This window comes from Stenella coeruleoalba (genome assembly GCF_951394435.1).
Source record: "Stenella coeruleoalba genome assembly, chromosome: 1".
NCBI classification, from domain to species: Eukaryota; Metazoa; Chordata; class Mammalia; order Artiodactyla; family Delphinidae; genus Stenella; species Stenella coeruleoalba.
This window is the reverse complement of record NC_137169.1, coordinates 82870196-82942284: the sequence shown is the minus strand read 5'-3', so window position 1 is coordinate 82942284 and position 72089 is coordinate 82870196. Positions and strand designations below refer to the sequence as shown.

General features: G+C 45.7%; 1 long non-coding RNA gene across 1 annotated transcript; it reads right to left on the bottom strand.

The window, feature by feature from the left end:
• Positions 1–20015: 20015 nt before the first annotated feature.
• On the bottom strand, positions 20016–26247 carry LOC307193898. The gene is made up of 4 exons (XR_013830443.1): positions 26174–26247; positions 25150–25250; positions 20387–20441; positions 20016–20120 (listed from the first exon to the last, which is right to left on the bottom strand). It is a non-coding gene; the product is annotated as an uncharacterized lncRNA (long non-coding RNA).
• Between the last annotated feature and the right edge of the window lie 45842 nt (positions 26248–72089).

The following is a 72089-nucleotide window of genomic DNA, read 5'->3' as shown; positions in this document are numbered from 1 at the left end:
GGCTGGGGCTGGAGCCAATGTGGATTTTATCAGCACCTGTTTGCTCCGAGACTTTAGAAGAAAGGTCATTTGTATTAGTACTGTTGATGCCGATGGAGGAACCAGTAATGACCATTTATTGAGTGTCTCCTCTTAGGCACTTACGTACATTTTCCCTAATCTTTTTAGCAATTTTGGAAGGTGCATAGCTTTAGGGGTGTGTGGTAGCTATCGATGTTGTCTTTCTAGCAAGCTTTTCCATCACCCTCCTTTTGGTGGCCACGTGACGGAGGACAGGCCAATCTTGAACCAAAGAGTGGGCATAGGACCCAACCTGCACCAGTCACAGACCTTTCCTGAGACTGATACCTTGATGTTGGGGAGAGAAGCACTTCCTGCTGGGTTAAGCTGAGGCTGAGGTGACCACTGCGACAACTGCACTGCAGTCTGGCCTCTACCTCTGCCTAGTCCTGTTTCCTTTACTCCCTTACAGGTGTGGGACTTGAGCACTCACCTCAAACACCTTCTTGCTTGTTTATCTATTTCTCAGACCGGACTCCTAGGGAACAGACCAAAGAGGAAGAGGAGACGGATGATAGAGGTGGTGGTGAGGTGCTGATGTCCGACTTTACAGAGAATTTTTCTTCTATTCCATAGTATAATTAAAAATAAAAATACAAGCATTCAGGAAGACTTCAGAGTCCATCCGAAATCTTTATGCGAGGAAGGCTTAAACCTACAAACTTTCCATCCGCTGCCAAGAGAGCTAGGATAGTTTGGAGGTGGTTTTGCCTAAAGGCTGAGGAATGACCCAGGTGGCCTCTCAAAGATGCTTGCGACTTTGAGTTTCTGTTAGTTATGTTTTACATACCTAAGAGCTGCTTCGAATGGATGATTTCAGAAAAGTTTGCAGTTGGCACGGGTTGAGATTCAATGCTCTTTTTGCTGAGTGGGCATGGGTGACGAGTGCCTCAGTACCCAGCAGGTGATGCAGCCATTGGCCAGCCCGTGAACTCCAGTCACCCTCACCGCTCCATCTCCGACATGATGGCTGTTCTCGGGTCTACAGTGGGCCAATCTGAAGCAAGCATTCCAAGATCTAAGCTACCAGTAACCCTCTCCAGAACAGGGCAGAGACCATCCCAGCAAAGCTCTGTGGTCAGGGGCTGGGGCTGCCTCACAGCCTCCAAGGGGCCGAGTGGGGCCTGAAATCAGCCTGCGCTCTGTTTGCCGAGCTGTGTGCCCAGGAGCCGCTGCGCCCACCTGGAGGACAGGCTTCCTTTCTCCAGTCTTCACACAGGCACCACACTGACTAGTTTCTCCTGCCAGGCACACACCTTCCCTCCTTTCTAATCATTTTCCCATGTGAATTACAAAGGAGCCTGGGGCCCCCGGCATGAATGATTGTCAGGAACTGGGACACACCTGTAATGGGTAAGTTTGTTCACAGTTCACGAGGCATAGAGATTTAATTTGTTTTCACATCAAATAGGCTGATTAGATATGACAACTAAATTTCTCATTGTCCTCTCAGTGACAAAAAGGATTTGGAGCACTTTTGATTCATGCAGAAAGTTCATGGAGTTTACCTGTAGACTTAGCTCACAATCAGACAAAAAGATTAGAGCTGGGCATGTAGAGTTTATTGAAAAGTTTAGAGTGAGACCAAAGAAAAGCAAATATAAGTTTTCTTTGCTTCTTTTCCTATGCCCATGCCAAAATATACACAGTAGTCAGCACCTTGAGAACTTTGCACGGAGGTAACTCTTCCTCCCTGTACTGCAAGTACCCGAAGGTGAAGGTGGGGTTCTTCCAGAGGCACGCTGCAGCCCAGGCCTCATGGCTGGGGCCTCTTGGTCACTCTGAAGGGGCACATAGACTCCACGTAAGGGGCATGGCTGGCCACTTCTGGTAAGTTACATCCGCTCAGTGACACATAGACTGAGGGGCCTGAGGCTGGTGAGAGCGTTTAGCACGTTTGTGCCCCAGACCCTCATCCTGAGCAGGACAGGACGAGCCTCTCTGGACATACTAGAGAAATGAGAAAAGAACTTGGCCTTGAGCTGTTCTCCAGATCCATGTGACTGACTAATATTAATAAACAAAGACATAAAACTAATATCACAAATGAACAAGCTAGACTGAATGACGGGCCCGGGGGTATCACTTGCTTGGTGCAATTTGAGCCGCTCCGCCTTTGAGTTTGACATTGCTTTTCTTGAGGAACTTCTTTCTAATGGGAAAGGAACGTAGTAGGTCACGATACCTTAGCAAGAGTGAGTTTGTCATCTGGAACCAAGGGAACAAGAAGAGAGGTCTGGAAGTTGTATGAGGGTTGGAATGATTGTTACCAAACGCAACTTCGTGTACCTGACACGCAGCGAGGCCAAACCAAAACATTGAAGTTTGGAGCAGAGGAAGGTTTATTGCAGGGCCATGCAAGGAGAATGGGTTACTTATGCTTAAAAAACTCCAAACTCCTCAAAGCGTTTTCACAAAGCATTTTTTTTTCTATTTTTTTGGCCGCGCAGCATGCGGGATCTTAGTTTCCTGAGCAGGGATTGAACCCGTGCCCCCTGCAATGGAAGCGCGGTGTGTTAACCACTGCACTACCAGGGAAGTACCCCACAAAGCATTTTTAAAGGTCAGGTGACGGAGAGACGTCCCAGGGTATGTGAGCAGTTCGAGCACAATTTTCTGATTGGTTGACGGTGATCAATCCTTAGGCCCCAGAAAGTCTGGGGGCTATGTGCTCATGATCATCGAGTAGTTAATTTCTTCCATTTGTTGGTGGTTTCCAGCATCTGAAAGACTCAGGAAATATGCATGAAATTCGATCTGGGTACTTCAGAGAGGAGCTACAGCTGGGGATCTGGGGAGGGGTCTGTCCCGGGAAGGCCTCATATGGTTCCACTGGGTTACATGATGGTGGGGGAATAGGAAGTGAAGGGGGGAGAGGGCTTGATGGGTCAGTTTGTCCCCCTCCTGCAAGCTCACCTTTTCCATGAACTTGTTGCGGGTTAAGAGGGCAGGCTCTGTCCAGTCTCAGCCTCTGTTTTGCAGCAGGGAATTGGGAGAGGTGGATTTCCTTGTTTCTGTACAGCAGTGCCTCAGACTTCTCAACATAAACAACAACTCCCACAGCCTGAGTCAGGCTTGGGCCGCGGGGCCCCACTAGGATCAGGGAACAGCAGACTTACTAGAAACCGAGCCTCCCTGAGCAAATCTATTTTGAATTCCAAAGTTAGCAGGAAGCATCTAAGAAAATAAATGTTAGCAGAAGTAACTGTTAGCAGAGCACAGCTGCTCTATTTGTTCTGTGGGATTAGGTACCCACAGAAAGCCCTCCTCTTGCAAACAGAACAGCAAACAGTAGGATTTGGAGAAAAGAAGGAAGAAAACCTCCAGAGATTATCTGAGTTCCTTGTGTTCCAAAATGTTTTTCTGCACAGAAGATCCTAAATCACGTGGCAGTCCACCCATCATCCACCCGTCATGCGCTTACCCACCCATCTCTCTACCCATCCATTCACCTGCCCCCCCCATCCATTCATCCATCCACCAAATGCTTCTTGATACCCATTACATGTGTCAGGCCAAGGACAGTCAGCCACATATACCCATCTACTCACTTGGTGGGCAGGAAGTAAGTAGTTCTTTTCTTTGGTAAAGGAAATAGCTGGCAGACATACTAAGGCCCAGTAAGATGCAGTGTGGCATAGACGTAAAGAGCATAGGCTCTGGACTTAGCTGTGTTTTAATCATGATTCTGTCCCTTTCTAGCCATGTAGGAAAGTTATCTAAGCTCTCCTCAAGTGCCTCGGTTTCCACTTCTGTAAAGCGAGACAATAATAATAGTTCCTACCCTAGGTGAGACAATGAACGTAAAGTGCTTAGCATGGTGCCTGGCACATACAATGTGCCCAGTGCAACTTAGCTAGGGATGTTCAGAGTAGGAAACTGAATAGAACCACAGTGAAATCTGCAGAGTCGAAAGAGGTAGTGAGAAAGGGGAGTTTCCCAAAAGGCAGAAAATTGTGTCAGAGGCCAAAACCAGGCTCTGGGGACACTTTACATACACTCCAGCCACTGCGCATGTAGAGATTAAGTTGATGGTGGAGGGTGGGGGGGGGGCAGTTAAAACCTAGGGTTTTTTCACTACGTTTGTCTTCATGTTCCCAGAGGCTTAGCAACAACTCAAGCCAACAGTTCTGTCAAAAAGGGTTCCAGTGGGGAAAGCCAGGGAATGGGGCATGTCCCCAGAAGAATAGAGGGGGCAGATCAGAAGACCTAGGAGGCAGAAATCTTGTAGGATCCTAAAAAGAGCAAATTGACAGGGAGGGGAGCCTGCAAAGGCTTTGAGAGTCAAGGCACATCAGAGCCTTTGAGCGTGCGGGGTCCTGGCTCTTTTCTATTAAACATTCCCCAGGGAAGCAGAGATAAAGGGGAGAAATTGGAGGAGAGACAAAGCCCAGGTCTAAGGCCGAGGGTTCTGTGGCCGTGACCACAGCAACTTCTATTTTATAATCCCACCTGAATGTCTGGAGAAAGAAGAGACCCTGTTTAAGAATCACACATCGGGGTGATATAGAGAAGCCAGGTACTGCCTCTGGTGGAGGAGAGAGGTAAACACCCTGAAGTCCCACAGTCTTCTTTTGACCAGCTGGTCCCTGGAAAACGGGAGTTAGGATTGGGATGGGGGAGGATGCCGTGATTAGTAGGAAAAGGGTCCCTCTGATTCTGGGACCTGCAATTAAACTTCTCGGGGACTCTTTCTGTGTGTCTTGAAGGTAGAGGGTAGGTGTCTGGACACCCTGCAGATGGCAGGAAGGCCCACCATCTGACTGCCTCCATCTCAGGGAGACAGGATTGATGCAAAGCCTGAGGAAGACTGGAGACCCAGGGCAAAGGAGAAAGGATTACTGTACCGAAGAATTCTGCCTGCTGGTGGTGGAACTGCTCTGGGAGAGAGCCAGGCTGCAGGGCAAGGTGCTGGTTATCTCCAGGCTTACACAGTGCAGAGTGCACTGCTTTAGGGGCAGATGCTCCTCAGATTCCAGCAGGGCTGCCCTGAAGATGCTGGGACACACTGGTTGAGTTTGTCCAGTATGTGCCATGCGCACAACACCCAAAGAATCCCACCTTATCCTTTAAGACTCATCAAGCTTGGCTCAAATACCCATTCCAAGACCGGTGGAAAGTACAAGTCACCCCCAAAGATATCTGCAAATTCTAAAGGCGGCTTGTTCATGGGCAGCCTTGGCTCTGAGCTCCTGCTTCCCCTGAATTAGTTCCATGTCTGACTCCGCTCCCTGTTCTGTAGCTGCTGTCCTGGTTTTACATCACAGTGACCCTGTGGAACGCAGCCCCTTCCCTTGGTTTCCCCTAAGAAAGCTACTCCTACCAACCTGTGTGAATGCTTGTGAAACAGACTCTCCTGAAGGCACAAGGAAGCCGTGGAGGGGATTCCATCCGAGCAGAACAACCGACTTCAGATTCTGAAGTAGACTTCCTTGTTTGTAAGGGTTTGTTGGCCTCTCAGTAATGTGGCCTGTCGTCTTCCTTCTCCCTCCACAACTAGTGAAGACCAAGATGCTGATGTCAAAGGTGCGTTGGAAGAGTTTGATCAAAAGTACTGCATTGTGGGCTTCCCTGGTGGTGCAGTGGTTGAGAGTCCGCCTGCCAATGCAGGGGACACAGGTTCGTGCCCCGGTCCGGGTAGATCCCACATGCCGCAGAGCAGCTGGGCCCGTGGGCCGTGGCCGCTGGGCCTGCGCGTCTGGAACCTGTGCTCTGCGGCGGGAGAGGCCACAGCAGTGAGAGGCCCGCGTACCGCAAAAAAAAAAAAAAAAAGTACTGCATTGTGAGTCGGTAGAAGCAATATTTCTACATTATAACCCTGTTGTGATTTTTTAATATATGATTTAAACTATTAACCTCTTAATCGCTATTTATAAGTTAGCACATATTATGTGATTTTAAGTATGTATATGTAATTAAAACAACGCATGAACTGTTATACACAGACGTGTCTATTTCATTTATATTCTGACACATTTTTGTATTCTCATCAACCAAGTCTTACCTTTAATGCTCACTGGGTAAATAGGGATACTCCAATATTCAGAGTTACCTCACCCTCAGCACTCACCCAGTGTTTTGTGTCCACTACTTCACTCTCCTTGAAGCGATAGCTATATCTTCTTTTTTTTAACATCTCTATTGGAGTATCCAATAGAGATTTACTATGGAGTATCCAATAGAGATTTACTAAACTGCTTTACTATGGTGTATTAGTTTCTGCTTTCTAACAGAGTGAATCAGCTATACATATACATATATCCCCATTTCTCCTCCCTCTTGCGTCTCCCTCCCACCCTCCCTATCCCACCCCTCTAGGTGGTCACAAAGCACTGAGCTGATCTCCCTGTGCTATGCGGCTGCTTCCCACTAGCTAGCTATTTTACGTTTGGTTGTGTATATATGTCCATACCACTCTCTAACTTCGTCCCAGCTTACCCTTCCCCCTCCCCATGTCCTCAAGTCCATTCTCTACCTCTGCGTCTTTATTCCTGTCCTGCCCCTAGGTTCTTCAGAACTTTTTTTTTTATATTCCATATATATGTGTTAGCATGTGATATTTGTTTTTCTCTTTCTGACTTACTTCACTCTGTATGACAGACTCTAGGTCCATCCACCTCACTACAAATAACTCAATTTCATTTCTTTTTATGGCCGGGTAATATTCCATTGTATATATGTGCTACATCTTCTTTATCCATTCATCTGTCGATGGACACCTAGGTTGCTTCCATGTCCTGGCTATTGTAAATAGAGCTGCAATGAACATTGTAGTACATGACTGTTTTTGACTTATGGTTTCCTCAGGGTATATGCCCAGTAGTGGGATTGCTGGGTCGTATGGGAGTTCTATTTTTAGTTCTTTAAGGAACCTCCATGCTGTTCTCCATAGTGGCTGTATCAATTTACATTCCCACCAACAGTGCAAGAGGGTTCCCTTTTCTCCACACCTTCTCCAGCATTTATTGTTTGTAGATTTTTTGATGATGGCCATTCTGACCGGTGTGAGGTGATACCTCATTGTGGTTTTGATTTGCATTTCTCCAGTGATTAGTGATGTTGAGCATCTTTTCATGTGTTTGTTGGCAATCTGTATATCTTCTTTGGGGAAATGTCTATTTAGGTCTCCTGCCCATTTTTGGATTGGGTTGTTTGTTTTTTTAATATCGGATAGCTATATCTTAACACATACCGTCCAGCCCAACATACAGTCTGTCCTCAGTCAAAGGTTGTTGAGTTGTTGCTGTCATTTTAGAGATAAGAAATAGCAACTCCAAAGGGTTAGGAGACTGGGCCAAAGCACATAGCTATTAATGAGCAGAGTTGGCTGGACTAGAACAGTTTCCTAATGTTCCAGCCAGGGCACAAGCCACTCTACCAGACAAGGAAACGTTTCCTCCTACTCCTTTGGCAACAGGGCCCCATCATGAGGCAGAGATTCTACAAAGCTTTGGACTGGAAGCCACAGAGCTGGAGATATGTGGAGACGTGTTTTTCTTGGATGTGGCGATTGCCCAGGCCGCACATAATTATGGCCTTTTGATAATTTGTTATCAATCATGATAGCTGGCAAGCAGAATTGGCAACATTTGATTACATGGTTTAGAAATTCCCACTTTTTTTTTCATTTCAGACATTATCTCCTTTATTCTCACATCTTTTCAATGCGTGATAGTAGCACTACACACTGCCAACAGTACACTTGTATAAAGAACACTTCCCCGGAACTCCCCACTTTTCAGAGAGGACAAGGTTAGTGGAAAATTTGCAGAGGTATGGTAATGTACAAAATGCTAGGAAAAGGGCTTTGACACAACACGCATTGCAACCAGGCTGCTAATGCTACAAGTTGCTGTGTTTTGATTGCTAACAGTCAATTTGGTTATGGTATGAAGAAGGTTTTTTTTAAAAACAAATCACAATTTATTGAGATTTTGGAGATATATTCTCACAAGTTGAAAAAATGTGGTCTCCAAATATAATTTTAAGAAAAACACTTTAAAGGAATGTTAACATTCCCCTAAAGGGGAAACGTATGGAATGTGTGTGTGTGCATGTGCACCTGTGCGCACATGTACATGTGTTTAAATCTTCGTGGCTTCTGAACAAGTGGACAAGTCAAGCTCTCAAAGGCAGAACCGTCTCTGGGTAGAATCGTACTGTTGCCATAGGTTGCGTCCCGTCTTGCTGCCTTCCCACCAATCGATTGATCAAAAAGTCCTTGTCGATATCCCACCTCTCCCCCTTTTCCTTCCGTCCCTCTCTGGGTCCCAGCTAGCTCTCAGAGTTGTCCCCCATGAAACACTGTCCTAGGGAGGCAGCTGGGGAAGACATGTCTCTATTAAGTGATTAGATCACAGACTATGAGGGTGAGAAGAAACCTCAGTGGATCCTCTGGGGCAAGGCTTCATTGTACACATGGAAAAAGGCTTAAGGACCAAAGGCCTCGGTCTTCAGTGGGGACATCAGGGCAGACTTTGAGAATGCTGTCTGGGGGGTCCCTCAGTGCTTTCCCAGAACCCAGGAGAGCAACCCCACATGGACAGCCTTGATGGAGGGGATCATCCTTGAGATCCCAGAACCAATCTACTCTTTGCCTTGTCTCTCTCCCCCAACCCCCTGCCCCCAAATCCACCCCTCTGAATAGGCCTTGAGGGGCCTACCTCCAAATGCAGCTATGCAGGATGACCCTTCCAGATTCAGACTGCTGGCAGAGGTGGATGAATACATCCTCTTGAGAGGATTGCTTGGGCTTAAATCATCATATTGTCAAGAAGAAACACTTGCCACGAGTCCTTTAATTGACAGTCTTTGACTTACGACAAATTTACTGTTTTAGAAAAACCAAGAGCCAAAAAGGCAGTTGTTAGTTCTCAACTTGATTTATAAAATTTGTGGGCATAGGTGTCATTCCCTTCTTCCCTGACTTATAGACACATCACCTACGCCCTACAAAGGAGTCTCATCGTTCCGAAGATAGTCCAGATCTAAAAAGGGCCCTCAAGATGGGACCTTGTTCACCTCTCTGGCCTCATACTGTACCTCTGGCCCTTTCTCTGCATCCAGCCGTCTTGTCTTCTTCCTGGGGGAAGCATTTTCTGATTCCCCATTTCCGGTCAGGACCCCCAACCCCGACCCAGGTACGCCCTGTCTCAGCAACTTTGCAATCTTTGCAGAATTGGAGGTAAGCAAGTCATTGAGTAACTACTTGGTTATTGACTCCACATTCCTGAATGCCAGCTCCCAGAGGGCAGGGACATCTCTGTCTTATCCCCCAAGACCTTAGGGCTGTGCTTGGATATATAATGGGTATGAAACATTTGTTTGAATGAATAATAGGGGTGGGGGGTCAGAATGTCTGGGCGGCCTCCCTAAATATGGGATGAATTTGGCCAGCTGATTAGCTCTGGGAGCCAGAGAGACAGAGCCTGGGTGCGTGGGGAGGGCAGCCAGAGGCTGGGGAGAAGGAGGCCCAGCCTGGGAGCATCTCACACAAAGGCCTGCACCACCCTGCTGGCCTGGCTCTTCCAGTGTCGAGCAGAAACAGCATCCAGGGATTTGACTTAGGTTCCTTGTTTTTCTGAGTGAAACAGGATGGGAACAAAAAGCAACACAACATTCAAGTATTCCTTGAAGGTCTGGGAAATCCTCACGAAGAACAGGACAAGTTGGAGTGACCAAACTCCTTCACACTTCAAAGCCCAGAGGGCCCTGGTCTTCCATGGGCATTAGACGTTTATGACTCCCGTTGAAAGAACTCCGTGGGTTCTGGAGTCAGCAAGATTCGGGTTCAAATCTCCCTGCTTCCACCTGCTAGCTGTGTGAACTCAGGCGAGTGACGTAACCTCTTCTCCAGCTTCAACATCCTGGATTACTATAGGAACTAACAGATCATAAAGGAAGCATTTGACGTAGAGGAGACATTGCAAGTAAAGAATAGCTAAAATTATGATGGTCTGGGCTTCCCTGGTGGAGCAGTGGTTGGGAGTCCGCCCGCCGATGCAGGGGACGCGGGTTCGTGCCCCGGTCCGGGAAGCTCCCACATGCCGCGGAGCAGCTGGGCCCGTGAGCCATGGCCGCTGAGCCTGCGCGTCCGGAGTCTGTGCTCCGCAACGGGAGAGGCCACAACAGTGAGAGGCCCGCGTACTGCAAAAAAAAAAAAAAAAAAAAAAATGATGTTTTGATTACTCTGTTAGCTCCTGGAGGAATGTGGACTTTGAGCTATGCAGATTTTGACCCTTCTTTTACTAGGGGTTAAATAATAACCCACTGTGAGGCAGGTGTTTATAATAGCTGTTAGGAAGTTTGTTTCTCAATTAGTAAAAAAAAATTTTTTTTTCTTTAAACAACTCATTAGCCCCATTAAATCCAAGTGCAGCGCTGACTCAGAAGCTTTATAGTTAGGATTATCTCTAGCAATTAGTACTCTCCTGACTTGGTGAGAAGAGAGACTCCCTGTTCTGCTGTCCCGGAAATGCTGCGCTCCGGTGTGGAGCCCCATCGCCAGGTAACTTGAGGAAGAACACACGCAGAGGCCGCATTCCTGAGCGACGAGCTGGGCTCTATGTTGGCTCCTTATAAGGAGCGAGTTATCATCAGTCCCGCAGAGAGGTCACCGCTAGTTTTTTTCTCTCTCTCCTCAAGGGGCTGAAATCAGCTTTTTTCCTCGGAGGGTTGGGGCGGTGATTAAACAGGGTAAATATGCCAGCGCCTCAGCTGTCCAACTATGGGATGTTGATAGACACTGTAGCCTTGTTGGGGTTCTTTTTTGTTTGTTTTGTTTTGTTGCCTGATCCTAGGGACTCTAAAAAGACATACTTGGAAGCCTCCCCTTCCCCTAAAGGCAAGTCAGCCTGCAGAGCCTGTTTTGCAGCTGGGGCCCAGACTCCAACGGTGGCCGGTGGGAGGGGCTGGAGTGTGTTTTGACTCTCCCACTGCTGTCAGTTCCTTTCTTCCCTTTCCCTTCACGGTAGCCCTTGAACCTTGATGCTGGAGCAGGCGGCGGCTGGGAGGAACAGGGGATCCAGAAAGTGCCAGATGATGCTTTTCCTCCTCTCAGAAGGATCACAGGAGCAAGGACATAAGGTGGCTACCCTGGGATTGCCGAAGCTCGAGCCTCACCTCCTCTCTGAAGCCCTCCGTCCTGCCGACCCCTCCTCTGTCCTCGGGACGCCCACTGCACCCCCTCGCTCCCAGTGCACAGTCTGACGCTCGCTTGCCACGGTCTTTGGAGTGGATTGTGGTGCTTTCCTGGTCACGTTGGTCTTGCCTCCCCACCAAGACCGCAAGTTCCTCACAGGCAGGTGTACTGCTTCCACTTCATCTGTGACCCTGCATTAGTGCTGGGCTGTGTTCAACGGCTGCTCAGCGAAAGCTGGTTGATGGCTTGATGGAAAGCGGATTAGGTGACACGCTCCAGAAGGTCTGGATCATCACCTTTCTATGTACTTCGTTGAGAATGATCCCAAGGTTGCTGAGGGCTGGCTGGTTATCTGCAGGCATCTAGGATTCCTCCACCCGACACTTCTCCTAGCTGCCCCTGGAGCTGACCAGGCCCAACAGTTCCACTCTCCCTTCCTCTTGCAGGTGTCCATTTTTAAAATCCGCTCTCCAGATGCTCCTCCTGTCCCACGTGAGTGAGCCCCACTGTGTGCTAAGATATCAGTGCAAAGGAAGCAGAGCTACTGACCTGCCCCGGGAGCCTTCTGTTTAGTTCAGGAGTCAAAACACGCACTGGGGGGTACCTCCATGGGTCCCCCCAACATTTGCCTTTCTTCCATCCCTCAGGGTGTTTTTAAAGCTTTTATCGTCTATCCAATTTCCTGTTGTTCCTTTCCACAGCCTGGGAACATGGACCAACTTCTCAATGTCCTCTTTGTGGTTCCCTGACATCCTTCACGGACCTCCTTGTCTTTTTATGGGTTTTATTGTTAATCACCATAGGAGCAAATAAGAATAACAGGCATGGGAAAGTTACAAAGGTCCCCAAATCTTTACTTTTAACTCCTGCTTATGGAAGGTAAATTTGGTGCAACTTTTCTGGACAGAAAATTGGCAATATTGCCTTTAAAAGTTCGTGTACCACCAAACATAAAAATAAACTCCAAATGGATTAAAGACTTAAATGTAAGACCTGAAACCATAAAGCTCCTAGAAGAAAACATAGGCAGTAAGCTCTTTGACATTTGTCTTCTTCATATTTTTTTGGATATGTTTCCTCAGGCAAGGGAAACAGGAAGCAAAAATAAACAAATGGGACTAGATCAAACTAAAAAGCATTTGCACAGCAAAGGAAACTACCAACAAAACGGAAAGGCAGCCTACTGAATGGGAGAAGATATTTGCAAATGATACATCTGATAAGGGGTTAATGTTCAAACTATGCAAAAAACTCATACAACTCAACATCAGAAACACAATCAACCCAATTAAAAAGTGGGCAGAGGACCTGAACAGACATTTTTCCAAAGAAGAGTACAGATGGCCGACAGACACATGGAAAGATTCTCAACATTGCTGATCATCAGGGAAATGCAAAAACCACAAGGCAATATCACCTGACACCGGTTGGAATGGCTATCATCAAAAAGACAAGAGATAACAAGTGTTGGTAAGGATGTGCAGAAAGGGGAACCCTCATGCACTTTTGGTGGCAATGTAAATTGGTGCAGCCACTATGGAAAACAGTAAGGAGGCCCCTAAAAAAGGGTCAATTCCCACTTCCTGCCTCCTTCAGGCTAAGCCCACCCTGGGTCTAGAGGGACACTGCCTCCCTGAAAGCTCACCGCTCACAGGAGGCCAAGTGCTGCTTTTTTGGGCAAATAAATATGAATTGTGGACATGTACATGCCCCAGCCTAATACTGCAAAGCCCCCATCTCCATCTCCTGTGGCCCCTCCTCCCAGTCAGCCCCTCTCCGGTCTTTCCCCACGTGATGTACAGGTCACAAGGGCATGAACTCCTGTATCCTTTCTCCATCTATGGTCAGGTCCTTTGGCTTTGCAAGCTGTGAACTGACACATTGCTGGGGGGACTCTCTTCCCCACCACTCGTACTATGCAGGGGAGGGGGTGGAGTAGCTCGGAGCCTCCTTGGTGCCCCTCTAGCGGCTGTGACCCTTGTCTAGTTGTTTAAGAAGAAAGTGCAGAAGACCTGCAAGGGCACTGCTGCACTGCTGTCAGAAGAGCTGGATCAGAATCCCAGCTTTGCATGTGCCTGCAGGTAACACACCTAGCCTCTCTGACGATGGCTGTGAAGGTCTTAGGAGCCGGTACAGGAAAGCACATTGTAAACTGTTAAGCTCTAAGTAAATGCCAGGTGTTATTACCCAGAAAGGGATAAGAGTCAAAGAACAAGACTAGAATAGCCGTGGGATTCTTCTCTGCTTTATTCACTACTGCATCCCCATAACTGAGAACGGTGCCTGACTCACAGCTGGCACTCAGTAAAAGTTTTTAAATGAATGCACTATCTATGGGTCCTTGATGGTTTCTCCATTCTCTCTTTTAACCTGTGACATTTCAGGCTTATCTCCCAAGAAAACACGTCCTGTATGAAAGTGGGAAAAGGCAATGGAAAGGGATGGTTTGTTTCTTGCTGTGTGAATTTGGACCAGTTCTTCCTCATTCTGGGCCTCAGTTTCCACATCTGGCAAGTGGGAATAATAACATGATCCACAATCTTCATCCCTGGGGTAGTGCAAACAGCTAATGGGAACACCTGGGTTTAAAGGCTTTCCTGTGTATGTGGTGCCTTTTTTTTTTTAATGTGATGCTTTTTTTTTTTTTTTTTTTTTTTTTGTGGTACGCGGACCTCTCACTGTCGTGGCCTCTCCCGTTGCGGAGCACAGGCTCCGGACGTGCAGGCTCAGCGGCCATGGCTCACGGGCCCAACCGCTCCGCGGCATGTGGGATCTTCCTGGACCGGGGCACGAACCTGTGTCCCCTGCATCGGCAGGCGGACTCTCAACCACTGCGCCACCAGGGAAGCCCTAATGTGGTGCCTTTTAAAAGTACCTTGTTGGATTACAGCAGCCCAGACAGGGACACTTAAAGGACCCATGTAGACCCTCACCTATGTTCCAATGACAAATCAGTCTCGAAGATGAAGAAAATATTTTATTTGTTCGATGTTGCCTGTACTAAAATGAGTTGAGCTGTCTGCGTGGGCAGAAATTTGTTTGGTTAGGAAATGAATTCATGATGTGTGTCCAGTCTTCCCTAATGATCTATATAAGGAAAGGGAAATACTCCCACACAGGATCAGTTTACAAAGTCTTGAGAAATCAATAACTCTCTGGGTTTACCTAACACACATGCCCACTCCTGACTCAGCCTGCTCAAGTCAGGAGCTTTTCGGAAATGCACCGAGCTCCCTAAACAGATATGAGAGCTCTTATTTCATCACCGGAACATGTTTTCTGAAAGGCGGTGCTGAGCCCCAGCACACAGACCAGCTTGGACACAATCCTCAGGGTCCAAGGCTGCTTGCAGAGATGGCCTCCCTGTTATGCATATCAGATTTTCCCAGCAGCCCTCCTCCCTCCTCCTCTCGCAACGCCCCGTGCCTGCTTGATGGCTGGGCCTGAAATCTCTCTGACGAAGACAAAGTTTTTCACTGATGGCTGGAGAGAGAGCCTGAATGAACATACATACCCCAGGATACAGCTTACATGACTACCAAACTGTCACCTGTCAGTACCTGGAGGAGAGCAAAGGGCCCAGAAAGGGAAACTTAGGGATAAGAACAAGGTTGACCTACTTTAGAATTCGGTCAAGCATCAGCTCTGGACCACAGTAACCGAGGCCCTTTTTTGCCCGTGTCCTCCCCCATCCATGCAGGGCACCTTCCATCATTGTCTGCTTCTTGAGCCCGGAGAGACTCGAAGAAGGTCTTCAAGAAAACACATGCCCTGATTTGCCTTTTGTCCCTGAAGCCATGGACATAAGGTTCACGGTATGCTGTGCTGAATAGGGCCATGAACTGTGTAGGCACATGGAATTTTGGACAAACCACTTAACCCCTCCAGGCCTCAGTTTCTTCATCTGTAAAATGAGTGGTTAAACTGGAAATTTTCCAAGTTCTTTTCTAGTGCTCAAAGACTGCTAAACTCTTTGGATTCAGTAGAATGTCGGGGATTCTGTATGTTGCCCTCTTGAGTGAATATATACTTGGGGCATACCCAATACAGTCCTTTGAGGTTCTTCCTGCCTACAGTTGATTATGCTTGAGTCCTAGAGAGCGTCAGAACTATCTGGGTTCTTGGTCTTTGCTGCCTCCTAGCTGTGTGTGACCTTGGAAAACCTTTGCATCTCTGCTTCTTTATTGCTAGAACAAAGTGAAAGCTCCTGCTTGGCCAGGTCAGTGGGAGGTTAGAATTGACGTAGCCAAGGAGCTGTTGGCTCCCTTCGTTCCTTCTTGCTGATGGAGTCATAGTGGGCTGGATGTGTTCAGAGGAGGTAAGCTCAAGAACTGTTCCACAGATGTATCGGTTAGGCTTATTGGCTAAGCTGCTGTAACAAAGAGACCCCAAAATACAGTGGCCCAAATCTGTTCAAATTTAATTTCTCTCTTATTAACAGAGGTCATAAGCTAGAGGTAGGAGGCTAGTGAGCAGCTCTGCTCTGTGAAACCTTAATTTTCCACATCCTGCTCTTCTTTAAGACCAGCTCAGAGCCCACCTTTCTTGGAGGCCCCGGATCCCTCTTGTCCACAGGGATCACACACGGTCAGTTCTCCTCAGTGGACACTGCACACACTGCCTTGCAGGGCTGGATAACTTTGCAGGTGAGAAAGCTGTGACTCCCCCACCAGGTTGGGAGCCCCTTGAGGTCAAGGGTCATGTGTTCTTGACATTTATTCCCATGGAGTTGGCACATGGTAGGCTCTCCGGGAGGGTTTGCCCCAAGTGCATGCATTACTGGAAACTTCAGCCAGCCACAATCATGAAAGCTGAGGTGTTTGCTTAGTCATCACCGCTACATATTTTTCAGCTTAATTACCATGCAGTTTCTTCATATCTTCCAATAAATGAAAGAAAAAATGTGTATTGGGGGTTGTGTGAAAATTAACTCTCATAAAAATCCTTGACTCACCACAAAAATTCAAGAAATGTGCTTCTTACACATGGACACAGAAATGTGGATTCTCCTGTCCTGTGCAAGTTAAGAGCCTTGGGTGCAAGAGCTGACTGGGCTGCCCAGTGGAGCAAATATTTCTATTCTGCGTTAAGTTTATAGAATCAGATTTCGTAGTGGAAAAACTTGCTGCCGTGGTTAGTTGTGGTAACTGCCCCTATTTAGCTAGTTTATGGCTAATCCCAATCTCAGATAGCAGTGTAATTCACTCATCCACCATGGTGTTGATTTTACAGTTTGTGCATTGAAGGGAAAACCACACTGCTCAAGTGAGCTGGTCAGTGGGAGACCTGTTGAGATATTTCACAGTGGGTATGGGTTGGCGAGGGAGGATATATTTTGTTTCACCTGCTTTAAACATTTTCAGACTAACATTCTCTGTGGCTGTTCTCTGTGCTAGATCAAACTTCAAGTTCTTTCTTACTGAGCATCTTGGTCCTGCCCACTGCTGCTCCTTTAGTCTATTTCTGCAGTGAGTGAGATGTTATGTGTCCTTTTCTGGCACTGGAACCTTCATAAACATGGCAAACCTTCCTCTGCTTTGGCTGCTGGCTAAAACCTATGGCTCTACACATAAGCAGCCTCATAAACAGGGATGCCTCATACGGTTGTGCAGGCTGTACACTGCATGACTCCAAGGAGCGCCATTCGCATGGACCACAGTGGAACCTCCAAAGCTGTATTGGTACAGCCTCCGCAATATTCCAGGAAAGCCCCATCTCCTAGATTACCTGCAAATTTCTCTATATGCCAAAAGCACTCTTCTAGATACCACCCTGAATAAAACAGACAAAAGTTCCTACCCCCAGGAAGCTTACATTCCAGTGAGGGGAATACATGATAAACAAATTACATATGGGCACACATGTGATGTTATATCTGCGTTACATATATGTAATATTATATTAGATGGTGATAAAGAAGTAGAAAATAAATCAGGGAAGGCGAAGAGAGTGGGAGGAGGTGAATGTTACATAGAGTAGGGATCTGGGAGGGATTTTCTGAGAAAATGCCACTTGAGCAAAGCCTGAGGAGACAAGGGAGTGTGCTGTGTGGATCCGTGGGGGAAGAACGTTCCACACGGAAGGAATAGTAAGTGCAAAATCCCCGAGGCAGGAGTGTGCCTGGCATATTGAAGAAATGGCAAGAAGGCTGGTGTGGCTGCAGTGGGGCCAGTGAGTGCGGTAGTGACGTCGTCAGACAGATCCGGAAGCAGGACCATGTTGGGCTTTGGAAGGCTGTGATGTACTTGGACCTTACACTGCATCAGGTGAAAAGCCGTGTGATGGTTTTGAGCAGAGGAGAGACAACAGTTAAACAAAAGTCACTCTGACTAATGAGATCAGACAAAGGAGACAAGAGTAGAATCAGGAGACCAATTAGGAGACAATTACAAGGATTCAGAGGTGATGGTGCCTTGAGCCAGCTTGGTAGTAGGAGCAGATGAGAAAGGGTTGTATTCTGGATATATTTTGTAGGTAGAGCTAATAGGACTTGTTGACAGATGCAATGAAGGTATGAAAGAAAGGGAGGAGTTAAGGGTGACTCTGAAGTTGTTGGAAGGCTGGAGCTGCCTTGAGCTCCATGCCCTCCCAGGTAGTAGAACATGGGGCAGCAGTTTTGGACATGCCAGGATTGAGGGGCTGGTTAGACACCAAGTGAGGATGAGCGAGCTTGAGTTCTGGCTGGATGTAAACAATCTGACGGTGTTTGGAGCCAGGACACTGGAGGAGACGCCCACTGGGGTGAATGCAGGTAGAGCAGGGGCAGCCAGGGACAGAGCCCTGGGGCACTGCAAAGCTAAGAATTCACCAAAGCGTCCCACCCTCCTTTTTTAAACCTAATTTCCTAGGCTGTATTTAACAAATCTTGTTATTTTCAGTTCTATAAACCTCCTATATTCTTCTTAGAACAAGTCAAATACATTGAAACCAGTGCTGTAGCAGTGACCTCACGTCATCCACTTAAGAAATCCTTATTGAGAGCCCGTTATGCGTGGGCTTTAGGAGCTGGGGATAACCAGCCAGCCTCTGGCCCCGAGAAGCTTCTGTCACCGTTGAGGAAAATGACACAACTTGACATGGAAGTAAACACACCAGATAAATTCAAATTGCAGCAGGGGCTGTGAAGAAACTAGAATGGATAAAGGAGGAGAAGGTAATTCAGGACAGGAACGGTGGTTTCACTGAGGACATGTTCTTTGAACTGAAACCAAGGTGATGGAAGGAGGCACTCCATGTTTGGAGGAGGAAGGAGAGTTCCAGGCCGAGGGAGCAGCCAGTGTCAGGACCTGAGATGGGAACGAGCTAGGCTACCTTGGGATGACAGAAAGTAGAGAGCTGGTGTGGCGGGGATGCAGTGAAAGGGGGGAGCCGTGTAGGGGACAAGGTCAGAGAGGTGGGCAAGGGGCTGGGCGGTCCAGGTTGAGTCTTGCTGGCCTGGCAAGAACATTGGGTTTTATTTCCCAGCAGGCGAGTGGTGGTGGCCTGTGGTTCATCCTGACTACTGAGTGCAGCACGGCCTGTAGAGAAGCAGGGAGACTGGCATGGCCGGGGGCGGGGCGATGGGGCGTGTCACAGGGAATGAAGACAGAAATGGTACAAGTGGGGGAGGGGCTCTGGTGTCGTTTGAAGGCATGGCTGACGGACGGCATGAAGGAGGAGGAAAGTCAGGGATGACTCCTAGGTTTTGGCTTGAGCAACTGAATGGATGTTGGCACAGGTTACAAGATGGGGCAAACTGGAAGAGGGCCAGGCTGGGGGGAGAAATGAAGAGTTCCACTATGACTCTGACTGTGAGATGACGTTAAATTTGAGATGCCTGTTAGCCGCTTTGCAATTCTGCATGTTGTCTACAAAGGAAGTCACACATTCATTCAGTTAATATTTGTTGAATGAGTGAACGCCAACCCTTTTTGGATGAGGGAGGCCAGGCTGGGAGTTAAAGATTGGCGATTAGCGTCAGTGATGATGCTAACATAATACCTTAGGAAGCAGTGTCACCGATGTCATTGTGACCAGTCATCTGGGAACGATGATCTCTCTTCATAGGTGAAGGATCTATGTCAGAGTCTGCAGGACCAATGTGCCCACCCCAGGGGCAGATCCAGACCCTGTACCTGTGCTTTTTCCACTATCCCATACCGCAGGCCCCCGAGAGAGCTGTCACAGAACGTCCCACATGCTGTGGAAACAGCCGTGGCCCTTGGGCACATGGTGGGTAACTCTGGCCAGTCAGAAGCTGCGGACCCAGTTCCAGCCTGAAGTGGTCAGGGCCATCAGTAGGCAGCACAAAGCCGGCCAGGGCTTCCAAACAGGCCTGACCCAGCTCTGTGACAAGAGCAATGTGTCACCCTCAGGCAAGTCTCCTCTCCTTGTCTCTGAGTCAGAAACATCGTGGGGGAAGGTTGGCTCAGGCTTCGGGAATGGAATCCAGGCCAGGTTTCTTCTGCAGGAGCCAGGCCTCTTCTCTAGGCAGTTGGCTTCGCTGGAGTTAACTAATGAGGGGGCAGGAGGGGTGGGCATGGCCCCTTGTCCAAGACTATAGCCTCTCATGTCCCCGTTTCCAAATTTACAATCTCACAACCCAGTTTGGCATTCCCTTTAAGAAAATTTATTTTTGTAAATGTTCACGTCAAAGGTAGAAATATAGATATTTACTTTGCAGATGAAAGTGATATATATTAAATAATAACTGTAACGAGTCTCAAATTTAAGCATAACAATCAGTGGGGAGAAGAGGTGCTATCTTAGTTCACTTGGGCTGCAATAACAAAATACCACATAGCTGGTAGCTTATAAACACCATAAATTTATTTCTCATGGTTCTGGAGGCTGGGAAGGGAAGTCCAAGATCAAGGTGTCAGCATGGTCATGTTCTGTTGAGCGCTCTCTTCCTGGTTCATAGCTGGTACCTTCTCTCTGTCTTCACATGGTAGAAGGGGCTAGGGATCCCTCTGGAACCTCTTTTATAAAGGCACTAATCCCAGTCATGAGGCTCCACCCTCATGACCTAAGCACCTCCCAAAGGCCCCACCTCCTAATACCATCACATTTGGGGGTTAGGATTTCAACATATGAATTTGGGGGGACACAAACATTCTAACCATAGCAGACAGTATTGTGAAGTGATTAAGAGTTTGAAATCTGAAGCCAGACTGCCTGCATTTGACTCCAGACTCTATTACTAACTAGTTATGTGCCTTTGGGAAAGTTTCTTCATCTCTTTGTACCTCAGTTTATTCATCTGTAAGATGGGGGTAATAAGAGTACCCAATCATAGATTGTACTGAGGAATAAATGAGTTAATTAATGTCAAGTACTTGGAATAGTGCCTGCACATAGTATTCTATAGGTAAAAGCTATTATTAATAATAGTATTGTTTTTATAGCTAGATGACTTGTTAAAAATGCCAAGTCCAAAGTCATACACATAGAGTTTCTGTTTCAGTGAACCCCACTGAATTTTTGTGAATTTTTCACAAGCACTACAAGAGATTTTTGATGCAACGGGAACCAAGTGACACTTTGAGAAACCCTGGACTATAAGACAAACATGGGCATCCAGGAACAGGGAGAGAGAAAAATGGGAGTAAAGAATAATGTACTCTTCCCTGATTCATAATTTCATACTCTTCAGTGTGCTGTGTTTAGAAAAGAAGCCACTGAGCTCTTGCAATGGACACAAAGAGAGTAATTTAACAGTACTATTGATTTTTCCCTATTACTTTCTTTTGATATATCTCCCACTACCAGATTCTTTAATTGAGATATAATTCACATACCATAAAATTCAACATTTTAAAGTGTGCAATTCAGCGTTGTTTAGTATATTGGCAAAGTTGTGCAATCGTCTCCACTACCTAATTCCAGAATATTTTCATCACTATCCACCGAGAAAGAAAAATATACCCATTACAGTCACTCCCCAGTCTCTTCTCCTCCCAGCCCCTGGCAACCACTAATCTCCTTTTTGTTTCTATGGATTTGCCTCTTCTGGACATTTCATGTAGATGGAATCTCACAATATATGGCCTATAGGCTTCTTTCATTTAGCCTGCTTTCAAGGCTCATCCATTTTGTAGCATGTATCAGTAGTTTTGTGGGTTTTTTTCCTAGCTAAGTAACCGTCTATTGTATGGGTATATCACATTGAGTTTACCCGTTCATCAGTCGATAGGCATTTAGGTTGTTTCACTTTTCTGGCTATTATGAACCATGCCGTAATGAAATTTGTGTACACATATTTGTGTAGACTGATGCTTTCATTTCTCTCGAGTATATACCTAGGAGTAGAGTTGCCTGGTCCATATGGTAACTCAATGTCAGATTTTTTTAAGAACTGTTTTCCGAAGCAACTTCATCATTTTACACTCCCACTAGCAATGTGTGAGAGTTTCAATTTCTCCACATCTTCACCAATACTTTTCTGTATAATGTCTCTTTTATTTTAGCCATCCTAGTGTGTGTGAAGTGGTATCTCATTGTGGTGTTGATTTGTATTTTCCTAATGATGTTGAGCACCTTTTCATCTGTCACTTTCTGGTCCTGCCAGGTTTTGGGTCCCCAGGCTGGGGCTAACAGGACATGATGGCATTTACAACAGTGCTGTTGACTCCTTCCTATCAAGCCTAAAGAGGGGCATATTTTATCAGAGTATGAGCAAAATCTAGGCTCTTTCTGCAACAGATGTGGTTTTTGCCTGAGAGCATAGCAAAGGAAATTAACAGCAAAAAAAGTTTTAAAATGATTGATATTTCACAAACTGAGTAGCTAAAGAAAATAAACTAACATAAATAAGGTATAGGAGAAACTCTATTGGAAGAAATTTTATTATTTAAATACTTTCTAGAAAGATATTTACTTGCAGTGAAACCCACTGGCCTGCCTTACCCTCCTGTACATGATGAGTGGCACCACTGTCCCTGTGGACAAATGTCACCTGCCATTTCAGTAAACAAAGGTTGTTGCGGCCATAAAGGCATCAGCCACTGCAGCTGACCCAATAGTGCATTCTGAGGGGAATTTCAGATGGAGAAAAACTGGATACTGGCCCTAGTTAAGATGCATATGGAAGGAATAATTTCAATGAGCCCAGACTTTTGTATCTTCTCATACACAGAAAAGCACTAAAATCATTAACTTGAGATGTCTGGGGTTTTTTGTGATTAGCAGTAATCTTTTTTTTTTTTTTTTGCGGTACGCGGGCCTCTCACTGTTGTGGCCTCTCCCGTTGCGGAGCACAGGCTCCGGATACGCAGGCTCAGCGGCCATGGCTCACGGGCCCAGCCGCTCCGCGGCATTTGGGATCTTCCCGGACCGGGGCACGAACCCGTGACGCCTGCATCAGCAGGCAGACTCTCAACCACTGCGCCACCAGGGAAGCCCAGCAGTAATCTTTTGATGTTCGACTACACAGGGATTTTGTTTGTTTGTTTGTTTGTTTTTGTTTTTGTTTCTAGCAAAAACTCCTATATATCCTGGCTCCTCCCTTACCTCTTTGGAACAGTCCCTCAGGGCTATCTGAGAGGCTGCCATCCCGGGCTATAGTTCTCAGTAATGCCCCAGATAGAACATAATTGTCAACTTTTAGGTCGGACATTATTTTTCAGTTGACACCCCGGACATCCAGTGACCCCGTAATATGAAAAAATAAACAGGCATTTTCTTGGAACTAGGAGTTAAACTTCCTTCAGAGAGATCTCATGATCTAACCCACCCACAGGATGTTTCCTGACTGCTGAGGGGTTTATGTAGAGTCCTCAGTTTCTCAATCATAAGAATTTCTAAGTGTTCCCAGTCTGCAGTCCGGGGATTAGAAGGCTAAATTCCTGGGGGCCTGGAAAGGGGAGTATATCACTAAGAATCTCTAAGCCTAAACTTGACGGGAAATGGATTCGATTTTCACTTATGGTGCAAACCAAGAATTCCCTAAAAATGAGATGGCAAATCCAGTGGGACTCCTACCGAGAATATTCTGGGAGGTTCCAGAACCTTTGTCCTTGCTTGGGAAATTCGGTTCTAAACTTAAATGTCCCCTCTCCAGGCACATTCTGTCATCCTGTGAGTGTCATGATGCATCACTCTGCTTTTTAGAGCTTATAGTAGTAGAAATCTCAAACCAAGGCAGATTTTTAAAAAAAGAAGTTTGCAGTTGTTTACACAAAATTCTGTTCTCTGAGGGAGTTGTGTCAAAACCTGAGTGTTAGAACATCTTTGCCACTCTGGAAAGCAGCTAACTGGAGAGACAATAAGAGAAGAAAGGAGGGCCAGTGACAGCTGCTGTAGGCGGCATTTGTATATTTTTTAAAAGGTCCAGCCTTTACCACTTAGTGGCTATGTGGTTTGGGAAAATTACTTTCTATGAACCTCCATTTCTTCCTCTGAGAAACCAAGATAAGGCTACTTACCTCAAAAGGGTCATTTGAGACATACATGAACAATGAAGAGAGCACTTGCATTGTTTTGTTTTTCTCCTCAAACTTTTCCCAGACCCCACCCCCAAACCAGGGAATAATTCCAGGCATTCAGAAGGTATTCTATAAAAATTTTCTTAGATGAAACAAATCCAGTTTTCTGGTTGAATAAAATATTGAATAGATGAGTGCATTTGGTCGTTTAACAAATATTTACTGGGTGCCTCTTATGTTCCAGAGACTGTTCTACGTACTGAAGAGATAGCTGTGAACAAAACAGACAAAAACCCATGCCCTCATGGAGCTTCCATGCTAGAAAGGAGAGAGAGACTCTAAATAATGAATCAGGAAAACGAAATGGATGTTAACTAGAGGTGAACGTTATAGACAAAAATAAACCAGGGGAGGAGAATGCAGAGTGGCAGGAGTGAGGTGAGGCTAGAGATGGGTCAGGGTATTCTCTCTCTCTCTCTTTTTTTTTTTTTTTTAGATACTTAAAAGTTATTGAAGTGTAGCATACACATAGAAAAGTCATGAGTGTACAATTCAGTGGGTTATTGCAAGGTGAAAATATGTGTGCCCAACATATACAATATAACCAGAACCTCAGAAGGCTTCCTTAAGATACTTCTCAATCACTCCTCCTTCCCTCTTCCCTAAAGGTCAGTACTAGTTTGATCTCTAATAAAATAGATTAGCTTTGCCTGTCTTTAAACTCTAGATAGTGGAATCGTCAGAGGGTCGGGGTATTCTTGAGGGCTCCACTTTACAGTTCCAAAGGCTGGATTCTTTGGGGGTGAGTTAGCCTTCCAGGGCTCATTTCTAAAGAGGCGTCATCTTCCAGCTCAGTGGTCACTCTGGCCCCAGGCGCCCAGCAGACGGGCTCAGGATCGAAAGCTAGGCAGCAGTTGTGAGGATGAGTACCGACCAGATGGGCACATGGAAGGAGACTCTGGGGCAGTGCTCATTGCCCCAGGGAATTAGATCACATTGGGAAAGATTCTCCACCTTGGCTCTGTCTAAAATGTCCTGCGCTGTGTTTCCTTAAACAGCACTGGACAGAGACCAGTTTCTCACACTTCAAAGCCCTTCCCTGTTTGCATTGCACAAGTGACACATTCCTGTCCAAAATCATCCAGACAAACAGCTGCTAATTTCCTAGCAACACTGCCCTAGCCATTCTTGTATGGAATGGAATTAATCCTGGCATAGAAATAGAAGTTTATATTTCAGAAAAAAAACCTTTCAAAATTCCTTCTCCCTGTCTGCCCTAATCCATCCCCAGGGACCATCTTGGACCAAGCTCAGCAGGGAGTTCCCTCAGCAGTTCGAAAGCCCTGACTGTGTGATAGCTTTGTCGGGAGGACTCACAGAAATGCTAGTATTCACAACACTCGCATTTGTGTAGAGCCACCATGGGCTGTTTCTTGACTTCACGGAATCATCAGTTTCTCCCTTATGACAAGTTTAATAGGAAGTCTGAGCAAGCCTACAGAAAGTGATTTAGAATCACATAATGTCAGGGTAGAAAGGCCTTACCCAACTGTCTGGTGGAGGACGGAAAGTAGGTTGTATCCTGCACTTGTTCCAATGCTTGGTGTTGGCTCCCTGTAGCATGTCTGTGAAGGAGTCTCAGGCAGCTGGGTGGGAAAGGAAGTGATGGGTGATCGATTAGCAATGTCTGGCGTGGATGAGATGCGGTAAAGGAGCGCGCCCCTTGGGTATTTACCATGCCTGATCTAGGGCCGGCTTCTCATTTTACAAATGAGGGAACTGAAATTCAGAGAGTTGAGGTGCCCCCATCAAGACTGTACCCCAGTGAGAAGCAGAACTGGACTCCGAATCCAGCCCTTTAGCTTTCCATCTGGGTATGTTTTTCAACACCAACTCTTTTGCTTTCTATCATAAGGTCTGAAGAGGGCTGGTTTAGTGAGGCAAGGAGAGACCAGGGAGCTGGCTGGCTCTATCTAATGCCTGACACACGGCTCACGGGAATCAGCTGCTCTGGTGGTCTCTGCCTGGTTCCTGCTCCCTATCTCCCCTCCCAGCAGGACTGCATGCCTCAAGCTATTGTGGACCCAGAAGGAAGAACGAGGGGTCCTCCCAATGTAGAAATCTACAGTGATGCCCACGGGCCTGAATTCCTGATCCGGAGCCTGAAGTTATTCCCTTCTCCCTGTAATTACAGTATATTGCCCTCATCGTTCTTACCATCCCAGTTTGGGTGGGCTTAAACTTCTAATGGTATGCACAGAAATGCTTTTATTTTTCGCTCAGAGTAATATTGACACAAATTGCATTTACTTCTATTTTAAAACTTAGCCTTGCTGGCTAAGAATAACTGATTTATTTGGTGAGAAAAGACATTTGTATGTGGATGTCACTAGAAGGGAAAAGGGACCACAGAGGTTTTTTTTGTTGTTGTTTGTTTTCATTTTAACTTATCAAGAGAAAAGCTTTCTTTTAAAAATAAAATAAAATAATCCCTGGCTCAACTGATAATATTTGCCTTTTCTTTTGGCCCAGGACCTGGTCTTACGCCAAGCTCCATGTTGGTCGTTACCTCCTCCTGAAATGCTCTGCCTTCTCGCCTGGCAAACGTTGTTCTCCCCTTTTGTGTCTAAAGTTCTCCTTTTCCTAGGGGTAAGAAGAAAAAAAATTATTTAGTTCAATAAACACTTACCGAGCACCTTCAGTGTGTCAGGTACTGTACTCGGCACTCAGGACTCAAAAATGAAGACACTAAGCCCCCTGCCCTTGGGAAATTTACCTGGAACTTGGAATGAGACAGAGAAACACAATGCTGAGCCTTGTGCCCTGTTATCTCGTTTCATCTTCACCCTAAATGTACTCTTCTGGTGGTCACGGGCTGTGTCTCTTGTTCTCCACTCTGTCCTCAGCACCAAGCACAGAGCCTGGCACATGGTGCTGGGAAAGACTATAACTCATTGAATAACTGTCCTTAAAACCACCCTAAAATGCAGGCGTTTTTCCCCTTTTACAGAGAAAGAACTGAAGTTGACAGAGGCTAAGTAACCCCTCCTAAGGTCTCCTAGGAGTGATGACTTTGGTCATTTGTTTCCAAACCCTTGGCTTTTTCCTCCCTTATACTACCCCACACTACACTTTTCTAGACCCAGTTTTCTCATCTGTAAATTCAGAGGAGCAGACTGGATGATTCTACGATCCCTCCAAGCTCTAAATTTCATAGCCAATGACCAAAGCTGGTACTAGAATGCATATACTCATTTTCTCCGAGAGGGTTTTTATGTGTTGTTCTTTTTAACATGCATTTCTTTTGCCCTTATTATACCACCAGCTCTTGGATCTTAATATTTCATTTTATAACCTATTTGTAGCACCCTCAGATCTATGTTTGATGCTCAAAGACTTCTCATTTTTTAAAGTTCGTGACTCCCTATAAACCTGCCTTATCTATGCTAAGGAAACCATACACGCTTCACTTCCCAACACCAGATGTTTTTTTCGCCTGTTTTGTCTCAGAAACAGCAGCAAGATTTGAGTGCTCTGTAACAGGCCTCAAAGAATCTCATGCCTTAGGATGCAGAAAATATTTATTGAAAATGACGATTCCTGATTTTGTAGGGAAAAACACAGACTTCAAAATTTTGTGGGATCATAAAAAATCCATTGCATTTTTATACACTAACAGTGAAAAATCAAAAATGAAATTAAGAAACAATTCTAGTTATAATAGCATCAAAAAGAATAAAATACTCAGGAACAAGTTAGCAAAAGAAGTGCAAGACTGACAATTTTAAAACATTGTTGAAGAAAATTGAAGATCTAAATACATGGAAAGACATCCCATGTTTGTGAACTGGATTAATACTGTTAAGATGGTCACACTTCCCAAATTGATTTACAGATCCAACACAATCCCTAGCAACAACCCACCTGGCTTTTTTTTACAGAAATTGATGAACATACTAAAACTAATATGGAAATGCAAGGGACCCAGGATACCCAAAACAATCTTGAAAAAGAAGGGCAAAGTTAGAAGACATACTTCATGATTTCAAAACTGCAAAGCTATAGTAATAAAGACAGTGTAGTACTAGAATAAGGATAGACATATAGATTCGTGGAATAGAATTGAAGGTATAGAAGTAAACTCTTACATTTACGGCCAATTGATTTGGACAAGGATGTCAAGACAATTCAATAGGGGAAAGAGTAGTCTTTTTTTTTTTTATTTTAGAATTTTATTTTATTTATTTGTTTATACAGCAGGTCCTTGTTAGTCATCAATTTTATACACATCAGTGTATACATGTCAATCCCAATCGCCCAATTCATCACACCACCATCCCCACCCCCCACTGCTTTCCCCGCTTTGTGTCCATACGTTTGTTCTCTACATCTGTGTCTCTATTTCTGCCCTGCAAACCGGTTCATCTGTACCATTTTTCTACGTTCCACATACATGCCTTAATATACGATATTTTTCTCTTTCTGACTTACTTCACTCTGTATGACAGTCTCTAGATCCATCCACGTCTCTACAAATGACCCAATTTCGTTCCTTTTTATGGCTGAGTAATATTCCATTGTATAAATGTACCACTTCTTCTATATCCATTCATCTGTCAATGGGCATTTAGGTTGCTTCCATGACCTGGCTATTGTAAATAGTGCTGCAATGAACATTGGGGTGCATGTGTCTTTTTGATTTATGGTTTTCTCAGGGTATATGCCCAGTAGTGGGATTGCTGGGTCATATGGTAGTTCTGTTTTTAGTTTTTTAAGGAACCTCCATACTGTTCTCCATAGTGGCTGTATCAATATACATTCCCAACAATAGTGAAAGAGGATTCCCTTTCCTCCACACCCTCTGCAGCATTTGTCGTTTGTAGATTTTCTGATGATGCCCATTCTAACTGGTGTGAGGTGATACCTCATCGTAGTTTTGATTTGCATTGCTCTAATAATTAGTGATGCTGAGCAAGTTTTCATGTGCTTCTTGGCCATCTGTATGTCTTCTTTGGAGAAATGTCTATTTAGGTCTTCTGCCCATTTTTGGATTGGGTTCTTTTCTTTTTTTTTTTTTATTGAGCTGCATGAGCTGTTTATATATTTTGGAGTTTAATCCTTTGTCCGTTGATTCATTTGCAAATATTTTCTCCCATTCTGAAGGTTGTCTTTTCATCTTGTTCGTAGTTTCCTTTGCTTTGCAAAAGCTTTGAAGTTTCATTAGGTCCTATTTCTTGATTTTTGTTTTTATTTCCATTACTCTAGGAGGTGGATCAAAAAAGATCTTGCTGTGATTTATGTCAAAGAGTGTTCTTCCTATGTTTTCCTCTAAGAGTTTTATAGTGTCCGGTCTTACAGTTAGGTCTGTAATCCATTTTGAGTTTATTTTTGTGTATGGTGTTAGAGAGTGTTCTAATTTCATTCTTTTACATGTAGCTGTCCAGTTTTCCCAGCACCACTTATTGAAGAGACTGTCCTTTCTCCCTTGTATATCCTTGCCTCCTTTTTCATAGATTAGTTGACCATAGGTGAGTGGGTTTATCTCTGGGCTTTCTATCCTGTTCCATTGATCTATGTTTCTGTTTTTGTGCCAGTACCATATTGTCTTGATTACTGCCGCTTTGTAGTATAGTCTGAAGTCAGGGAGTCTGATTCCTCCAGCTCCATTTTTTTCCCTCAAGACTGCATTGGCTATTCGGGGTCTTTTGTGTCTCCATACAAATTTTAAGATTTTTTGTTCTCGTTCTCTAAAAAATGCCATTGGTAATTTGATAGGGATTGCATTGAATCTGTAGATTGCTTTGGGTAGTATAGTCATTTTCACAATATTGATTCTTCCAATCCAAGAACATGGTATATCTCTCCATCTGTTTGTGTCATCTTTAATTTCTTTCATCAGTGTCTTATAGTTTTCTGCATACAGGTCTTTTGTCTCCCTAGGTAGGTTTATTCCTAGGTATTTTTTTCTTCTTGTTGCAATGATAAATGGGAATGTTAAAGAATAGTCTTTTAACAAATGGTACTAGGACAAGTGTATATCCACATGCAAGAGAATGAAATTGGACTCCTAGCTCATACCATGTACAAAAATTAACTCAAAATGACCAAAAACCTAAATATAAGAACTAACATTATAAAACTCTTAGAAGGAAACATAGGTGTAAATTTTCATGACCCTGGATTGGGTAATGGTTTCTTATATGTGACACCAATAACACAAGCAACCAAAGGCAAAAAATCAACAAGTCGGACTTCATCAAAATTGAAAACTTTTATGCTTCAAAGACACTATGAATAAAGTAAAAAGACAAGCCAAAGAATGGGAGAAAATATTTGCAAATCATATATCTGATAAGGGTCTAATATCCAGAACATATAAAACCACAATTTAAAAATAGGCCAAGGATTTGAATAGACATGTCTCATAAGACGATACATAAATGTTCAATACGCACATGAAAAGATCTTCAACATCATTAGTCATTAGGGAAATATAATCAAAACTATAATAAGATGCCACTTCATGCACATTAGGATGACAATAATAAAAATGACAATAACAAGAATAATGAGGACGAGGGAGATTGGAACCCTCCTTCATTGGTGGTGGGAATGTAAAATAGTGCAGTTCCTTTGAAAAACAGTTTAGCAGTTCCTCAGAAAGTTCAACACAGAGTTACCATATGACCCAGCAATTCCACTCCTAGGTGTATATATATGAAAATATTTGATCACACAAACTCTTACACAGGAATGTTCAGAGCACTATTATAGCCAGAAAGTAGAAATAGCCCAAATTTCAATCAACTGATGAATGGATAAGCCAAATATGGTACATCCATGCAATGGAATACTATTTGGCAATAAAAAAGGTGAAATATTGATTCATGCTACAACATAGATGAACCTTGAAAACATTATGGCAAGTGAAAGAAGCCAGTCACAAAAGAGCACATATTATATGATTTCATTTATAATTACTGTACAGAATAGACAAATCTACAGAAACAGAAAAGAGAATAGTGTTTGCCAGGGGCTGGGGAAGTGAGGAATGGGGGTGACTGGTAACGGGTACACGTTTTTGCAGGGGAGTGGTGAAGAAAAGATTCTGGAAATGAATCGTGGTAATAGTCGTACAACTTTGTGAATACACTAAAAACTACTGAATTTTACACTTTAAAGGGGTGAATATTATAAAATATAAATTATATCTCAATAAAGCTGTTTAAATTTTATGGGACCAAAGAAATTCAATAGGGAAATGAGAGGCTAATGGAGAAACCCGGGCTAGCCCCCATTCTTAGCACCCAGAAGGCTCCCACCACCACTGTGGCAACAGTCACAGCCACAGAAATAAACCTGCATGGATCCTTAAAGGTTGTCTTGTCTACTTAGCTATTGATTCTTCAACCGCCTCTATAATATTCCCACCAGGTGATCATCTAGCCTATGCTTGACTAGGCTCTTTTTCTTCCTCTCCAAGCATTTGTTGAATACGTACTATGTGCCCAGCTCTGAGCTAAGCACTGCGAATATACTTTGCAATGTTGTCTCTTTAATGTAATAAACATTTATTTGAATATTGTAATGTGTAAGACATTTTACTGGTTTATATTCCTTTGTGTTTATTGATACCTGTTTTAGTTTGGGTTCTCCCAGAAGAAGACCCTGAGGCAAAGATTCAAGTGGAAATAGTTTATTTGGGACGTAGAGGTAGCACTCAAAGGGAAGTGGGAAAGAGATCCAGGGAAGGAAAGGAAGCCAAGTAGTCAGCTACCACAGTGAGCCACTAAAGCTTAATCCTGAGGGGAAACTCTGAGACAAGGTGTAAAACACATGCCTGAAAACGTATTCCACCCAAGGGCCAGGGAGCTGGGATATTCATGTGCTAAATTCAGAGACCCTGGTTGAGCGCTCACGCTGGAGATGTGTTACTTCTTAGCATCCCTGGCTGCTGAAGGAAGCACGGATTATGCAGCCCTCCCCAGATCTAAATTGGGAGGGGGGAGAACCCTCAGGCACAAATGCAGATTCTAGCAATTGGTGTTTGGCAGGACCTGTGGTCCCTGGGGATCCAGGTGGGACACTGACAGCATCAGCTACAATACCTTCCTCCTTCCACACCCTGGGGATGGTGTACAGGAATACACAAAATGCCACAAATTAGGTAAATGTGAAGAGAAATAAGATGTAAAGGAAAAGAAGCCTTTCTGGTGAGGGCACGAATATCCTAGTAGACTCAGAAAACAGGTGATATTTCTCAGCGTATCCTTTGTTAAACTCTGGCTCTCCAAAAATACAGCCAAAACTACCTTTGGAAAAGGCAAAACTGAGTTGCCTGCTTACCACAAACTTGACAGAGTCTCAGTAGCATCTCAAAGGTGAGAAGTTTGGTGGGTCTGAGGTCTAGTTTAAAGCAAGTCTTTCCGTGCAGGAGCCTGATTAGAACTAAGGATCTCAATGTAATAAAGATTAGCGAACACGGAAAGGCGAGGGTTTTGAAGTGAGAGTTCCAGAGTCTTGTTATTGAAAAGTCATGTGTTTGTTTAATGGTTTTGAGGGGGAAGTTCCTGAGGTAAGCAGAGTGATTTGCAAAATTAATCCTCCTGAGTGAGTGTTTTGTGGGATGGGAATTCCCTGCTAATGTTGCAGTAAAACTGTGTGGGCTTCCCTGGTGGCGTAGTGGTTGGGAGTCCGCCTGCCGATGCAGGGGACATGGGTTCGTGCCCCGGTCCGGGAAGATCCCACATGCCGCGGAGCGGCTGGGCCCGTGAGCCATGGCCACTGAGCCTGCACGTCAGGAGGCTGTGCTCCGCAACGGGAGAGGCCACAACAGTGAGAGGCCCGCGTACCGCAAAATATAAAAAAATAAAAAAAAACAAAACTGTGTGGGCCGAAATGGTTTCTGTTCACACCTTCAGTGTGAGCGTATGATGTCACACAGTAAAGCATGATGTAGTGAAAGTAGTTCTCTAGGAAGTCAGTCACATGCAGCCCAGGTGCCGGTAATTCTTACTGAATAGGGAAAAATTGTGCACAGGTTCCATCTTCGAGGAGGAGCAGGATTAGAGGGGGAGTCTTGGCGAGCAGGGGTGTGACAGCTTCTGTGGCTGTCCCCGGGCATGCGGCCCTGGAGCCCCGCCCTTGGGCCCAACGGGCAGGCTGAGAGCTGGGAGTCCCTGTAGAGACATTTCCTAAATGACTCCTCTGCTGGAAATGTACCCCTGCAGCGGATCCTGCCTGCCTGGCTGCCAGGTTGGGCAGCTCTCTCACTGTCGCCAGAAAGGAAGTCACAGCAAGTCTGGCCTCCTGCTCGGCGCCCCCTCCCAGCCCCTGCTTCTCCCTGACTCACCCTGCCGTTGTGGCTGCTGTCCTATTCTCTGTGGATCTGGGCAGGATGCTCTCTGTTAACTTAGCCTGGCGGGATCGCCAAAACCTCAGGGCTGCTCCGCCGCTTCTCTCCAGGGCCACTAATGCCAACGCGTGATGCAGGGCACTGTGTAGCCTCCAGCGTGCTTGTGCCACTGGCCTCATCAGGGGTTCGCTGCGCCCCTAGCAGGCAGGCGGGCGGGATCATGCTGTTCTCCCTCCTGACAGAAGGAACTGAGGCTCAAGGTCAAGTCAGTGAAAGAACCAGGCTAGCAACCGGGTCTTCTGACCTAGTGCAGAGTTCTTTCTGGGGTGGGAAACGTCCACGTATACTCATCTCTAAAACAATTGTGACAAAATCGTCACGTAGGGCTATGGTTCCACATCCAAATGAGAGAAACGGGTCTCTCTAGTCGGAAACACAGCTGCATTTGACTGCTATCTACACAGCCTTGCTATTCAAGCATTTACAAATACAGGTGATTATTTTTTCCAGGATGATAGTAATAATACTCATTACAGAAAATGTGCTTAGAGAGTGGATTTCTGTGCTTCAGGAGGAAAACCTTTGGTCCATTTTTTGGAGAAGATGACCTCATCTTAAATGAATGAATGCTCCTGGGGGAAGGCTGGGTCACGGTCCCGATGGTTTTGTATTTCTAACGGAGGACTGGGCCCTTCTTACTCTCCAGGAGAGTAAATAAGTCCTTATGTTCCTAAGGGCTTAACGGAACATTGTGTCCTTTCCAACAAGCTGCTAAGGCTTATTGTGCAAGAAAAGAAAAAGAACAAGAACTTTTGTGTAAAAGACCTGGGGATGGTGGGCACTGCTCCAGGGGGAAGGGGGTCACTAATGGATGGCTCAGCGGACAGACTCCATAGATGAGGGTGGTCTGAATCTGGACTCGTGTCCTCAAAATGCCTGATGACAGGACAGGGGAAAGAGCATTAGCGGGAAAGTTCTGATGTCCAGGGGCTGCGCTGGACCAGAAGGGCCAACCTAAGCTGCTGGGCCCATTAATAAGAGAAGGGCCCCCGACCTTAGAGTGCCTGACTGATAGATCGACGTGTGAGGGAGTGAAGCTTTACAAAGCCTGCTCTTCACACCTCCCCCAGCCCAGGACACCTGTAAGTCTCGGGAACCTGGTCCTGGCTTGGGGTGGATTCTCATTTCTGTATTTGGAGGCCAAACAAGAATGGCTAGTGGAGCCTGAGCAGGGAGGGGAGGGGAACAGACACCGGTGTTGAAACATATGGAAAGTCGTAAGGATTTCACACCCTTCCCCATCCCAGCATGCGGAGTTCATAGTGCTGGGCTCTGGAGAGCCTTCCACCCTAAGCCCTCCCTGAACATCAGGAGGAGTTGACTCCAACTCTTTCTCCAACACTGTCTGTAGCACCTGTGCAAATGCAGGTTTTAGCCAGAACATTCCGCCCTAAGAGAAAGGTAAGCCTCGGCACTCAGGAGTGCCGGTGACAGCGCCCTTCACCACCTTTCTTCTTCCCTAAGTCAGCAGCATCTTGCAGCTCCTGAAACTGGTGAAGGATGCCTGGGATTTTGCAGTCCAGAACCTTGCAACAGAAGATGCTTATCAGTGGAAAGGGTAAGTCCAGGTGTCAGTAGAGCAGCGAGTGCAGCAAGGGGTGCCGAGCCCCTTACCGCCGGGGTGCGTGCAGGGCACGTGTTCCTGCTGTTGCCCCTGCTTGGAGTCTCATTGGGATGGGACGGCTTTGGTGTGACCCTCCAGACATGAAGAAAGTCCGGCCATCTCTTGGCTACTGCCTCTCTAGTTCACAGAACCCCTGTGAGGCAGGTGATGGAATGTGATTGAATCTTGGCTTGTGTATTGTGAGGATTACATGCATTTTTGTTTAATTAAATTGAATTCAATAATGTGTAAGCTACATGTGGGAGGGGAATACAGGCCACCAAAGCTGTCCACGTCCTGATCCCCAGAACCTGTGACTGTGTTAGGTTGCATGGCAAAGGGGAATCAGGATTACAGATGAAATGACTATGGTTGCTAACCAAATGCCTTTAAGATCAGGAGATAATCCTGGATTATCCAGGTGAGCCCGATATGATAACAAGGTCCTCAAAAGTGGAGGAGGGAGGCAAGAGAGGAGGTTGAAGCGGTGCGTTGTGGGCACTCAGTGTACCCCTGCCGAAACCTTGATTCCAGCCCAAGGAGACCCATGTTGGACCTCTTACCTACAGAACTGTAAGGTGATAAAGTTGTGTTGTATTAGCCTCTAAGTCTGTGGTGATTTGTTACAGCAGCCGTAGGAAACTAATACACTGTGTAGTGACACATCTTCAAGAAATAGCTCTCCAGGCATTGAGGGATGTTTCAGAGTTTTCAGATCTCTGCCTCAAACACGGAAACCACTCTTGCTCCATTTTCTAGCTTTCTCGGGATCTTGTGTTTCAAGAAGAAAGTATGTTCTTAAAGTTCCTAGAATTCATGGCTGCAAAAACAGTTTGAGGCATCTCAGCTAAGTGGGGAACAAGTGTGAGAAGGTATTCTTTTCCCCAGTCACCACCTCTGCCCATCCTGTACTGATGTCTTAAGGAGATTCCATAACTCACTGGTCACACTCAGCGTCCAGCCCAGTCAGAGTCAATTCAAATCTCCCCTTTCCTGTCTCAATGGGATAGTCAGGCTTCAGCTCAGGACTTGAAGTAGGATGGTGTGTGTAGTCTGCCCTCTCTTTCTTCACCTTCCCTTTCAGGGTCAATTTGCTCTAGGTTGGGGGTGGGGGTGGACAGGGAAGAAGATGGGGGAGAATCAGGGCGATGTCACATGACTGGTCATCTAACTGTGCTGGGAGGGTGGTGTTAGTCTTGTCTTGGCTCGGTCGGGGTGCACATGATACTGGAAATTTGCGCTGGTGTGCTGGTCTCCACATAAATGGGGGCAAGGTTTTCTCTGGGCCCTGTCCAGTCACACCCCTGAACTGAGCCCACCTTAGGACATCTGTATCTCCTTTTGGCCATCATTGGTCTGTGTCTTTACCCTCCTCTCCGGGTGGGTATTGCCTCTCTTGGCCCGCTGGTTCATTGACTCATTGCCAAGCAGCTACCAGAAAGCCCCCTCCCACCTCTACCCATGCTAATCCTTCAGGCCTCTGCCTTCAGAAACCTCCAGGCACACATGCTGGGCCCCCCAAGAACTTTCCCAGTTTCACCACATTCTGTCCCACTCACATGGCCCCCTCGGTCTTCCAGCACATCCAACTCTCCACGTCGCTTTGGGGAGGAAGTAACCTCTCCCTGTGAACACTGCACTGGTGAAAACTTGTCCTTTCTGTCTTCCCTTCCCTGGTTCCCTGCTTATGTTGCGGGGGGAGCCAGGTGAAGGTTGGGAAGCCAGCAGGGCCGGTTCTGAAGCCTCTTATGAAGCCTGAGTGAGTGGTCTGGCCCCTCCTTAGAATGAGGTCCCTACGGCTCCTGTTGCCAAACTGCAATGTGGGCCTCCTTTTTCGTTCAACTTTCCACTCCAGCTGCTTTTCAAAACTCTCATCTTCTGGCGATGCCTTTTCTAGCAGTCTTCTTGGTCAGTTTTAACAACCACTCTAACTAGCAAGATAGACGACTTGAAATAAAATTCTCTGTGAGAAAGGTCTGTAAGAATTAGGTTTCGGGTGTATAAAGATGGAAAAAGCCCAGCCCTATCCAGGTAGAAATAGGAAAGGACTGAAGAGTTGTTCTAAATACAATAAAATAGCAGCTGGTGGAGAAAAGCCAAACCTTTGAGCTTTAGGCACTCCCCAGGACACAGCCATTACCTCCTCTGGGCTTCCAGCTGCTAAGGAACTGGCTTTGAGAGAGGAGCCACCCTGGGGCTTCCACCTGTGCCTCACCAGTCAGCACTGTCAGTGTAGATGAAAACACATTAACAGGAACGTGTACCGACTCGTACCTGCCTCTTACCCGCCCGTACAGGGCTCTCTCCCAGCGCCCGTCTCCCAGTCCCAGGTGTCTCTGTGTCCCCAGACGATCCCCTACCTGTGGAGACCCCTGGACAGAGCAGTTACTGTGCTGGGCGCCCAACCACAGAGCGAGCGCTCGGTCAGGAAGGAAGATGTACTTTCCCTTGCCTCTACTCTCTCCTGATTAAACAGTGCCTCTGTGATGCAGTTGAAAACTGAGAGAGCTGACAGGATGCTTCGGGGAGCTTCAGCCTGCTCTAGTGTGAGGACGAAGGGGGTTTACACTGGACAGCTCTCTTTGCTGCACGCAGAACCTGGGGAAAGAGGGGAGGGAGTGGCTGCCAGCTCCTCCTAGGTCCCCCTGCCACCTGGCAGCCCCCCGGCCGTGCCGCCCAGGAGCGGCATCACAGACTCCACCACCTGGAGGGCTGCTGACCATGTGCCCAGATGTTCAGACAAACACACACTCAGCCTCCTTCCCCAGCCCTCCCTTCCCGCCAGAGTTTGGGCTGACTTCCCCCAATTCTGATGAGCAGCTCATAAGTACTAACAAACTCCTTGGCACCCAGAATCCAGGCAGCGTCACTTCCAACATGAATGTGGGCCACGTCTCGGCCCCAGCGCGGTCCCAGGGTTTTCCAGCCCCTGTCGAGCCTGGGTGGCGTGGGATGAGCAGAAAGGCTCATCACCGTGCCCAGGAAGCTGGCTCATTACAGCCTCTCACAGACCCGTTTCTAAGTCACAGAAACTTCCACCTGCCAGATAGACGTGAACACTGACCCCTCCCTGATGCTTGGAATATGGAGCAGGTTCCAGGAGGCCCAAGATCGGACCCTGGTCTCGGAGAACACTTACGTGAGGATGGAAAGCAGGAACCACGAGACATTCCTACCCAGCCTCTGCTCGTCACACTGGAAGATGGTGTGAGACAGGACACTCTGAGCCTGTCCTCAGGCTGTGAGGGACCATGTGTAAGTTTAATTCAAACCTGTTTCCCTGAGCCCTTCTGTGTTTTCATAAAGAAACCTCTCGAGAGAGAGTGGTATGAAACAACACCTCCGTCCCCGATTCCCTACCCCCTGGTGGAGGTGAGAGGCCCACACCCATGGGGCCGCATTTCTCTCCCAGGGTTGGGCTGAGTATTCATTTCACCTTTCCCACGCGCCTGCTGGCTCTCCTCTTGGCGTGCAGCGCTGCTCCAGGCCCGGGCCTGTGGGAACGAGGCAGATGCTGTGAGGCCTCGCCCAGCTCCACTCCCACTCCCGCTTCCTCAGGCCTACACATTCTGGGACTCTGGCTGAGGGATTTCTCTGTCTGTGGAAACTTGCTGGCCTACAGGCTGGGCAGACTTGCCGGAGGTCGGTTCTCTCCACCGGCGACAGAGGGAATTGGCCAACTCGTCCCCCAGCTTCCTCACCCAGGCTGGGGGGTCAAGGCCAGGCAAGGTCTACACCATCTCCTAGAGGTCCCCAGTGGGAATGGGAGCATCTGTCTACACAGTAACCTGCCATCCCATGCACTTTGAATTTGCTTCCTTCTCTCATCAGCCACTTAAATCCACGGTGGGTAGGAAGTGTTAGAAAGAGAGAACATCAGAGGAAAAGTGCCTCCTTTAGGACCCCATCGAGCCCAAATCCAAGAGAAGAGCAGACCTTGGTGAGTACTTTATTCGAGCAGTGGGCTCTCATCCTGTTTTTGGTTAATAATTACATCCGCCTCAGCAGCTGGAGGGTTGCCTGTCGTTTGAGGCCATCAAGGATACAAACTGTGACACCGTCTTCCTTTTCCTAAGGTGCCTGGTACAGGCGCAGCACTTAGTAGCTTCTCAGTACACGCTAAAGTCAGCAGAGCTCACTCCAGGGAGGTTGGAAAGGGCTCTCCAACGACGCCCGGGCGAGAGAGTGGCTCTTGGACTTTCTGTCCATCTAAAGCCACCAATGAACGATAGTTTAAGCATCCTGACATCCCATTTTGCTCTATTACTGGAGCAGTCAGCATGCAGGCTCATGAGTGGATGTAGGGCTCCTTGTGTGAGGACTGTGGGGTCATCTTCAGGAGAAAGAAGCTTGGAGCCTGGCCTCCTTCCAGGGCAGAAGGCCAAGCCCTGAACTGAATATTGCCCTGTCCCCAAAACTGTGACCAGGATGTCCAGGCCTCCTTTAAGTGCTGCTTCTGCAAGGCTCACTCTGGACACTGCTCCCACGACGTAATAATATTTGGTCATAGCATTTATTTATGACACATAATTTATTATGACACAGGGAACTGGGAGGATGTTGAAAAATCCTGATTAGATCTGAGCTTGGGAATAAGCTTTTCTATAACCCTACTGAAAAATTCCCTAACAAGTCAAAGAAGGAAAAAGAAGAAGAAGAGAAAAAAGCCCCTGGTACTTGCAATGAAGACCAGATCATCAAGTCATATTTGTCACCCACAGGTATTAGATCGTTGGTCTCCAGGGACTCCCAGTTACTGCCTTAAGATGTCAGTGTCTGTATACGTTGCCTGGCTAGTAAACTTTGGAGGAATTGATGAACCACTGTGTCTGGGCTTTTCATTTCTTTGGCCTGAGTCATGCCAGGTAAGCTCACCTAACCTTCCCGAGAAATGTGGAGAAATGCGGAGGACATGCAGGCCTGGGAGTGCCATTGCTGGGACCCAGCCAGCCCCCAGATTCTCTAGTTGCAGAGTGGCCTGGCCAACTCACACAGGTAGTGTGCCCTTGTATTCTTGGAAAAAGAAGCATCAGAGTAAAAGGGGCGGGGGAGGGAAGGCTAGAAGGGAATTTTTCCAGGCCCTTCTGCTTAGGAATTAAAAGTTTGCTGGGAAACGGTTCTGATGGCTTTAAATGTTACAGATGATATACTCCAGGGGGAACACAGTCCCCACGGGACGTGGCCCCTGGGAAGTATTTAATATCACCGGCTATTGTGTTTTTCTACAACAAAACTCTACATCCCTTGAGAACAGAGGCTAATTTTCACAGGTCTTTGTTGTCTCCCACAGGGCCTTTCATACATGTGCCCAAGAATGCGTTGATCTACTTTGATCTCCTATTGTGTAAGAAGATTTCCTCCGGGAAAGGACGAGCAGTGAATTCATGAAACTTGGCACGGATTTTGATCTCAATTTATAGATGGGAACACCTATAAAATGAAGAGGGTTGGGCCAGTCTGTGAGGCCAGTTCTAGCTCAAAATCCTGGCATCCTCTAAGATGTGGAAGAGTGAGGTCAGAGGGAGGCGGCCGGCTGCTGGCAGCGCCGGGCAGCTGGGCGCTGGGGCCCAGGGCTCTTCAGAGACCATGTCAGAATTCCCGTTTTGCCATCACCAAGATGTACACCCAAAGGCACATTCCACAGTACTGCCCCTGGGTGTGTAGGCAAATATTGATTTAAATCATTGAATGAGTTAGTATTTGCTGAGAACCTTCTACACACAGTGAGCTGAGGGGCGGTGTCATGAGGGGTACAAAAGGTGACTACATCAGGACCCTTGCCCTCAAGGGGGTCGGGGCCCTGTCTGCAGCAGGCTGTGTGGCCCTGCACACACAGCCACCTCCTTATTTCCTCATCTGTGAAACGAGGGAAATGAAACCAATTTTGCTTGTTATGAGAATTAGAGATAATATAGGTAAAGCTTGTTGGACTACTTCCAGGATCGGATTGTTATTAAGAAATAGGTATTATAGGTCAAGTTCCCAGCACAGTGCCTAACACTTGGTAGGTATTAAATAACTGGTACTGTAAGGGAGCAGAATTTACCACCCCCAAATAGGTCTCTTTGGTATAATGATTATTTTAGGCTGGTTGTTTTTATTTTTTAATTTTTTCTTTTTTTCTATATCGAAGTATAGTTGATTTACAATGTTGTGTTAGTTTCAGGTGTACAGCAAAACGATTCATATATAATATATATTCATATACTTTTTCAGTTTCCTTTCCCTTATAGGTTATTACAAAATATTGAGTAGAGTTCCTTGTGCTATACAGTAGGTCCTTGTTGGTTATCTATTTTATATATAGTAGTGTGTATATGTCAGCCTAATTTATCCCTCCCTCCACCCTTTCCCCTTTGGTATAGGCTGGTTATTTTTGAAAAACAACAGACACAGGAGTAGCTCTGAAAACCAAGCAGAAGTAACGCCTTGTAAAAGATGCTTACGTGTGTGAGGGAAATCTGTATTTGTAAGGGTGTCTCCCTTGCTGTATCAGGAAGAGGGGGAGGACTCAATCTCTAGAAACTCTTATCAGTGGAGAAGGCAAAGGGCTTCAATCTGCCTAATAAGCTTACTCTTATCACTGTGCTTTTCCTGATACCCTCTCATAACTCCCTCCTCCTTTCACATCTTCTTTTGTCTTCAGCTGAAGATGGTATTGAAGATGAGGGTTTCCACCATTTCAGGGAGTTAGTTTTCCTGGGTCTCTCCCATGGATACAGGAGGTATACATGCTATTAACATTTTGTTTGTTTTTTCTCCTATTAATGTGTCTCATGGCAAGTTCATAATTAGACCAGCCGAAGAACGCAGAAGGGAAGAAGGCAACGTGTTTCCTCCCCTACAGTAATTACTGTAGTTGCTGGTAATATACTCTCATCATTATTATCAGCACGGGCCAGCATTAGTAACGCTTTCAGCAGAGAGGAGACCTGAGAGGGACCAGGGAGGGGAGGGGCTCAGTGAATGGCAGGTGAGTTTCCACCCAAGAGCTCTTTGCCTCTCTAACGCCCAATCTATGTGCATCACATCCCCACCTGTGTCCCTACGAAGCCACTCATATGCTTGTCATTCATTCTCCAGAACCCTTAGACTCACCCTTCCACAAGGCTTTCTAACAGGAAATACAACTGTCAGCGGATTTTTTTAAAAGTGAAAACCAAGTTCAGCGCTCATGCATTTCTTCAGGCATTAACCGTAAACCGCACTGCCTCATGAGCAGATCCCCACCCGCTCTCTGAACGAGGCAAACCCTGGTCTCTGTGCTGATCCAGAGGTGGCTTTGTTATCCGCAGTTCAGTCAGGGGGGCTTTGGAGGCTCTGCCCTTAAGTGGGGCTGAGGCAGGCTAGAGCCACTCCACTGCCCCCAGAGGAATGTAAGAAATCCCCTTGATCCCTAAAGAATCTGGATTAACAAGCCTTCTTGGTGGGCAAGGAAATCTGCTACAAATTCTAGCATCTAAATCCAAAGGCTTTCAAATTCTTGCTTCTTAAAGCTAGTCCATTAATTAATTCCATACACATCACATTTTTTTCTCTCTCTCTTTTCCTGTGCTCCTGTTTTTCTCTGAAACCATAACTGTATTTGGGGGGTTAATAAACAAGTAATTGTAGAAAAGGTTTTTACTGCTTTGACCTCTCCTCTCTCCCTCCCTTTCTCTCTCCCACAAAAGCTTCACAGGCAGACCTCCTTTTACCATACTTAGCTTTTTTGCACTTTACAGATCTTGTGTTTTTTTTTACAAATTGAAGGTTTGTAGCAACCCTGCACCGAGCAAGTTTCTGGGAGCCATTTTTCCAATAGCATTTGTTCACTTCGTGTCTCTGTGTTACAGTCTGGTAATTCAGTATTTCAAACTTTTTCCTTATTACTGTATTTGTTATGGTGACCTGTGATCAGTGATCTTTGACGTTACAATTGTGAATGTTTTAAATGCCCGTATAAGACGATGAACTTAACCCATAAATGTGGTGTGTGTTCCCACTGCTCCACTGACCTGCCACTCTCCATCCCTCTCCCCCGCTCACCTCGGGCCTCCCTTATTCCTTGAGACACAACAGTATTGAGTTTAGGCCAATTAATAACCTACCATGGCCTCTAAGTGTTCAAGTGAAAGGAAGAGTCGCCTCTCACTTCCAATCAAAAGATAGAAATGATTCAGCTTAGTGAGGAAGGAATGTCCAAGGAAAACTGGCCAAAGTCTAGGCCTCTTGCACCAAACACTTAGTCAAGTTGTGAAGGCAAAGGAAAACTTCTTGAAGGAAATTAAAAGTGCTACTGAAGTGAACACATGAATAACAAGAAAGTGAAACAGGCGTATTGCTGATATGGAGAGAGTGTCAGTGGTCTGGATAGAGGGTCAAACCAGTCACAACGTTCCCTTGAGCCAAAGCCTAACGCAGAGCAAGGCCCTCACCTGCTTCAGTTCTGTGCAAGCTGAGAGAGGTGAGGAAGCTGAGGAAGGAAAAGTGTGAACTTGCACGTGGCACTTAGCCTTTCTGGGCCCCACTTTCTTCATCTGTGAGATGAGGCTAATCACACTACTTAACACCCCATTCCTGTGAGCATTAAAGCGTGTGCAAAGCCCACATGGTGCCTGGCACACTTCAGAGAGTCCCTAAATATTAGAAATAGTTATTCCTTCTCTCTCCCCTGCCTCCTGGACTCGTGGTGCTGCTGTATTGCTGCTGAAATTTTAATAGCTTAAGATAGCTTAATATTGAAATATGGAACCTGGAAAATGCTATATCTTTATAGAGACAGAAGTAGGGTTAATCTTTTGTCACACATTTTCTAAATGTCCTGATTGATGGGGGAGGGAGATCCGGAAGAAGGAGTTGGAGACTTTGCCCTAATCAACCTGGGCCTTGAGCTTTGGTTCCAGATGCTGTTATGACTCAGAATGCTCAGGCCAGGGAGCAGACATGGTTTTACAAAATTATCTTCCCAAGGTGCAAAGACCGCAGCTTCAGAGACACCTGTGAGTCAGCAGCAAGAGTGAACTGTGAGTAGGGAGACCGTCACTGATAAGGAAGGGATGACTCAATGACCTAGACTTTGGTTAGGTATGATGATCTGAACGAAGTACCACTTAGGTGAGTATTTTGTGCCAGGTTGTTGGGGAGAGGGGACGGAAGTCATTAAGACTATGACATGGGATGAGACTTCCCTGGTGGTCCAGTGGTTAAGACTCTGTGCTTCCAGGGCGTGTGGTTCTATGCCTGGTTGCGGAACTAGGATCCTACATGCTGCACGGCCAAAAAAAAAAAAAAAAAAAAAAAATGCTATGAAGTGGGAGCTTTCTTCCTGAAGGAACTCGGGAGGTGCTCCAGCAGACACCCACGCATCCCTTTCTGCCAACCCCTTCAGCCCTCAGTTCCCTTTTTGCGCCAAGAATCACCCTCCTGGAGAAACATTTTCTCACTTTACTCATTACAGCCACTCTCCTTTTTTTCTTCCCCCAAACCACACTTATAAATGCCAGGGCTCAGGAAAAGAGTCTCTCCCTTCTCTGCTTCCCCAGAGTTAGCAGAACTACAAGGACCCACCTTAGAAGACCACGTGAATCCCACAGGCATTTCCCAGAAAGATTCTGGCCCATCCTGTTTATAAAAGAGTCACAAAAGGAATCCCATGTTGCGTGCAGAATGAACAGGTTTCATGCTGGATGGTTTACCAACTGCCTGGAGTGTCCACACCGAGCACAAATGAACCCCCTTATTTCCCTTCAAGCCCCAGCTGGTTCCCGCCTCCCACTCAGCCCCCAGAGCCTGGCACGCTAATGTGAACGATTTCCTGAGCCAGAGAGGAAGGGGCTGCAGGTTTTATTCATCAAGATTTTGGGGCCACATCCTAGCATCTAAATCAATTCAGCTGATATTTATTCAGAAACTAGCAGGAAGGCTTGTGCCGGACTGCTGAGGCACTGTCTCTTCACTGAGGTACTTAGCGCAGTGCCTGACACTGTCTTTATGATCCTTTATGTAGCCACGTCCCGCTGTCCAGCTGACCACGTCCCTCTGTGCTCTGGGGAGACCTGCAGGCTTTGATTTGGGTTTTACTGGGTCTTGGTGGGGGCAGGGAGGGAGTCAGGGCAGGGGATTGACAGGAGAAGAGGCTCCTCAGCTAAGCTCGGGCCCAGGTGGCCCTGGGAGCCTCGCAGGCACAGATGGGCTGCTTTTCCCTTCTGCAGCTGGAGCCCTGATCTCCTGTCTGGCTGCCGCCATTCACACACAGATCACATGCCCCGAAGTTAGCAGCGCCTGATCCCTTCCAGAGCTCAAGGGCTGGCACTGCCTGCACCCCTCATTCTGTCTGTTCCCCTACTATTTCCTTGAAGACCATGTATGGACCTCACCCCCTTGGCTAATGAGACCAGGAGCTCCTGGAGGGCAGGGTTCTGGTCTGGGTGTTTTCCATCTCAGCTGTCGGCACCCTGCTTGGATCAAGGCTTAGTGTCTAATTGATTGTTTCCAAAATGCCAACTTGACCAATTCCAAGTGAATCTTGAACTTTCAAGGAGCGCTTGACTAAATGCATGTCCAAAGTTAGACCTGTAGCCATCCAGCAGACCCACAGACATGGTTGGCTCAGCCCTCCTTCTGCAGCTGGAGCGCTCTCCCTGGACCCTGCATCCTCCCCAATAAATATCCAGGCAGAAGGTAGGGACCTGTCAGGCCCAAGGCCCACGGAAGAGACAGGGAAAGCAAGAGGAAGGGAGAGATTAGGAAAGAGATCCCCAAAAGAGAAAGAGGAGGGAGGGGATCAGAGGACACAGAGAGACACAGAGAAGCGGGGAGAAAGACAAAGGAGAGAGAGAAAGACAGAGGAGCCGGGGGAGCATGGCAGACAGCTCAGGAGGGCTGGGGGTTGCCATGCCATAACTTGTCCTCATTCTTGAGCACCTACTGTGTGCCAGGATCTGTTGTAGACCCTTGAGGATACAGTGGTCAAGAAGACAAGCTCTTTCCTCAAGGAGTTTATATTCCCATCGATGACTGATGACAAATAAACTAGTATATAATAAGAGTTGTTGAAGAAAAATAAAGCAGGTGATGGTCTACTCTCAAATAGAAGCTAGTTTCACTCAGAAGCTTCTGACTCCTAGTCTAGTGCTATCGCGTTAATGTGAAAGACAAAACTCCCCAGATCATGAAGGAAATGCTTTTATTCAGGTTATTGCAGTGGGGAGAACGTTCATTAAGGAGGAATGTCTCAAAGAAAAGGAAGGGGCCTAGGGTTTCATATAGGCAGGTAAACAGGGAATCATCCTGAGTCTTACAGGAGCCTTGAGGGAGGATGGAGATGTGTCTCATCTCAAAATATGTGAGGGAGGTGATCCTTTGAGGTTTAGCCTCTGGGACACAAAAGATGGAGGATTTTGAAAAGCCAAAGGGTGGGGGGTTTCTTAAGCATTGCTGTTTTCCGGAAGCACAGGGCTCAGGTAAAATTCAACTAATATCTAATCACTAATTAGATCACTGCCAATAATATCATCCCACCTCCATTATTCTAAAAACTAAATGTGATTGCTTCCCTGTGCTTATCACCTGCCCTTTCACTTTGGAGTTGCTTCAAGCATCACACAGGCCCTTTGTGACCTGATTCTCCCTTGCTCCCAATTAGCTGAAGTGGGAAGGCACACAGGAGACGATCTTCTGGGCCAGGCTCGCCCATCACCTCCGCACATCTGCCACTGGCTAGAACTCAGTCATGTGGCCGCACTTACCTGCAAGGGTGGCTGGGAAATATTATCCAGCTGTGGGTCCAGAAAGAAGGAGAAAATGGATGTTAGTGGTCACAGCTAGCTCGCGTTGTCACGTGTGCTTTTCAGGCTGTTTTCTCTCTCTCTAGTAACATCCCTCTGCCTCCTTCCTGGCCCTTCTCTGATTATATGGCGCCCGTGCACCCTTCCAGAGTCATGTAAGCATGCTGTCCTTTAGGAATTCTTTCTTGACCACCAGAGTGGGTCAGGTACACACCACATGCCTCTGTAGCACCCAGGGATCCGTTACAATACCAATCACGATGATCTACAACTATTTATTTTCTCATCAGTCTCCTTACACTAGATCCCGAAGTCCCTGGCATTAGAGACTGCCTTTTGTCTCCCCGCCCTTGATGCCTAGCACTGCCGGGCACTGGAACGGTAAGGCATAACATCTGTCAAACACATGAATGGACTCTGGTTTGCTTCAAAACTGTCAGGATAATTTCAACTGAAAAAAAGACCAGAGGGCCGCCTCATAACCCTAATAGAAGGTTTCATTTGAGATCTGGGCCTGGATCAGTTCTCACAGTGGGCCCCCCACAAGAAGACACTAGGCATTGTTGATGTTAGGGATGCAAAGAGAGCTCAGATGCCTTATTTTGAGTTCAGCCCACTAACCATCTTTCACTGCCCAATTAGCCCTTAGAGAGAAAAGAGAACTGTGGCCTCAGCTTCCTGGCAGGTGAGGACGGGTGTAACGGGCGCCCATTGTGTGAGTTGGGCGAGGACTGTAGCTAACTTGGAAAGAAGACAAAGCGCTGGAATGGCCCCTGTTTGCATGGTATCTGGGTAGTCAAGTAAACAGTGACACAGTGACACAGTGACACATGGGCACAGCTTCAGTGATCCCCACATCGTTCCCCGCCAGTTTGAGTCAAGACCAAAGACGGTAAGGTCTTATTAACACAGGAGAGAAAGGCTGAGTCATTTCCATAATGACTGGCTCACGGCAAGAATCATCACCAAGCCTGAGGATGAAAAAATGGCCTCTTTTCATGTCGGGTTATTGGCTGGAGTCTCATCTTCACAACTTCTGAAGAAGGAATTATATGGCTCACATATCCAAGAACAAAAAAAAAAAAAATGGGGAGATTACCTCATGGCGCATGAGTAACCAGACCACAAAAGTGACTGGGACCTAAGGCCTGAGGGGGCAGAGCAGCTACCCACAGCTACTTAGGGTTCCTACTCCACGGCCACCGAGTTCTCTCCCGTGAAGTCCTAGGTTTGTGCATTGGTTAAGCAGGAACACTGAGCAGCCCAAGTGATAATGATGATAGCTTACATTTATTAGAATTTAAAATGTACTAGGCACTAAGCTGGGGGATTTATACATGCTATCTCATTTCAACTTTGTAATCACTCTATAAAATATATACTACATACCCTTATCATTTTAGGTGGGAAACATACTGTGGGGAGGATGCTGAAAAACTCAGCTCCAGACACCCTGGCCTTTGTTTTCCTAAGATCATGTCTAGTTGTTTCCCACCTCTGGGCCTTTGCACGTGCTGTTTCTTCTGTCTCTGCCACATACTTTGCCCAGATCCTCCCCTGGGTTTACTCCTTACCTCATTCAGGCCTCTGCTCAAATGCCACCTTCTCCAGAGATGTTTCCCTAATTTTTCCACATAAAATTGTCCCTGACTCCCACCTGCTGTTCTCTATCTCATTACCCGCCTTTGTCTTTCTTCATAGCATTTAACAGTAATTGAAATGATACCATAGATTTATGAGTCTCCAGAGCCTTGAAGAGAGCCTGGCACATAGTAGGAGCTCAATAAATATAGGTTGGGTAAATGAATAAAAAAAGTCCCTGGAGAGCAGGGCCACCTCAGCATCTGCCCAGGGCACACAGTTCTCAATAAGAACCAACAAAAGGAGAAGGAAGAAGGAGGGGAGCAGAAAAGTCCTATTCGGATTCCAATTTAACTCTTTATTTAGTTTTTCTTGTGCATCAAACTTAGTGACCCACAGTATCTCATTCAATTCTCATATTCTGTGAAGTAGGTAATTTTAGTGAAAAGGGGAATATAAGAATAGTGGGCAGAAATACATTTGCATCAATTCCTTGGTAAACTCTTTATACCAGGAAAGAGCGTGTTATTAAAAAAACAGATTCCCAATTGCTTATCTTTATGTAGCCCAAACCGCAGAATTTTGTGTTTATTGTTTTATGGTTCAGCTTCATGAAACTTGCAGGCTATTTAATTTATTGTGTTTACTTTTACTAGAACTTCAAGACAAAAGATTTCCTTCTAACATCTACCCTTCCCTCAACTCAGCGTTTAGAATTTCTTCCATGGTTTACGTGTATTGATTCAATTCTCTGGATGCCTGTGAGTTTCCTCCATAAATTGTTTTGTCAACTTTTATGGAGAAGGAGCCTGAGTTTTTCTAAAGATGTGTCCAAACTAAAATATCATTTTATAATAGCATTACAACAGCATTTTAATCCCTTGATCATTTTAATCACATATGAGAACAGTGACCTGACAAAATCTTTCAGGGTCCTAATCTGGAATCCCAGGAGCCCCTGACACCACCCCCTGACAAAAAAATCCTCCCTGCTTTTTTTTTTTTTTTTTTTTGCGGTACGCGGGCCTCTCACTGTTGTGGCCTCTCCCGTTGCGGAGCACAGACTCCGGACGCGCAGGCTCAGCGGCCATGGCCCATGGGCCCAGCCGCTCCGCGGCATGTGGGATCTTCCCGGACAGGGGCACAAACCCGTGTCCCCTGCATCGGCAGGCAGACTCTCAACCAATGCGTCACTAGGGAAGCCCCCTGCTTATTAAAAGAAAGCATTCTTCAGTGGGTTGGGCCTCTCCTTGCCTTCTTGCATAGCAAGGCACAGGTTGATTGGTTGGTCTGTGGTTAAACCTGAACTTATGCAATGAGGATGTGGCTACTATTGCAGGGTTGTGCAAAATGGGGGAATCTGATGAGGTTTGGGCTTTGAGCTGGGTCCCAGTTAATGTAACAAGCCCCAATCTGACAGCTCCCTAGGCCAATTGGCCATCTGGTGACCCTGACTGGTCTCTCCACCCCTCCTTCTGTGTACCAGTGGGAGCCCATAAATCCGGGGTGTGTGTGTTAGGATTAGGGTCAGAGGTCACCCTATTACAGCTCAGATCCACTTAGTGCTGAAGCAGCCCATGGGCTGTTTTTCAGAGGTGCCGGGAGCTCTTAAAGGGATAGTAATGCGGAAATAATAACACATCCCTGACCAGAGGCATTTAACCCCCGAAAAATGTCAAGGAGAATGGAAATGGTAAACCAGGGTCACTTCAGAGAAATACCCTGGGTGCTCATTCCCCTCTTTGTGACCTGATGAAGAGAAAAGAAATTTGCCTATGCCGTTGAGCCGCAATTCTCACCTACCACATGAAGCTCCACAGGAGGCAGTTTTGGGGAGACCCCTTCCCCTTCGAACCCTGCTGCTGTGTCTACCAGAGTTATCCCTTCCTGTAAACAGCTCCTCTCCACATGATCCAGAACGTACTTCTGATTAAAGATTTGTCTAGGGCTGGAGTTGAGCCTGAGCAGGTGTTTTTTAGTTAAATGAGCTGACATGACGGCCGTGTGACATGCGGGATCTTAGTTCCCTGACCAGGGATCAAACCCTCGGCCCTGCAGTGAAAACACAGAGTTTTAACCACTGGACCACCAGGGAAGTCCCACATGACATAGCACCTTATGGCTTATGACATGCGTCAATCCTTAACCCTAGGTATTCTTACTACCATTTTTTTAGTGGGAAAACTAAGGCATATAGGAGTTGATAACTTGTCCGAGAACATATATCAAGATGAAGATTGCAGTTTGAATTGCAATCACTTTTGACATCATATTACAAGCAAGCAGGAATAATGAAAGCAAGTCTAAGCAAACCTGGCTCTCTCGGGGTGGAGACCCCTACTGCCAACGCTAGACAGGGTGCCACACTTTAGAGTTTACAAAACATCCTCAGGCTCTTGTCCAGACAATGACACAGGGGCATTACTGGATCACAGCCACTAGCCCACTGAAGGCAGGGGCAAATGCCAACACACTCTGGTAGCCTAAGAGGGCAAATTCAGAATGCCTCCATAGTTGGTTTTCATAAAGATGCTCTTAAGTCAGCAGGGCAAACGGGACCCAATTTCCGTTGCACTCTTATTTGAGAAAGCAATGAGTACACAAGGGATTGGGGAGAATCTTCCACCAATAATGTTTATCACGGGCTTCCCTGGTGGCGCAGTGGTTGAGAGTCCGCCTGCCGATGCAGGGGACGTGGGTTCGTGCCCCGGTCCGGGAAGATCCCACATGCCGCGGAGCGGCTGGGCCCGTGAGCCATGGCCGCTGAGCCTGCGCGTCCGGAGCCTGTGCTCCGCAATGGGAGAGGCCACAAGAGTGAGAGGCCCGCGTACCGCAAAAAAAAAAAAAAAAAATGTTTAACACAGGCCTTGAGTTTCTCAAAGGATAGGACTTAAATACTTCAATATTTGATTTCTCTGAAATGCCTCATCCCCTGATGGTCCCAGATAAATGAGGTGTTACCATATATACCTACTAATCTTCCAAACCTAAGTTCCAGCACAATAATTAAAAAAAAAAAATCTATTCAAAGTTGCCACTAAACAACGAGAAAATTTTCAAACTTCCCACAAGCCTAAAGTATTTTATTCCGTTAAAACAAAAATAAAGTCTTCTTTTTCCCAGTAAGCCTCCAAAGTTCTCAAATTGTTGGCAATGAATTGCATATTGATGTGAATTACTGCTTTCATATGGTCAGTGCAACATTTTACTCTTTTTCATGTCCATGCACCATATTTTCAGTGAGTGCCAAAGAAATAAACATATTTTCTGGAGTAAATATGTTTAAAATAAAATATATTCCTAATTCTTAGGGCCGTGAGAGAGAGGAGAAGTCCGCAGACCAGCACTCAGTTCCCCACAGCTGGCGGCCAGCCCACAGGGGCCCGCTGGGGAAGGAGACAGGGTTTGGCATCTTATCACATTCAGAGTTTTGATTGCTCTCCTGGACTGACATGCTCGTTGCTGAATCACGTCGATACTTACTGCCTAAAATGACTCTCAGATTGTCCCTTACCTAAAAATAAGCAACACATTCTTGGGGCCTGCTGGAGTACTCCTTCAGGGACAGGGAAGGGTTACCAATAGTAAACAGATCATAAAGAACGCTGAGAGACTACAAATAAAGATGCATTTTGATTACTTTATGAGTCTGCTGTGCATCACACAGGCAACTCCTGTTGATATGTTGCTGCGCACACGAACACAGCTGCCCTGCAGCAAGTCAGAGGCGTGTCTTCCCTCAGGAAGGCCTCAGGTGTCACATGAGAGGGAGATGTCGTAAGTAATGTGCCTGGCTGATCATCGGAGGAGGCCGATCCCCGTGACTTTCTGTTGATTTTTCCTTTGGGCCAGTTCCTTCTAACCCACAAGGAGGCCCAGCAAGGAGCCTCTACAGCTGGTTGAGGCTGGGCCCAGGCTGCTTCAGAAGTAGACCTGGGGCAACAGTACTGAAGCCTGGATGTAATATTCCTGAGGTCATGAAGGGTTATGACTGGAGACCCATGGAGCTTCAAAGCGCGCACTGGGGTGCTTCCTGTCGAGCTTACAAGAGCTTTTCCCCTTGGAGGACTGCTCATTCCTCCTTACTCTGTCGGGGGTAAGGGAGCTGGGAACGCCTGCATCTGAGCTGCCTTGAAGGAAAGATCCCAGAAAGGAATCGCTGTTCTTCCCAAGTGTCTCGCGTTGATTGCTAACTCTGCCCCAACCCTACCGGACATTCTTCCATCTGGACCAGCACTGTGGCTGCCACCACGGGGCACCCGGGGACTTACCTGGCCAGGTGTGAGCAACACATTCATCACACCTGAAACAGGGTGTTTTTAAAAATTACAAAGATTAAAATAAATAGAAATCAACTAGGAGCAAAGTATCTACAAATGGAGGGTGCTACCGAGCACAGGGTTTTTCTGGAATAACCAGCCTCTAGACATACATTGTCTGGGCTGCTGACACTGCTTCTGGTCCTGGCTTCTTCCCTTCCTTCAATAGCCCCTGACAGACCACATCCCAAAGCCCAGATTTCAGTCCAGAAAGATTATAGATAGAGTTTGGGGGAAGAAGAAGGAGTCCAGTCAAGTCCCAGTTTGAACAATAGATTTGCTTGAGGGGATAACAGAAGTGCATACTCTTCAAGGAAGGCAGTGAGATAGAAGACACCGACGGAGATGTCCCATCCATAGGCACCCAGTCTCTCAATTCCTCTCAACTCACAATGGCTTTTATGTGACATTCATTCATTCCACAAACATCTCCTAAGCACCTACTGTATGCCAGGGCCTGGGTTAGGCACTGTTGGTGGAAATAAATAAGGTTCAGCTCCTGCCTTTGAGAAGCTCAGATCTAAAGGGCAAGTCACTGTAATCTCTGGATTATTTTACCGGCTTTCTATCTAGTTTTCCTACTTCTCAACTTTTCCCCTTCAGTACATTCTCAGAATAGTAATCAGGGGGATCTCATTAAAACTTAGTCACATCTTGTTATGTATTTGCTACCATGTCTTTCCATCTCACTTACAATAAAAACCAGCTTCTTTCTAATGGCCTAACAGCTGAATATAATCTGACCTCCCTATTGCCTCTCATCCATTACAGTTGCCCAGGATGCTCCTGCTTCGGGACCTTTGCTCTTACACTTTCTTCTTCCTTGAATTATCCTTTCCCACATCATCCCCTGCTTCATTCTGCTACATACTTCAGACATGCCCTTAAATGCTATCTTTTCAGGGAGGTCTTCCCTAAATCACTGCTATGGACTGAATGGTGCCCCCTCAAAAATCGTATGCTGAAGCCCTAAATGCTTATGTGACTACATTGCAGATAAGGCCTTTAAGGAGGTGATTAAGGTTAAGTGAGATCATAAGAGTAGAGCCCTGATTTGACAGAACTGGTGCCCTTATAGAGGGGGAGACATCAGAGCTCTCTTGCCACCGTGTGAGGGCACAGAAAGAAGGCAGCCATCTGCAAGCCAGGAAGAGAGTCCTCACCAAAACCTGACTGTGCTGGTACCCCGACCTCAGACTTCTGGCTCCAGAACTGTGAGAAAATGCATTTCTGTTGTTAAGCCACCCAGTCTCTGGTGTTCTGTTATGGCAGCCTGAGCTAATTAATATACTCTCCTACCCTATTTAAAATTTTAATTTCTGTATCATCTCCTAACTTTGCTCCTTTATTTGCAGCATCCATCATAGTCTAATATACTACCTATTTTGTTTATTGTTTGTCTTCCAGCACAATATAATATGAATGAGAACATAAAAAATATTTTTAAAGAAAGAGCAAGATAGTCATGTACAGAGAAAGTCTAAGGGAGAATGTGGCAGTTGTCCCCCACCCCAACCCCAGGGAAGCAGACTCTGAGATGGAGCTGAGCACGAAGGGTGCCCTTGGAATCAACATCTGTGAAAGGGCAGAGGAGGAAGAAGGATGAGCAGAGGGAGAGGTCCAGCTGCAATGTAGGCCTGATGACAGTGTCAGTGACCCACAGGGAGCTCTAGAAAGGCCCTTCAGAGTTAGGCTGAGATCACTTCACGCTCTGCGCTGATACACCACTGGCTGTGTGCCGCCAGAACGGGGCATGACTTGGGCAGCTGGGGCAAGCCCTGGGGAGCTGGACTGCTGATGGCTGTCTGCCGATAGCCCTTCCAGCAGCCGGGGCAACAAGTCCAGGGACTAGGAGGATCAGGGTGGTGTATTGCAGTGCCCACCACAGCACCCAGAGGGCTCTGAGAGCAGGGCGGGGAGGAACAGACTGCCTGGAAGAATCGTGAAAGCTTCACTGAGAAGAGTCTCAGATGATGATAAGTGCTTTCAGGCAGACAAAGAGGGGCGTAAGGGCTTCCCTGGTGGCGCAGTGGTTGGGAGTCCACCTGCCGATGTGGGGGACGCGGGTTCGTGCCCTGGTCTGGGAGGGTCTCGCGTGCCGCGGAGCGGCTGGGCCCGTGAGCCGTGGCCGCTGGGCCTGCGCGTCCGGAGCCTGTGCTCCGCGGCGGGGGAGGCCGCGACGGTAAGAGGCCCGCGTACCGCAAAAAAAAAATAAAAAGAAGAGGGGCGTAAATTTGAACTACAGTGCACATGGGTTATTGTTGCATGGTGGACTGTGGAGGGTGTGTTGAGGGGAGGTGAGAGGGTAATTGTCTCCTCACCCACCATGAAGACCTCTGTGTGAAGCGGTCCCATGAACACTAGATGAGCGTAACTATGTGGATAAACAGTAAACTCCTGCGGCCAGAAAGAAATCAAATCATGATCGGCTGGTAAGTAACTCAACAGGAGTTTTCAATCTGCAAATATTGCGTCTGTTAATGAACACCGGTACCTGTGTAGTGGCTGCCGCACTTCCTGCCCCACAGTGCTGCCAAAGTCCAGCAGCTGCAGTGGACGCCGAGGAATGGGCCCTGCACCCCTGACTGAGCAGCTCGTGCTCTGTGTGATCTTAGCTCAGTCGGTTCACCTCTTGGGGTCCATCATCTGTAAAGCAGAGCTAACACCCTCTTCCCGGGGATCGGTGGCTTAAAGGCAGTACCGTATCTAAAGCTGTGCTGTGTGCGGTGGGCCCCTGGTACTGCTCTGCTGCCCTGGACAGCTCACGAGGCCTGCAGCAGGTGCCCCCAGCATGCTCTGAGGCCACCGCTGATCTTGGCCACTCTGTCACCAAGACACCATTAGGGCCAGAGCAAGCCCGAGGACATCGTTACGTAAGCCGTCTGCTCAGGCAAGGCCGGGACTGGTAATGAGCAGAGACGGGGAAATGAGCAGCCTTGATCTTTCTCCTCTTGAGGGCCCTCGGCTGGGGTTAGGGATGGTTGTTTAGCAACGGCCCTAATTCATCCAGGGGACCGTCGAGCCAAGGCCCCCTGTTCCCACCAGGGAAGGAGTGCTGAACGCCTCAGTGCCGGTCAGAGCTTTCATTTGTGAGGATTTATTTGGACACTTTTTCCTGAAGGGGGTTTTGTTCTGAGGTAAACTAGGGACATTCCTCTGATGGGAATTACCACTGGGATGAAAGAAGAGCTATGAGAGGTGGTGGTGGGGGGAGGGGGGAATGGAATGGGAGCTGCAACTTGGGACTCCTGCCCACCTTATTCATGGAGCAAATTATTCCAGAACAGAGACAGGATAACCAAAGAGAAGCTGCAGAAATGGGCCTTTGTTTCATACTTGGCAGAGAGTACAGGAGTCCTTTTTTCTCTTTTTCCTTTTAAAATTAATTTATTAATTAACTTATTTTTGGCTGCATTGTGTCTTTGTTGTTGTGCGTGGGCTTTCTCTAGTTGCAGCGATCGGGGGCTACTCTTCATTGCGGTGCTCGGGCTTCTCATTTCGGTGGCTTCTCTTGTTGCGGAGCACGGGCCCTAGGCATGCGGGCTTCAGTAGTTGTGGCGCACAGGCTTAGTTGCTCCGCGGCACGTGGGATCTTCCCAGAACAGGGCTCGAACCCGTGTCCCCTGCATTGGCAGGTGGATTCTTAACCACTGAGCCACCAGGGAAGTCCCCTTTTTCTCTTTTTAAGTCTTCCTAAGTCCCAGCCATTGTGCTGCCCCCCGGCGTGACCGGCTCCTGAGCCCCTCAGAAGTGGGGCTGAGGGAGATGAGTCAGATTGCCTGCAGGCACCTGCCCTGGCTTGTGAGTTAGGAATTTCTGGACTGTTCCCATTGAGCTGCCTCCCAGAGCTGTCCTGTCCAATTCACTCTGGGGAGGGAACACACCATTTAGTCCTGCAGTTGCTTTTGAGGGTTGAAAGCACTAAGCAGTAAGGCCATAACAGTCTGATTTTCCATAAGATTAAAAGAAATGAGCTGCAGCGTTTTAAGAAAACATGATTTCCTCGGTCAGTTACTTCAAATGCTTTTCAAGGAGGAAAGCAATGAAAGAAGCAGAGCTAATCAGAGCAGCCTGGCTTGTTTTAAATTCATCTCACAATGTGAGTTTACAATTAGAGGACTCTTCTTAAGGGCAACTAAAGAAATCAATTTTCAGTGAACTTCTAAGTGGAAAAAAAAAAAAACATAAAGCATTCAACTGCACAGTAAAACCCCGCCTTGAAGATAGAAGGATGCCGAGCCCACTGGGACATGTCCCGGTAGCACAGGTCCTGGCAGCCCTGCCCTCAGCAGGTGTGGCACTCTGCTCTCCCTGCTCAGGGTGGAATTTATACCCATTCAGCTGGGACTGTCCCTGATGGATATCAGTCTGATCTGTAGGCACCAGGTGAGCTGAAACTGCCCTAAAGTTCACAGCTGCTACCTGAGCCTTTTAAAATTTTTTTAATAATGTCCAACAGCCTGATATACAAAATCAAAGACTAGTCTGTGTCATGGGGTGGTGAGCCTTTTCTAGTTTCCTTCTCCTATAGTCTAGAAATCCAAAATGCCTTCTTGAGGAATTTCCTCCTCTTCTTTCTTAAAAATCCCAAGGAGAAAAAAATCGGCTGGGGTTCAAGATGGTGGACTAGAAGGACGTGCGCTCACTCCCTCTTGCGAGAGCACCAGAGTCACAACTAACTGCTGAACAATCATCGACAGGAAGACACTGGAACTCACCAAAAAAGATACCCCACATCCAAAGACAAAGGAGAAACCACAATGAGATACTAGGAGGGGTACAATCACAATAAAATAAAATCCCATAACTGCTGGGTGGGTGACTTACAAACTGGAGAACACTTATACCACAGAAGTCCACCCACTGGAGTGAAGGTTCTGAGCCCATGTCAGGCTTCCCAACCTGCGGGTCTGGCAATGGGGGAGGAATTCCTAGAGAATCAGACATGAAGACTAGTGGAATTTGATTGCAGGACTTCGACAAGACTGGGGGAAACAGAGACTCCACTCTTGGAGGGCACACACAAAGCAGTGTGTGCATCGGGACCCAGGGGAAGGAGCAGTGACCCCATAGGAGACTAAACCAGACCTACCTGCTAGTGTTGGAGGGTCTCCTGAAGAGGCAGGGGTGGCTGTGGTTCACCCTGGGGACAAGGACACTGGCAGCAGAAGTTCTGGGAAGTACTCCTTGGCATGAGCCCTCCTGGAGTCCGCCATTAGCCCCACCAAAGAGCTGTGTAGGCTCCAGTGTTGGGTTGTCTCAGGCCAAACAACCAACAGGGAGGGAACTGAGCCACACGCATCAGCAGACAAGTGGGTTAAAGTTTTACTGAGCTCTGCCCACCAGAGCAACAGCCGGCTCTACCCACCACCAGTCCCTCCCATCAGGAAACTTGCACAAGCCTCTTAGATAGCCTCATCCACCAGAGGGCAGAGAGAAGAAGCAAGAAGAACTACAATCTTGCAGCTTGTGGGAAAAAAAACATATTCACAGAAAGATAGACAAGATGAAAAGGCAGAGTGTTATGTACCAGGTGAAGGAACAAGATGAAACCCCAGAAAAACAACTAAATGAAGTGGAGATAGGCAAACTTCCAGAAAAAGCATTCAGAATAATGATAGTGAAGATGATCCAGGACCTCGAAGGAAAATGGCAGCAAAGATGGAGAAGGTGCAAGAAATGATTAACAAAGACTTAGAAGAATTAAAGAACAAACAAACAGAGATGAATGATACAATGACTGAAATGAAAAATACACTAGAAGGAATCAACAGCAGATTAACTGATGCAGAAGGACGGATAAGTGACCTGGAAGACAGATGGTGGAATTCACTGCCATGGAACAGAATAAAGAAAAAAGAATGAAAAGAAATGAAGACGGCTTAAGAGAACTCTGCGACAACATTAAACGCAACAACATTCGCATTATAGGTGTCCCAGAAGGAGAAGAGAGAAAGGACCTGAGAAAATATTTGAAGAGATTATAGTCAAAAACTTCCCTAACATGGGAAAGGAAATAGCCACCCAAGTCCAGGAAGTGCAGAGAGTCCCAGGCAGGATAAACCCAAGGAGAAACATGCCAAGACACATAGTAATCAAACTGACAAAAATTAAAGACAAAGAAAAATTATTCAATAATAATTGAATAATTATTAACAAAACAAGGGAAAAATGACAAACAACATACAAGGGAACTCCCATAAGTTTAACAGCTGATTTCTCAGCAGAAACTCTACAAGCCAAAAGGAAGTGGCATGATATATTTAAAGTGATGAAAGGGAAGAACCTACAACAAAGATTACTCTACCCGGCTAGGATCTCATTCACATTCAATGGAGAAATCAAAAGCTTTACAGACAAGCAAAAGCTAAGAGATTTCAACACCACCAAACCAACTCTACAACAAATGCTAAAGGAACTTCTCTAAGTGGGAAACACAAGAGAAGAAAAGGACCTACGAAAACAACCCCATAACAGTTAAGAAAATGGTAATAGGAACATACATATCGATAATTATCTTAAACATGAATGGGTTAAATGCTCCAACAAAAAGACACAAGATTGCTGAATGGATACAAAAACAAGACCCATAAATACACTGTCTACAAGAGACCCACTTCAGACCTAGGGACACATGCAGACTGAAAGTGAGGGGATGGAAAAAGATATTCCATGTAAATGGAAATCAAAAGAAAGCTGGAGTAGCAATACTCATATCAGATAAAATAGACTTTAAAATAATGTTACAAGATACAAGGAAGGCAACTACATAATGATCAAGGGATCAATCCAGGAAGAAGCTATAACAATTATAAATATATATGCACCCAACACAGGAGCACCTCAATACATAAGGCAACTGATAACAGCTATAAAAAAGGAAATCAACAGTAACACAATAATAGAGGGGGACTTTAACACCTCACTTACACCAATAGACAGATCATCCAAAGAGAAAATTAATAAGAAACACAAGCTTTAAATGACACAATAGAACAGATATATTTAATTGATATTTACAGGATATTCCATTCAAAAACAGCAGATTACTCTCTCTTCTCAAGTGCACACAGAACGTTCTCCAGGATAGATCACATCTTGGGTCACAAATCAAGCCTTGGTAAATTTAAGAAAATTGAAATCATATCAAGCATCTTTTCCGACCACAATGCTATGAGATTAGAAATCAATTACAGGGAAAAAAACTTAAAAATACAAACACATGGAGGCTAAACAATACATTACTAAATAACCAAGGGATCACTGAAGAAATCAAAGAGGAAATCAAAAAATACCTAGAGACAAATGGCAATGAAAACAGGACGATCCAAAACCTATGGGATGCAGTAAAAGCAGTTCTAAGAGTGAAGTTTATAGCAATACAATCCTACCTCAAGAAACAAGAAAAACCTCAAATAAACAATCTAAGATTACACCAAAAGGAACTAGAGTGAGAAGAACAAACAAAACCCAAAGTTAGTAGAAGGAAAGAAATCATAAAGATCAGTGCAGAAATGAATGAAATAGAAACAAAGAAAACAATAGCAAAAATCAATAAAACTAAAAGCTGGTTCTTTGAGAAGATAAGCAAAATTGATAAACCATTAGCCAGACTCATCAAGAAAAAGAGGGAGAGGACTCAAAACAATAAAATTAGAAATGAAAAAGGAGAAGTTACAACAGACACCAAAGAAATACAAAGCATCCTAAGAGACTACTACAAGTAACTCTATGCCAATAAAATGGACAACCTGGAAGAAATGGACAAATTCTTAGAAAAGTATAACCATCCAAGACTGAACCAGGAAGAAATAGAAAATATGAACAGACCAATCACAAGTAATGATATTGAAACTGTGATTAAAAATCTTCCAAGAAAGAAATGTCCAGGGCCAGATGGCTTCACAGGTGAATTCTATCAAACATTTAGAGACGAGCTAACACCCATCCTTCTCAAACTCTTCCAAAAAATTGCAGAGGAAGAAACACTCCCAAACTCATTCTCTGAGGCCTCCATCACCCTGATACCAAAACCAGACAAAGATACTACGAAAAAGTAATATTAAAGACCAATATCCCTCATGAATATAGATGCAAAAATCCTCAACAAAATACTAGCAAACAGAATCCAACAACACATTAAAAGAATCATACACCATGATCAAGTGGGATTTATCCCAGGAATGCAAGGATTCTTCAATATACGCAAATCAATCAATGTGATACACCATATTAATAAATTGAAGAATAAAAATCATATGATCATCTCAATAGGTGCAGAGAAAGCTTTTGACAAAATTCAACACCCATTTATGACAAAAACCCTCCAGAAAGTGGGCATAGAGGGAACCTACCTCAACATAATAAATGCCATATAAGACAAACCCACAGCCAACATTGTTCTCAATGGTGAAAAACTGAAAGTATTTCCTCTAAGATCAGGAACAAGACAGGGATGTCCACGCTCACCACTATTATTCAACATAGTGGCTGAAGTCCTAGCCATGACAATCAGAGAAAAAAAAGAAATAAAAGGAATACAAATGGGAAAAGAAGAAGTAAAACTGTCACTGTTTGCAGATGACATGATACTATACACAGAGAATCCTAAAGATGCCACCTGAAAACTACTAGAGCTAATCAATGAATTTGGTACAGTTGCAGGATACAAAAGTAATGCACAGAAATCTCTTGCATTCCTATGCACTAATGATGAAAAATCTGAAAGAGAAATTAAGGAAACACTCTCATTTACCACTGCAACAAAAAGAATAAAATACCTAGGAATAAATCTACCTAGGGAGACAAAAAACCTATATGCAGAAAACTATAAGACACTGATGAAAGAAATTAAAGATGATACAAACAGATGGAGAGCTATACCATGCTTTTGGATTGGAAGAATCAATATTGTGAAAATGACTCTACTACCCAAAGCAATCTAGAGATTCAATGCAATCCCTACCAAACTACCAATGGCATTTTTTACAGAACTAGAACAAAACATCTTAAAATTTGTATGGAGACACAAAAGACCCCAAATAGCCAATGCAGTCTTGAGGGAAAAAAATGGAGCTGGAGGAATCAGACTCCCTGATTTCAGACTTTACTACAAAGCTACAGTGATCAAGACAATATGGTACTGGCACAAAACCAGAAATATAGATCAGTGGAATAGGATAGAAAGCCCAGAGATAACCCCACTCATCTACGGTCAACTAATCTATGACAAAGGAGGCAACAATATACAATAGAGAAAAGACAGTCTCTTCAATAAGTGGTGCTGGGAAAACTGGACAGCCACATGTAAAAGAATGAAACTAGAACACTCTCTAACACCATACACAAAAATAAACTCAAAATGGATTCGAGACCTAAATGTAAGACCAGACACTATAAAACTCTTAGAGGAAAACATAGGAAGAACACTCTTTGACATAAATCACAGCAAGATCTTTTTTGATCCACCTCCTAGAGTAATGGAAATAAAAGCAAAAATCAAGAAATGGGACCTAATGAAACTTCAAAGCTTTTGCAAAGCAAAGGAAACTATGAACAAGATGAAAAGACAACCCTCAGAATGGGAGAAAATATTTGCAAATGAATCAACAGACAAAGGATTAATCTCTAAAATATATAAACAGCTCATGCAGCTCAATAAAAAAAAAAAGAAAAAATCCCAATCCAAAAATGAGCAGAAGACCTAAACAGACATTTCTCCAAAGAAGACATACAGATGGCCAAGAAGCACATGAAAAGCTGCTCAACATCACTAATTATTAGAGCAATGCAAATCAAAACTACGATGAGGTATCACCTCACACCAATTAGAATGGAGGTCATCAGAAAATCTACAAACAACAAATCCTGGGGAGGGTGTGGAGAAAAGGGAACCCTCTTGCACTGTTGGTGGGAATGTATATTGATACAGCCACTATGGAGAACAGTATGGAGGTTCCTTAAAAAACTAAAAATAGAACTCCCATATGACCCAGCAATCCCACTACTGGGCATATACCCAGAGAAAACCATAATTCAAAAAGACACATGCACCCCAATGTCCATTGCAGCACTATTTACAATAGCCACGTCATGGAAGCAACCAAAATGCCCATCGACAGATGAATGGATAAAGAAGTTGTGGTACATATATACAATGGAATATTACTCAGCAATAAAAAGGAACAGAATTGGGTCATTTGTTGAGACGTGGATTGATCTAGAGACTGTCATACAGAGTGAAGTAAGTCAGAAAGAGAAAAACAAATACTGTATATTAACATATATATGTGGAATCTAGAAAAATGGTATAGATGAACCGGTTTGCAGGGCAGAAATAGAGACACAGATGTAGAGAACAAACGTATGGACACCAAGGGGGGAAAGCGGTGGGGGGGTGGGGGAGGTGACGAATTGGGTGATTGGGATTGACATGTATACACTGATGTGTATAAAATTGATGACTAATAAGAACCTGCTGTATAAAAATATAAATAAAATTTTAAAAAAATCATGTGGGCTTCCCTGGTGGTGCAGTGGTTGAGCGTCCGCCTGCCGATGCAGGTGACACGGGTTTGTGCCCTGGCGTGGGAAGATCCCACATGCCGCGGAGCGGCTAGACCCGTGAGCCATGGCCGCTGAGCCTACGGGTCCGGAGCCTGTGCTCCGCAACGGGAGAGGCCACAACAGTGAGGGGCCCGCGTACCGGAAAAAAAAAAAAAAAAAAAAAATCATGGGATGCAGCAACCTCTATTCCCCTCAGTTGTTTCTCATCCGGAAGGAGAACCCTGTGTACAAACTCCTAAGGGAACTGGAGATGAGGGGAGTGAATTATCATTATTCAGTCCCGTAATTTAGAGATGAATCAGCGTGAGGCCTGGAAGGTTTGTACGGTCACTGATGAGTTAGCAAACCCTATTAGCACTGAGAATCCATTACAAGAATAATGTGAGATCTTCCTCCCCACCTCACCCCCAACACCATGCCAATCACTGGAAAGAAGGAAGGGTGGAGGAGGGAGTCGGGCATCTGCTCTGACTCTTCCAGTTTGGAGTGCAAGAAATAAATATTTATCCGGGTCAAATCAAAAGAAGACAGTTTTATTATAAGAAGTGCACAGTAACCTTGGAAAAGAAACAGAATATGCAGGGAATGTTCTCAGCTACTCTTCTTCTGCTCTTCTACCTTTTACCATGTTCTTTCCCTCTGTTCAGTCTTATTTTTGCTCCTGGCTTCATGCTTTGGGTTTTACCTCCCCCTCCTACCACCTTAACTTTGGATTCTAAGACCACGGACCCTGCGTGGTCCAAGCTTCATCTGCTTCTGAATGTGCCCCTTCTGGGTTCCACTCCTGGTGCTAAATTAGCCTCTCGATATTTTTAGTTGAAACTCCTGGGTGAGCCCATCATCTTGAACTAGGTCATGTCAGAGTTTGCTGGACAGACTATACATGACCCTGAGTCAACAGCCTGTCCTGGGCCATTTCCTGTGGCTGGAGGAGAGCCTTGGGGAGGGGCAAGAGAAAGAGAATCCTGTGTATCAGGTATGGCTAAGGTGGACCCTTTAGCAGAAGCCCCCAATTGTCTAGTGTTTAATGTGAACAGCCCTTTGGCCCTGGCTGAATAAGACAGCACCAGTTTTTGGCAGTCTGTATTGGATGGTAGGCAAGCATCCTAAGAAATTATTTCATTTTGCATGAAATCTGTTTCACATCCAAGGGTACAGACACGGACAAACTGAAATGCTTTCAGTGTTCAGTGAACTGACCATCTTCAGGAAGGACCAAATCTAAGTGAGGCGCTAGCTTGGGCAGTTGCACAGAACTAAAAGGCTTAGAGGGTCTCAGCTTTTGACGTAGGAGCCCTGGTCCTGCTGGAAGGAGCTTTCTAGCTCTACTTTGGATCCAAGGAATTTTGGAGAAATAAGAAGACCTCTGGGTCAGGATCAAGGGAGAGAAACTGTCAAAGCTAAGGGTCCGGCCAAAGGAGAGCACCATGTGCTGTGCCAGACAGCCGGGGCTCTCCCCACCCTGCCCCTCCTCTCACTCCCACATGCCACACACCCTCGTCAGATGACTTCATCCATTCTTAAAGGAAGGTCTGACTATGACAGTTTGTTCTTTTAGAAAAATCACCTTTGGGGGCTGTAAGTCCTAGCCTCCTTGTAGGAGTTATGCTCTCACCCTTCTCAGCCTGGTCCCCGCAAAGAAAGGAGAAAAACCTTGTGCTTCATAAAGGAGAAAAACCTCCTGTGTTTCTCCTCTCCACATTCTGCTGTCAATACTTCACTTCTGACACTCAGAACACTTCCCTTCTGGTCACTTCCCTTCGCTTGGTGTGTAGGTTTTTTCCCACACCAAGAAATTCTCAGACACCAACTGGGTGTCCTACAATTTACTCAGTTCTGACACTCTCTCCCTGGAGATAGCGTCAGATCCCACAGGTTAAGGACTCAGTCCCCCACTTCAAATACCAATCGCAAGTCCGGATTGTTACCTGTGCTTGTGAACAATAGGCTATAAACCAGAGGTTCCCATGACCCCCTACTGGGGTTCACTTAATTTGCTAGAGTGGCTCAGAGAACTCAGGGAAACAGTTCACTTACTGTTGACCCATTTATTAGGAAAGGATATTATAAAGGGCACAGATGAATATCCAGACGGAAGAGATGCGTAGAGCAAGGGATGTGGGAAAGGGTGTGGAGCTTCCGTGCCTCCTCTGGGTGTCCCCCTCCCCAGCATCTCCGTGTGTTCACCCCAGAAGCTCTCTGAGCCCCCATACATTTGGGATGTTTATGGAAGCGTCATCACATAAGCATGACTGATAACTCTATTTCCAGTTTCTCTCCCTTCTCTGGAGAATGAAGGGGTGGAGCTGAAAATTCCAAAGCTTCTAACACATGGCTTGGTCTTTCTGGTCACCATCCCCCATCCAGGAGCCCACCAAGAGTGACTTCATTAGAAAAAAGATGCTCCCATCACCCAGGAAATTCCAAGGGATTTAGGAGCTCCGTGTCAGGAACTGGGGTCAAAGACCAAATATTAGATCAAAAGATGTTCCTAATGCTTTTCTCACTGAGGAAATTAAAAAGGTTTTAAGAGCTCTGTGCCAGGAACCCAGGACAGAAACCAATATATATTTTTTCTATTACCTCACACTGTGCTTCTGACCACTGGCTATAGATTGGAGGTTCCCATTGCCCCCTCTTTGGGTTCAATCATTTGCTAGAGCTGCTCACGAAACTCAGGAAAACAATTTACTTACTATATTAACAATGTATTATAAAAGGATACAACTCCGGAACAACCAGATGGAAGAGATGTATAGGACAAGGTGTGTGGGAAGGGGGCACGGAGCTTCCATGCCCTCTCCAGGTGCACCACCCTCCCAGCACCTCCAGGCGTCCACAAACAGGAATTTTTCCAAACCATGCCTCTTGGGTTTTTATGGAGGCTTCATTCCAAGGCACAAATGATTAAATTATTAGCCATTGGCAATTAATTAACCTCCAGTCCCTTTCCCCTCCCTGGAAGTGGGAGGGGAGGAACTGAAAATTCCAACCCTCTAATAGTGTGGTTGGTTCCCTTAACAGCCAGCTCCCCGTCTTGTGTTTATCTAGGGGCTTTCCGAAATTCATCCCATTAACATAAACTCAGAAGTGGTTGAAAGTAGTTTGTTATGAATAACACAAGATATTCGTTTCATGTTTTTACTCTGAAGCTATTTCAAGAGCTGAGGACAAAAATCAAATATTATAACAAAAGATACCAGGACTTCCCTTGTGGCACAGTGATTAAGAATCTGCCTGCCAATGTAAGACACACGGGTTTGAGCGCTGGCCCAGGAAGATCCCATATACCACGGAGCAACTAAGCCGGTGTGCCGCAACTACTGAACCTGCACTCTAGAGCCCATGAGCCACAACTACTGAGCCCACATGCCACAGTTACTGAAGCCCGCGTGCCTAGAGCCTGTGCTCCGCAACAAGAGAAGCCACCACAATGAGAAGCCCGCACACCGCAAGGAAGAGTAACCCCCTCTTGCCACAACTAGAGAAAGCCCTCGTGCAGCAACAAAGAACCAACATAGCCATAAATAAATAAATAAATAAATTTATTAAAGAAAAAAAGAGCTGTAAATCATTAGGATTCCAAGAACCACAACCACCTGATTGTGTTTGCCAGAGAAGCCATCATGGAAAATTTTGAAAAGTCTTAAAGGGTTTTCCCTCCATATAAATTGTAAATGCAGAAAGGGCAAAAGCATAAGTGGGGGGACTGAATGCAGAAAAGAATCTGGCCAGTGAATTGAGATACACTTTCCATATATCCCATTTTTAAAAAAGAGCTTGCTTCTTAATTAAATGAAACGTACAGAAAGTGTGCATATTATCAGTGTACAGGTGGACGACTTTTTACAAAGAACACGGCTGTGTAACTGGCGCTCAGAACAAAGAAAACCAGATTATCACCAACTGCCCGGAAGACCCACTTAGACTTCTTTCCCAAAGGGCAATCCCAAACTGATTATTTTGCCTGTTTCTATGTTTTCTGTAAAAGGAAGCACATAAAATGACCCCTTTAGTATCTGTCTGCCTTCACTCACCCTCATGTTTGAGAGTCACCATATTGATGCACCAGTGAGGGCTGTTCCTTCCAAGCCCTGTAATGCACTCTCCACTGTGGGGAACATGCCCCAGATAATTCATTCTATTACTGATGGGTGTTTGGGCCATACACTGTGAACCAATGGTTATTGTTTGGTTTGGGAAAGTTTTAAAAAAAAAAATCATGTATTTGAGAGAGACAAGTCAAGCTTTTTTTTTAAAAGATAGTCATTTTTAATTTATTTTACTTTTGGCTGCCTTGGGTCTTCTTTGCTGCTCACTGGCTTTCTCTAGTTGCGGTGAGCGGGGGCTACTCTTCATTGTGGTGCGTGGGCTTCTCATTGTGGCGGCTTCTCTTGTTGTGGAGCACGGGCTCTAGGCATGCGGGCTTCAGTAGTTGCGGTGTGTGGGCTCATTAGTTGTGGCTCATGGACTCTAGAGCACAGTTGTTGTGCACGGGCTTAGTTACTCTGCGGCATGTGGGATCTTCCCGGACCAGGGCTCAGACCCATGTCCCCTGCATTGGCAGGTGGATTCTTAACCACTGCACCACCAGGGAAGTCCCAAGTCAAGATTTTTATGCCAACATAGACAAAGAAAATAGAGGGGCCACTTCACTTGCTTAGCTCTCTAGCTTTGTTCTGTTCTGCTTCCCCGTTCCAACTGCCAGACCCAGGAGAAAAAAGTGAGTCATGCTTCTGAGAACATAACTGTTACAAGGAGGATGAGATTTGGAATCCCAGAAAATGAGGGGAAACCTTGGGTCTGTAGGAGTGGACATAGGAAGTTGCACATGTGTGTAAACTTCAGAGAAGCCCTCTGGTCCCTGGAAAATCCTCTGCAAACATCTCAGAGAAGCTGGGATGCTTCACTCCACCCCAGGTTACTGTAACTTCAGTCTCCAGTGTGTCAACAAGTGAGGATATCCTGCCACCTCCCCGCTGCCGCTCCAAAACTCTCAAGAGAAAGTGAGATCATGAGATGCGTATTTGATTCAACAAACAATGAGGCTTAATGAGACAGATTTACCTTTCTATTTTCAATATAACTATGGCTAAAACCTTCCCTAGCATACAGCTCATATCTTTCTCCCTTCTTCAAGAACACAACAGTCACCCTGCTGGAGATCTCTTTTGGGAACTTGCTGTTCTCTGCTCACCACGTTTCCAGTAACTTGAGGTCAAGCTAGCTTATTTCCACACAGTTTCTGTCTGGGCACAACGATTTAATATATTCCTAAATGCTTTAGTGAGGAAACTCTTAAAATTTTACTCTCTGATCACCAGTATGTAAATTCAAAGTGCCTTTGGGATCTAAAGAAAACAAGAGTGCTCACTTGAAGGAGGGAGACTGGGAAAATACAAGGAAGTGTAGTGTTTAGGTTCACTGGAAAGACTTTTAAAATATTTATATTAGTATCAAGAACTTATTTATGTTTCATTTCTTGGCAAGGCTTTGAAGAAATTATATGTATATCCTCAAAGATTTTAAGCATTATTTCACAAAGAATATGTTACGGTTTATAAGCACAGATGTATGAGATGACTTCTTAAAGAATTAAGGCTTTAATTGTATTTTTTCTTTTTCCTGCCTCTCTTTACTGCATACACCTTTTTTTTTTTTTTTTTTGGCTGTGTTGGGTCTTCGTTGCTCCATGAGGGCTTTCTCTAGTTGCGGCGGTGCACGGGCTTCTCATTGCGGTGGCTTCTCTTGTTGCGCAGCATGGGCTCTAGGTGCACGGGCTTCAGTAGTTGTGGCTCGTGGGCTCTAGAGAGCAGGCTCAGTAGTTGTGGCACACTGGCTTAGGTGCTCCACAGCATGTGGGATCTTCCTCGAACCCCATACACCTTTTATACTTGGTTTTTTTCCAAACTTCGTAAGCACTCCAGTGATGCATTGGTGGTTTCTAAAAGGACATCTGAAAGACAAATTAATGACTTCTCAGGTTGAGCGGGTACCTATTCCGTGGTTCAGGAGCTTCAGTCTCCTGATAAAGTCCATGGAGGGGCTTAAAGTACAAAAATATGATGATAAGGTTTTTTTTCCCAGTTTTACTGAGAAATCATTGGCATACATCACTGTATAAGTTTAAGGCATCCGGCATGACAGTTAGATTCACATATATTGTGAAATGATTACCACAATAGATTCTGCTAACAGTATCTTCTCATGTAGATACAATAAAAAGAAAAGAAAGAAGAAAAGAAAAAAGGAAAAAAAAGTTTCTCCTTGTGATGAGAACTCTTAGGATTTACTCTCTTAACTTTGCTATATATCATACAGCAGTGTTAGCTATAGTCATCATGTTGTACATTACATCCCTAGTACTTAGTTATTCTGTAACTGGAGTTTGCACCTTGCCACCACCTTCTTCCAATTCCCCCTCCCTCCACCCTCTGCCTCTGGTAACCACAAGAGTCTGATCTCTTTTTCCATGGTTCTGTGAGTTTGAGATCACATAGCATTTGTCTTTCTCTGTCTGACTTACTTCACTTAGCATAATGCCCTCAAGGTCTATCCATGTTGTTGCAGATGGTAGGATTTCCTAATTTTTTTATGGCTGAATAATATTCCATTGTGTATATATACGTGCCACTACTTCTTTATCCATTCATTCATCAATGGACACTTAGGTTGTTTGATGATAAGATTTAGAATAGTTATAATATTGAAAAGAATTATAAAACTATAACAGTAATTTATAATGTGCTGTGTGGACCCTGAAAACGTAAAAGAAATAGAGAGTTCTCCTTCCTGCCCATGACTGTCAGTTCTTTAAGCCAACATCTTCTGTGCTTTTAACTTTCTGTGCCAGTCACTGTGTACTTTAATGCATTTTCAAATTAATCTTCACAATGACTCTATGAGGTAGATAATCGTATCTTCCCTATTTTACAGATGAGGAAACTGGGCTTAGAGAGGTTAGCACCTTGCAGAAGTTACGAGGTCATGAGTGACAGAGCTGGAACTTGAATCCCACCCTGGCCTGCAGCTTGCACCTCCACCTCTGCTATGTCCACTGCCCTTCTACATGTAAACTGCCCATGAAGACTGACATTGAGGCCAAATTGGACTGAACACAGAGGCACCACCATGCCCGGGAAAGTCAGAAGCTTAAATTGCTAACTCCGAAGGTGAGGACAACTTCCACTGAATTTATTGAAAATAATGAAACCTAGTTCTCTAACAACTTAGGGAACAATGTCAGTATTAAAATTTGGTTGTTTTGTCTCTCTTTTTTAAGCAGGTGACATGAAGGGAATTCCATTTGGAGAACAAGGACTATTATGTCCATTGAATGTCTCCTTTGTGCTGCTAGGTGCTAGGAATAGAGAAATTAACAAAACTGGTTCCAACATCAAAACATATAAACATGGACTATTGCATCTGTGACACTGGGCAAATGATTGTTTTGCCTCTTAAGACTGCATTTACTATGAATACCTAGTCAATCTCCTTAGAACATAATTCACGATGGACCCCTCTTTGTTTAAACTGCTAAAGTGAGTTCTTTCCTACCATTTGTGAGGTATTCATGAATAACACCATCAAATGACAGTATAAGAATGCAAAGATTTTGTTCCTTTAAAGGTTTATTTGCAAGTTTTCTGAGTGAACTATAGGATTAATTTTCTCCTGCAAAGTTTTCCCACATTTATATAACTCTCTCCTCCCATCTTGCCAGGTAGAGCAGCCTTGAGGTAAAATCAAGCTCAAAAATAAACTTTTCCTTAGGCAGGATCCACACTCCACTCCCAGTGAAACAGAATTCTAGAAGGTGAGAGCCAAAGTAGTAGAAGTAAACATGTAGAACAGCTGATCCCATTTCTTTTTTTTTTTTTTTTTTCCGGTACGCGGGCCTCTCACTGTTGTGGCCTCTCTCGTTGCGGAGCACAGGATCCGGACGTGCAGGCTCAGTGGCCATGGCTTACGGGCGCAGCCGCTCCGCGGCATGTGGGATCATCCCGGACCGGGGCACGAACCCGTGTGCCCTGCATTGGCAGGCGGGCTCTCAACCACTGCGCCACCAGGGAAGCCCCCCATCTCTTCTTTAGAAAATGGAATTACTGATACTCTGAGAAGCTAAGTGGCTTGCCCATTGTCAGAAAGAAATAGCCAACAAATCCAAGATTTAAACCCAGGCCATCTTTTTTTCTACAACACTATAGTTCACATCAAGTTCAATCCTATGGTCAGAAAAGCCCCTGGTGTGAGCTCTGACCCATCACTTTGCACAGTACTGGGAGCAGGCAGATTCTTAGTGAAAGTTGGTTGAGTAAATACAGGTGAGGGGACTCCCAGCTTCTGGTCTAATCTCAGCTGCCTCCCCATTAGCCCTCTCCTGTGCTGCATCTCCCCTACTTTCTTGGACTAGATTACTCAACAATGTTAATACCATCTTGCCTGAGCAGCCATAGCAAGGACAGCATCCAAAGAGATACATATATCACCTGGGCAGAGGTGGAGACCACTCAGAGCTATTTAACCAGTTCATTTACAAGGATATATTGACCCCTAGACATGCCACACAGATGCTGAAACAAGAATTTTTCAGTAGTAGGGGTTGGTGGCAAATCCAGGGCATAGACGATAGAGAGAAGGGAAAGAGAATTGGACCAAAGCACCCAAGAATGCAAAAGCTGGAGAAAATTGGTGACTTAACTCACTTGGTCACACAGCTGGTTGGTACCAGAGTGGGGATCTGAACTCTGGCATTAAGATTAGTCTGGGGGCTTCCCTGGTGGCGCAGTGGTTGGGGGTCCGCCTGCCGATGCAGGGGACCCAGGTTCATGCTCCGGTGGGCACGTGAACCATGGCCGCTGAGCCTGCGCATCTGGAGCCTGTGCTCCGCAACGGGGGAGGCCACAGCAGTGAGAGGCCCGCGTACCGCCAAAAAAAAAAAAAAATTAGTCTGGCAGCTTCACATGCTGCTGCTCTCCCAATAGACCAGAAGCCATAGTGCCAAGTTTGTGAAGTGCTTACCGAGGGGTAAAGGATGGTACAGAAGTATAAAGGGCAAGGGACAAAAGAAGATGCACATAATCAGTGAAAATGTTTATGGAGTGTTGGACCCTTGTTGTGGACTAAACTGTGTCCCTCCCAAATTCATATGTTGAAGCCCTAATCCTCAATGTGACTGTATTTGGAGACAAGGCCTTTAGAGAGATAATTAAGGTTAAATGAGGTCATCAGTG